This window comes from Plecotus auritus, assembly GCF_963455305.1.
Source record: "Plecotus auritus genome assembly, chromosome: 5".
Taxonomy (NCBI): Eukaryota; Metazoa; Chordata; class Mammalia; order Chiroptera; family Vespertilionidae; genus Plecotus; species Plecotus auritus.
Window position 1 is genome coordinate 175,546,656 of NC_137776.1, and position 72,089 is coordinate 175,618,744.

Here is a 72,089-nt window from a genome sequence, read left to right on the forward strand (position 1 = left end):
GTATTTATGTAAACATTTTTTGAGTCAGCAGTAATAACATATATAAGTATGTGTGTATGTGTATATATATTATATAATTCATGTACATATATGCATATATTCATTTATATGTATATGTGTATTACATATTATTTATAAACACACACATATATCCAATACTGAAAATATATCTTGTCTATTTTCCAGATGGCTTCTTCCACACCTCTCTCTCAACTCCTCTGTCCTCTATTTTTGTCATGTACCAATCAGGACATCTGACTCCTCTACAACTGGTGAATCCCAAAAACGAATCTTCTCCCAGGGAGGCATGCGCTAGCAATGTAAATGTAAGTAAAGATTTTGCAGAGGACTCAGGAAACACATTTCTCTCCTATTCTCCAAATCCCTTCTTTGTTATCCCGCCTTGAGTTTACTTTAACACCCTAAACCAGGGGTCAGCAAACTTTTTCTGTAAAGGGCTAACTAGTAATATTTTAGACCTTGTGGGCCATGAGGGCTCTGTTGCAGCTACTCAGAACTGCTGTTGTAGTGCAAACTCAGCCACAGATGATGAGTAAGTGAAGGGAAAGACTACATTACCATACATTTTTATTTATAAAGGAGTGCCAGGCTGGATCTGGCCAGTGACCAGTTTTGTGACCTGCTCTAAACCTTCCCCCACTGTGTCTGTCCTCACTGCATCTTCTCAGTGAGTATCACTCTGGTCAATTCCAATGCCAATCTACTCAAGGTAACCCCAGCGAACCAGAGGGCTCTCAGCTCCTGGGACAGGACCTTCCCTCCTCAGTAATCAGTGTCATTGCATATTTTATTGCTTGAAAATACCCTGGGGAAGTTTATCCTTCTCTCATATATACCAATAGTTTTAGATATGTCTTTCTACCACAGACAATGATCACCATAAGAGAACTTTCAGTGCGTAGTACAAATATATCTCCATCTGCATAAGCAACAGTATTTTTACAGCCATATTTGAGGTTGGAAAGAAGGTTCAATCAAGGGGCAGAAAAATGAGTCTTCATGGAAACATTTCCCAGATGCATTACCCTAGACCAGTGGTCGGCAAACTCATTAGTCAACAGAGCAGCAAACCGCGGCTCGTGAGCCACATGGCTCGCGAGCCACGGTTTGCCGACCACTGCCCTAGACAACAACCTCTCTATGCATCAGTTTTCTCATCTATATGACGGGGGTAGGCATTCACCTACCCAAAGGCCACAGTCTGGACCAGATAATCCCTTGGAAGTTCACCCTACAATAGACGGGTCATTTCCTTAACCTAGTGATTTCTGAAGGGCTTCAGGAATCAAAACTCCCTGGGGTGCTTGTTAAAATACAAATTGCTAGACCCCAGCCTGAGTTTTGATTCTTGGGTGGAGCCTAAGAATTTTCAGTGCCCCCAAATTCTGCTACTGCTGGTCCAGGGACCAAACTTTGGGAATCACTGGTCTACATGCTAGAGCTCTCACAGTCCCTTCTACGGGGAAGCACTAGTGGTGGTGGTGATGGGGGCGGGGGTGTTCTAGAGCTCATTCCTCTTTTTGAAAATGGGGCTCCTTCTTGAAGGGATAAGCAATTAGTTCTTTTTGCCCACTGAGTCTCAGAAGCTGCAGCCTCACCTCACCACTAATCATAGGCTAAAAAGAGGCTAGTGGTCACTCTTGAGGGGCCAGGTGAGCCATCTAGAGAAGGACAGGAAAATGGAGGACAGCTAAGAAGAGGCAAATATGCCATCATGCAATTCCTTTGTGTAACCCAACCGTCCAGAACTTTCTCTTTCCATAAACACAAAGTCAACACAGCATTGACTGAGGGTGGCTCATACCTAGGCCCAGCGCCAAGTCATGCAGGGTAGGATACAAGGAATCAGAAGAAGGCTGGGAAAGTGAAGGCTGCCCCCAGGGATCTCAATATTATGGGGAAGGCAAAATTCACATGTGTTCACACATTTGACAGGTGTGTACGTCAAGGCAATTAGTAGATCATTAGATGCAATGTTAGGTGGCATGGAGAGGGTTCTGGAGAGAGGATGTTGGTGGACTTGAGAGATCTGGTCAGGCCTTCCTGGAGGAGGGGAGGCAGGCTGGCAGGGCCTGGAGGGACGGGAAGGACCTGATGCAGGAAAGGGTAGGAAGAACTTGGGGAGAAACCTGGGTGCTCCTGCAACATTAGCAGAGGAGAGATGAGAATGAGCACAGGGACTTCTAAGCTTATCTCTACCATCTCCATGTGAACTCCCACAAGTCATTTCCACTTATTTGTCTCAGTTTTCCAATTTGAGCAATGAGTGTTTTGAGCTAAATCACAAGTTTTCAAATGCTGTTCCGTCTTGGACAGACCCCAGGCCATTAGCAGGTGAAATGAGCAGCTGGGCTCAGCCCTTTCCCGTGTCCCATCCACCTCTCCCTGCTTTCCTACAGTTTCACTCTCCGCACTTTCACCTCCAGGAAGGATTTGAGAACCACACAACAAGACAGTTTGCAAAGACTCTTTCCATTGGTGTGTTGGGTGGCCGAACAGAAAGAAGAAAACAGCCAGTTCGCACATGGATGTGGCCGGGCTAGCTTCTGGAACAGCTTGGCACAGAGAGAAGTTTAACGCATGGGGGCAGTGGTCAGGAAACCGCTGAAGTCTATGAGTGGAGGAGTGCCCAGGGAGAGAAGTGAAATCAGGCCCAGCAGCTGCCAGAGACACAAACTGACCTGGAAATCTCAACTGCGCAGAAGGTTCTGCGTAAACACAAAGCTTGATTTTCCCCCTTGTCAGCCTTCCCTCCCAGGACATTGTACTGTATGCAAAACGGGTGACTGTAAGACAAACATTTTTTTCCACTGCCCTTCTCAGCCCCGCGAGCCTTCAGGAAGACCTGCACTTCAAGCAAAGCTTTTTATTTTCAACACCCACAGCTTCCATTTAACAATCAGAAGTTTTCCACTTTCATCAAAGAGACTAAAGAGAGAGGCCGAGGGAGCAGCTTTTCTCAGCAGCTCTGGGCAGATGACTGAGCCCCCACTACCCACTCACTGCCCATGCCCATACAGGACACAACCTTCTCCCCACATCGGCCAGGTACACACGCAAAAAGGACAACAGCACTAGCTTGCTTCATTCCCACCCGTTGCCAGACCAAATGAGTGTGTGTGCCGACTTCTTCCTAAACCAAGCTCAGATGTCAGCTGAGCCTATTGTGGGAATCATTTCACCGCTTTAAAAAATAGTGCTATACACCTTAAATGTATACAGTGATGTATGTCAATTATTTCTCAATAAAATAGGGGGGGCGGATAAAATCCCAACTTTGGATGGGGAGGCTTCAGCTTCCTTGAGTATAAAATAAGTACACAGCCTACCATTCTATTCAGCCAAAAAAAGAAGTTACTTCTTAACAGCTCTTCCATATCCAGAATCTATGCTCTTATAGATTCACTGGGAAGGAACATCCAGGCCAGTTCCTAGTTTGACTAACTGGGTGATACTCAGCAGCCTGGGATCCCCACAGAGACTGCAGTGGTAATAATCCAAGCTTGGCTCAGGCCACATTTCCTTGGGTGGATCTGGGGTTTCTGCTGGCGCTCAGAGATACACTGCAGCCAAACAGAGAGCAGAAAGGGGAGGGTGCTGCAAAGAACTGGGTGCTTCCAGGGGAAGTTTTCAGAGCTGTATCCAGAGGCACGGGCTCAGCAGTGACTCACATTTTCAATGGTGTTTTGACATGGGGAGTATTAGTAAGCAGCTCTACCCCCCAGAGAATCTATTCATTGAACCCATCTAAATTCCAGACCAGGCCCAAGGGACCACTTCAGATGCTTTACCGAAATGGTCCAACACCACGGCCAAGTCTATTCCCACTCACAAAGTGCTGTTACACCACCATCCCATTTCATCTTCACAGTGGCTGTCAAAGGGAGGGCCATAAGAATCTGTACAAGGACCCAAGGCCAGTAATGGGCAAGGCTGAGACCCAACCTCAGGCTTCCAGCCTTCAAGTGCAGAGATGGTTGAATGGTTTAGCATGGGCTTGGGGGCTAGCCAGGTATGGCTATGCACCCCTTAGCTCATTGATCAACATTAGCAACTTTGCTTGAAACAGTTTTCATTCTCTCTCTCAATTTTCCCCTCTGGAAAAAAGAAATATCAATTGCCTCAGACTGTGGAGGTGAGGGTGGATTGAGGCCATGCATAAAGCTCCTAGCACTTTGCCTGAGACAACAGAAGTTCAAGTATAATAGTCACATACACACACACCACACACAGTACACAACACATACATATGCACACAGCATGCACCACACATCACAATGCACACACCATGCACCACACATCACAATGCACACACCATGCACCACACATCACAATGCACACAGCATGCATCACACTCACATGTAGCACGGGCACACACACCCCCACATTCAGCACAAGACCACTTCCCCACTCCCTTCCTCACAGCCCATCCCTTCCCCTCTTTGTGAGTTTTATGACAAGCCCAAGTTTGTCTGCAACTTCAACAGATCCCAATACATTCAGCAGAAATTTTTATTCCAAAGATCAGTGTTTTCAGATTTTCTACTCAGAGTCCCTTTGCACCTGCCCCCATTTCATACTGCCACAAGTTTGTCTTTCTTTGGATCAATCTCTATATCAATGGACATCTATATCCAGTAGCATCTCCAATTTTCAGCAGGAGGAATATTGTCCAGCTGAACCCACTGAATCCAGCCCCCCACCCCAATCCCCCAGAGAGGCATTTCTGACAGGTCTTCTGACCCGCAGGCCTCCCTGAAGAGTGCATGCAGCTTCTCAAGCAGGAAGGCACTTTGCGGCTGAGTCTAAATGAAACAGAAGTCACTCTGTGTACACACACACACACACACACACACACAGAATAGAGAAACCATCATTTTCCTACTCGCCCTCTGACATCAGCCACCTCCTGAGTCGCTGCAGTGTCTCTGTGCTCAACTTAATCCCTGGCGTTGAAAAATGAGCCTCTCCCCCACCTGTGCTGCTGCCTTGTGCCTCACGCCCCCGGAGAAGAGTTTCTTTGCAAGGCAGCCGGTGAAGGTTTTTTTCCAAGTCACATGATCCAGGATGCAGGGGAGAATCCTTCTTGGAACCCAGATGGGCCCAGAACCGAAGCAGATGAGGAGCGATAAGGTGTGATGCGGGGAAGACTATATAAGAATGGGCCCCGGGCTGCAGCGAGCACTCCACCGAGTGGCCCCTTCTCAAGACACAGCCATGCACGAGCCGGCAGGCTCCGTCACCAGCCACTGGGGGACCACGAGCCGCAGTTACTTCTGCTTCACCACGGCCACGCTGGCTGTGTGTCTCGTCTTTGCTATGGCGACCATCATGGTGCTGGTGCTTCAGAAGTCGGTAAGTGGACTTCTCCTCTCCTTTCCTTTCTGATTTACGTTCAGTCTTCCCCAGAGAGAGTCTTGGGAATCAGCTAATAAATTAGCGGGAGGTTTAAAAATTAAAAGTACACAGATCATGTAGAGAAAGGGAGTAGAGAAACGGGAACTTAACTCTCTGAAATATTTTGGCTTTTGGAAAGAAAGGTTTGCTGAGCTATCATCTCAAAACTTTCCAGACCCCCTGAGTCAAAAGAGGGAGGAGAGCTCTTAGCTCTGAGAAATGAAGGTTTAAATCATACAGAGCCAGGGACTCTGAGCAAGGAAGGAAGCAATAAGGAAACCGGGTAACATATTTATACAACTTACCCACAAGACAAATTGAAAGCTCCCTCGCAAGTCAGCGCTTTGAAGAGCTGAGGGTGTCACAAGAAACAGAGCCCAGAGGCAGATCATAGAAATGTTTTTAACATCTGTTCCCTCTGAGACTGCTCAGAATGCTGAAGTTACAAGCCATTATGGGTGCGCTCGGTAGAGTCACACCTCTCAGGAGACCGACTTTGTTTGAAGTAAAGGTGAGCTTTGGTGCAAAAACACAAGCGATGAAGGAGGAAGCTTTCTCATATTTTAAGAAATTGGTGTTTACAGAGAATCCACCAGTAGGTGTTATAAAGAGCAGTGTCTGGAAATACATGTTGTTGATGACTTAAGTAAAGGTTTTGTTAATTTTGATAGCTTAAGAACTGCACCCTCTCCCCACCCTGCCAGAGTGAGAATGTTTCTGTTTGTTCCTTCACAGTTCCCACTTGTGTGACATTACAACCCTGCAGGATGTGCCCTGGTTTCCCTCCCACTCCCTTCGGCTGAAGGCTCTATAACTTGTGGATTACTAAAAAGAATCAGGCTTTAAAAGGCTTTGGTATCTTTTCTCAAGTGTCCTCGAGCTTTGAAATTTAAATGACACTTTGAGTCTCATATCTCCATAAAAGTGAAAGGAAACAGAATTGCTCTGTTTGATTTCGTTGGTAGAGTTTATGAAACTCGTCACTTAATGGCCTTATCTATATCTACTAAAAATAATACTCTGAAAACATTCTAGGGCACTCTTTTTTTGGTAGAGGCTCTATAATTTTCTTTAATTCTAATTTGATGTAAACCAGAGATGTATCATTTTATAGCAATGGCCAAAGAAAAGAAATTGGAGTGGCCTTTAAGGTATTTAGTTAAAGGTTGCATCTAGAACTTCTTGGGGGAGGGGGATATGATTGCGGTGGGGTGGTGATGGTGACATATAAAGCTAGGGAACTCCAGAACGGTTCTTATTCAAATCCCACTTTTAGTTGAATTGATTCTTTTCATAAAGGAACTGGCATGCATCTTTCTGCTTCGTTTTTGTAAACATGGAAAATGAGGAACAGAAAAGGGACAGAGCTTGAGCTAAGTCATCTTGAGAAAGTGGAAGAGTCAGCTACTTGATTGTTTAATGAGAAAACATTCCCTTTTCCAATACAGACAGCAATAGAAGCACTAAGAAACTTTGTTCTCAGTCTTCTCTCGGGATCTTTATTGTCTTGTGCATCCATTTCTTTTGACTTAGCCCTCATGTTTGGATGTGAAAAGATTCATTTCACAATCTGATTGTGTGATTTGATATGCTATGATTTCTTAGCCTGAGAAGTATCAGTTACTCACTTAAAAACAGTGTAAGTATTAAGTGTTTTACAAATATTGTTTCTACTAAATTGTTTAGGTATTAACTGTTGTAAGAGATGAGAAGTGTTATCTCCATGAGCTCAAGCATTCAGGGAAGGCTTCCTCAGGAAGAGAGAATGCAGGCAGACTTTAGGGTAGGTGTAACTTAGACAAATAAAGAGACTCTGACAGGACTTCTGCTTTTAAAAAAATCAATGGGAGATACCCAAGGAATTTAAACTCACATCCCAATTATTAAAAAACTAAATGGGTTCATGGCCACATAGCAGTCTGTGAGGATGGATGGGGGGGCAGGGGTAGAGAACCATGAGAAAGGTTTTACTGGCATAAGAAGTCACAGTTGTAGATAAAAAGGCACATGTACAGACAAAATTAAAATAAGTCATAATCTATTTTAAGTGATGGAAAGGAGGCACCTAGGGCTACCATAAGACCCCAAGTTAAGGAGACAGAATAGGAAAGTCTAACAAAAACTCCACTGGAGATTGAAGATTTGGGTTGGCTTGAGAGATGTGTATAACTTCAAGCAGGTCAAGAAGGGGGATCAAAGGGGAGGGCCCTCCTGGTCAATAAAACAACATGAGCAAAGGGATGGAGAAGAGAAGATGTAAGGAATGTAGGAAAATCAACAAAGATTGCCTTGAGGTTTGTCCTGAAGATCAAATAACTCCAAGGTCAAACTCCTTGGGTGAGACAAAGAAGGCACTTGGGTTTCAATCACAAATGTTTATTGAGCATTTACTGTGTGCAGGACACTGTTCTGAGCAATGGGGATATATATAGCCTTGAAAAAGCCAACATGAAGAAGTCCTGCTTTCATGTTGCTTATGAAACAGTAGTCTATTAATGCCTCTGTGTTTGTGTGGTTGTACTTTGTTTTATTTACATTTAAGCCAGTATATTTATTATAAAATATTATATTTAAATTATTTAAGAGAAATAAACAGGAAACAAGGAAAAAGGGGGAAAAAAGCAACAGTCTCTTACACCCTGCCCACCCAACCACCAATCCCCCTTTCCTGAGATAACCACCATTAACAGATACTTCCTTGTCCTTCCCAAAATGTATGTATCTACAAATACATAGTACACACATATAATTATAATAAACTCATAATTTTCCATCTTACTTTATTGACTGACAGTATATATTGGAGATTCATCCATGCCAATACATGGAAATCCACCTATTGTATGAGGCAGTCATACAATAGTTCCTATTGAATGACTGCATCATAATTTATCTGTGCCTAGAATTGTGCTCACTGTGCATGTCTACAAGTATATCTGTGGGATAAATTCCTAGTGGTGGGAATAGAATGTGTATTTTTCACTTCAGTAAATATTGCCAATCAGCTTCCAAAGAGATTGTACCAGAATACTCTTGAGGAAGTAAAAGTACTACCAACAAAGAGACATCTCTTCACCTCAAGATATAAAGAAAGAAAGGTAATTTATTACTGAGTGAGCACAACATAGTACACACAGGTATGTCAGGATGAAATTCCACACAGTTTACACAGCAAAGCAAAAACAGTACAATTTCTCTCGTCTCCTCCAGAGACAAAGGGTTAGTTAAAGAAGGAGGTAGGCTGCATGCCAGGTTGACTCTACAAAGGACCATCTCTGTTGCAAACCCAAGACTGGGCTTATCCAGCCCCTTGAGAGATCCATTTACATTCAACAAGGTTAGAGCAAAGCAAGAGGCTCAGGATCACTAGGTTTGAAAGGAGGGCCTTTGTAGAAAGAAGAGAAAGCAGCTGCCTCCTTTCTTTTTATAAGCAAAGAAAATTCCTTTTTAAAACAGTGTGTCCTTACCAAGAGTGGAGCAGTGCCTGTTTAAGGGTAGTGAGTGGGACGGTGGTCTGGTTTTTCTAGTTTACTTTTAAGTTCCAATAAAATAAAGAGGTGTGTTGAAATGCCCTGTGATGCTTCCCTCTACCCAGTTACTCTCTTCAATGCATTCAATTTATCAATCAAAAAAATCTGACAATCTCAAGGGTCAAGCCCTATGCTTGATCCAATGGGCCGTGATGGGAGGACCGAGTGAATAGGGCAGGACTTCTGTTTTCTGGGAATTCTCCAGTTTGGGACAGAATGGCACAGAATGCCATAGACCACAGGAGAGGAAGACAGTTCCTGCTTAGGAACATCTTTGCAGTGAGGGAGGGGTTTACAGAATAGCTGGAATGCAAGCTGAGCCTCCTTCAAGGTTAAAAGGATCATGTCTTATGCCCAGAGTTTTATTTTGAAAATGTTTAACCTTCAGTAAACTAGAATGGTAAATACTCATACAACCTATATACGAAGTTGTAGACAGTGTGACCTTTCACCTACATGGATATCAGCCCGTCTCCTACTTACTGCAAAGACATTCTCATAGCCAAGAGAGTTAATGTTAATTCAGTAATATCATTTAATAATGATATGCAGTCCACACTTCAATTCCCCACTTGTCCAAAGACGTCTTCTACAGGCACTGTGCCCTGTTTGGTTTAGAGATTCAGAATCCAGTCTCAGGTTGCACACTGCATTTGGTTATGCCTGTTAATCTAGAATGTTGTTATTTCAAGGGTGGTCCTGGAAGCTTATTAGAAATGCAAAATCCCAGGCCCCATTCTCGACCTACTGGATTGAAAACTTCGTTTTAACAAGGTCCCCAGGGATCTATGCACATTTAAGACCGAGAAGCAATGACCCAACCATCTTCTCTGCCCTTTGCTCTTTGTTTCCATGACACTGACTTTTTCGAAGGGTCCAAGCTAGTTTCGTTGTAGAATAACTCACCTTTTGGATTTGTCTTATAGTGTTTACTCATCATTATCTGAGAGGAATCATTTTTGGCAGTTATAGTGCACAGGTACTGTTTTATATACTTCTTACTGTAGCTCGGCTAGAGACATATGTCAGGTTGTCCCATGAATGGCAATGATGGTTAGTCACTTGATTAAGTTGGTCACCACTGCCTATCTCTTTTGTAAAACACTTTTCTTTCTTACTAATGAGTAATCTATGGGGTGATGCTCTGAGGGTAGAAGATTAATGATTGCCTAATTCTATCACTACTTCCACATTTATTAGCCGGCATTCTCCAATGGAGAAGGGCTCTCCATTGGAAGGATGAAGCAGGTGGGAGTTGGGACAGGGCATTCCAGGTGAGGGAAAGAGTGAGCAGAGGTGCATTCCAGAGGAAGGCAAGCCCAGGTGTGAGGAGAGTAATGGGGAGCCAGAACTGCAGTCAGTCAGGCTGCACAGGGGAGCAGCAGGAAATAGACCTAGGTGGCAAGAAGCATTGATGGAGGAAGGGGAGAGGATAGGATTCCATCCCCGTCAGCAGTCTAGGAAGAAGTTTTCCTAAACACACACTCAGCCTCCTATAGCCATTCCCAATTCCTTGGAAAAGGAAGACCTCAATTGTCCTAATTGCCTGTTGAGTGATGGCTTTAAAGCCCTTCCTCTTCAAAGCATGGTCCATGGCTCAGCAGACTGGCATCACTGGAAGCCCATTAGGAATGCAAAGCCAAAGGACCCATCTCAGACCTACTGACCCAGAACCAACATTTGAACAAGACCCCCACTGGGAGAATCATTGCTTGAAGCCACTCTATTTCAATTCCCACTTCAACTAACTATATCAAGACAAAGACTGCTAATAAAAGTCTTCTTTCTCCTGGGGATTTTCTATGACCTCCATCCACTTTTTCATAAAGTCCCAGGAGAATTTTCTGCCTCAGCTTAATCCTGCCCTACCCTAGAAAGGCACTGTGGTATGCCATCCAAGTCCTGAGTTTGAATCCTTTCCCCACTATTTACTATCTGTGGGGTTTTCTGTAATCATTAAGTCACTTCTCTAAGTCTTGGGTAGTCACTAACTCTTGGAGTAAAGGTCAAATAAAATAAAGCATTTAACCACAGAGGATTAAGTGCTTAGTTGTGTTAACTTGAAAATAAGAGGCATTTCTGGCAAAGGTCTCTGTGGCCCACCTTACAAGGCAGCATGAGGCCAGCAAAGAAGGGGATGTGGAATCCCCTCTGGCCATTTTCAATCAGAGAGAGTATCTTCTGTCAAAAGCAAATTTGGGAGCTGATTATCCCTGCACAGCATTGCTCTGTGAAAGGAAACGGCCTTTCAAGGTACTGAAGCAAATTAAGCACATCATTAGGATCAAGAGAGTAGCCAAAATAGGTACCATTTTCAAGCATTCGCAAACACTTTATATATAACATTTTATCATGCCTGCAACAACCCAGTGGAGGGAAGAATAATTAGCCCTGTAATCACAGTGATTAAAGGAAATGAGGACACAGAGTCCTCAGTAGGGAAGATGATTGGGATTGGGTCATTTCACCTGGATAAGCAGGTTAAATGTGACAGTTCCTCCCACCATGCACAGAAATGTTGGAGACACCCATCAGATACCCAGAGTCTAAGCCAAAGAGGTACACTGACGGAAGTATAGCTGGTTGGTAACCATGGAGATGAAGTTTCCTGAGCTACTCAGTGAAGCTGAGAATGACAACCTGAGAGGGTCCATTGGCTTGTGCCTGTGTCTAGCCTACGTACTTTTCCCCTCAAAGTCAAATCACTGAGCAAGATGGTTCACATTTCCCCAGCCAGGATCCAGATCCCCAGGCAAGAGATGGGAGAGAATCCTAGGACTGAGAGGCACCTGCCAAAGAGAAACTGATGGACAGCCTTTAGCATAGTACCCAGGGCACATACAGTCCTCAGCAAATTTTAAAAGCCATCATTCCTTTGTACCTTGCTTTTCTATCTCCAAATGGGAGGAGAGAGGAGGGTAGAATGAGCTTTCCTCTCGTTGGCTTCTGAGGATAGCCAATACTCCTGGGAAAGTGGAAAGAGCACCAGAGAACGTTGATTCAGATTTGCCACTAACTGACTCATGAGTCTCTCAATTTCTTCTTCTATAAAAATAGCTTGATGGACTGAAAGACGTCTAGGCTCCCCTCTGGCTCTGATTCTCTGATCTTTCCTACCATGGGCAACCAGGAGAAGTAGGAGACTTTGTCCAAAGAGCTCTTCAAAACACGAATAGCCACACTCCTGTCTTGGATGTCCTGGGCATCCAAGGTTTAAGCCACAGGACTCTTTCTTGTACAAAGAAGCTTTATTTATGACCTCTTCTGTCTGAAGTTAGGAAACCAGAAAGCCCTCAAGTGACAGACAGAGGCCTCCTCTAACCTCCTATAAATGAAGTCCTCCTCCAGATATTGCCTTTTACAACCTTACTATCCAAAGTGTGTTCTGTGGGCCAGCAGCATCAGCATCACCTGGGAGCTTGTCAGAAATGGACTCCCAGGCTCTGCCCAAACCTGCCAAGTCAGAATTTGCATTTTAACAAATGCCTGGGAGGTACAGCAGTCCCCTCCCACCCTACCCTTAACTGTGGTTTCAGTTGTCCGTGGTCAACTTTGATCTGAAAATATTAAATGGAAAATTCCAGAAATAAACACTTCTGAGCGGCGCGATAAAAATCTCAACAAGTCCCACTCCACCCCCCTCTGTCCAGTCCAAAGGATGTGAATCATCCCTTCGTCCAGCATCCCCATGCTGAGTGTAGTCCCCACCCACTAGTCATTGCGTAGCCATCTGGGTGGTCGGGCCCACTGTTGCCCTACCATATTGTGGTGTTTGTGCTCACACCACCCTCATTTACTTCACAATGGCTCCAAAACCATCAGCAGTGATGCAGGCGATTTGGATATCATTTAAGAAAAAGCTATGTATATATAGAAAAACCACAGTATCTACAGGTGTCAGTATTTTCCATTGTTTCAGGCATCCACGGAGGGTCTTAGATACAATCTTGAAATATTCAGACTCTTTTCCTTTTTAGCTCTTGCTGCAACTTGAAATTGTTATTATATATTTATTTGTGTATTTTAAATAACTGCTTTAATAGCTAAGCCATAAAATCCACAGGATGTTTTCCAACACTAACTTGGTGCCTGGCCTACACCAGGTGCTCATTCAGTATGTGCTGAATGTATGATTCTCTGGTAGTTCCCATCTGCCCATGGCCCTGGGGTGGCTCCACTTTTTTTTTTTTTTTCCTGCTGTGGCATTCTCTCATGGTACCTGCATACTTTCCTTGGCAGCCAACCAGGTCAATGATCTTAGTACCACACCCAAACATAGATGATTTTCTTTGTACATTTGAACATCACACTAATCAATGGTCATGCTCGACAGTAAATGAGGTGCTGATTAAATTTTGAAATGCTGTTTATTGTTTCACAGAGGCAACACAGGGGGGAATTTTGTGATGTCAGGATTTCCTATGAACTGCAAGCATAACTGAGAGACCACAATGAATAGCATTGTTATTTAAGTTAAGAGCTTTCAACTAAAACAATAAAATCATAGACTATTAGAGCAAAGAGGGAAGGACCTTCCAAGTCAAGTTCACTTTCTTTCCCCTGAAAAGCTGAAGCCCAAAAGTTTAGACTGATTTCCACCTTCTCCAGATTGGTGCTATGCTAGGGCTTTGCCTTCAGGAGACTTCTAAACTCATTACAACCCACTTGGGCTGGAGAAGAGATCCATTTACCAGGAAGACAAAAGACAGAGTCCCTGGGGAAATCCTATATAATAAAAGCCTAATATGCATATTGACTGAATGGCAGAACAACCGGTCGCTATGACACGCACTGATCACCAGGGGGCAGACGCTCAATGCAGGAGCAGCTCCCTAGTGATGAGTGCACTCCCACAGGGGGAGCACTGCTCAGCCAGATGCCGGGATCACAGCTGGTGAGCACAGCGGTAGTGGCAGGAGCCTCTCCTGCCTCCGCAGCAGCACTAAGGAGCAACGAGCAGAGCAGTAAGGAGCAGTGAGCAGGTGGGCAGTGAGGAGCAAGGGGTCCAGAACTGCAAGAGGGATGTCCGCCTGCCAGCTTAGCAGACCTAAGCCGGCAGGTGGACATCCCCCAAGGGTCCCGGACTGCGAGAGGGTGCAGGCTGGGCTGAGGGACCTCCCCCGAGTGCACGAATTTCGTGCACTGGGCCTCTAGTGATAGAATAAAAGGGGAACTCCAGATGGTCCTAGGTGTTTGTACTAAACACTAAGAAAAGAAGATATGGGCAACTGCTAACTTCTTGTTCTGATAGATTGGGAAGGTATTTTCATCTATGTATTAAGGTCTCTAGGTCTTTATTAATATTGCAATCCAATGAACCATAGGAGATTCCCAACCTGGACAGGTCAAAAGATGAGTAAGACATTTCATTTCTCCTTGGCAGGACATCTGACAGGTGTCTCCATGGCCGAGGTGGGAAGAAGTGGGAGGGAGACTAGGTGTGCAGAAGTTAGTCTCTGTAGCATTAATTGGGGTGAAGAACTGTGCCCATCTGCTCTATTGCCTACTTGCTCAGTGCACCTCAACAAGACCTCCCTTTCATCCCCTGTAACCACCCTGTCCAGGAGGCCCCTCCAGAAGACAATCTCTTTCTATCAAACTCTTACTTATCTGTGTCAATAATGATGTATATATTCATGTGTACTATAGAATAAAGAATATGAAATATACAGTGAATATATAAAAATATAAGATATCTGCATTTATGTTATATGTTTATAAATATTTGGATAATCTATCCAATTTTAAGCTGGTAATAAATGCAGAGGACAGGGACTCAATTTAATTATTTAATTATCCTCATGGATGTTTGGCACATAAACATTCAATTAATTCAGAATTTCCAACCACAGGAGGGATATAAATATACCTTCCCAGGTATGTTTACAATCTATTTTCACTGTTTGATGAAACAAAGATGGAAGAAAACCACATGTATTTGTATTTGACTGTTCTTATGTTGACTGAAGGGGGGAAAATAACACATGTGGAGGTAAAAAAAAAAAAAAAAGCACTAGACTGGGGGTTGAGTTGCAGATGCTGGTCCCTGAGCTGCCATAAACTTTTCATTTTCTCTCTCTCAACTCTGGTTCCTTGCCTGTGAAATGTGGATAGTAACTGAATTGCTTTTTTGATAGGCATGTTGTCAAGAAAATGCATGAGCAAGTTCATTATAACCAAGTCAGTGAATTTATCTTTTAAAATTTAAGAGTCAGATGGAAGGTGAATTCTAAATTGCACAGTACTTTGAGGACAACCAAAATGGAAAATAAAAAAGTGAGTTGTTTCAATTGAGTATCTTCCTCACACCGTTTTTTTTTTTTTTTCTTTCTTTCTTTCTTTTCTTCTAGGACTCCATTCCAACTCCTCCAGGAAAATTCCCCCTTAAAGGAGGTAAGACCTTGGGGTTAGGAGTAAATGTGTAGTGAATCATCCACATGACATCAGAGTTGATCAACAGCAAGAGACATCATGGCAGCGCCCAACAGAAAAGAGGATGGAGGCAGAGGTGGGGCTGCATAGGGTGGAGCTGCTGCAAATTGATTCACCAGAGCAGGCTGTGATCCACAAGCTCATCCCCACAAGTCTCCCACCACCCCTCACCTCTCCCACTGAGGGAAATTCTACCTCTGGCATAGGCTGTCACATAGACATGGACGGGAACACAAAGCAGTGTTGTGTTAAGAGCCTGATATCCGGAATCAGGCAAGTGAGTCTTGGCCCTAAATTCCACCTAGGAGCCTCAGTTCCTTATCTTTGAAATGGGAATAATACTACTACCTTATGAAGGTATTCAAGAATCCAATCAGACCTCATCCATAAATTGCTTGGCATGGCAACCAATACATAGTAATCATTAAATAACTGGTAGCAGCCAAAATGCATAATGCAGTTGAGGACTTGGGAAAACAGACCTTCTTCTCCACCCCACCCCTCAACACTTCCTATCATTGAAATCACTAATTAATGCATTTGTCTCTACTCCAGAGGGCTGGTAAGCAGAGTTAAGTTCACAACAAAGATGAAAATGTTGAGATCATCTGAATAATCTTTCAATAGCACAAAGGAGGAGAAGTAAAGTGTTGTGTCCAAGGACATATAGAGCCAAACCTAGAATTCAGATGTCCTCATCTCTAATCCAGTGGTCTTATCACCCAAGAACATTAACCCATCTCAGTTCTGTAATCTTTTAGAACCTAGGTAACAAGCACAGCTGGATAACCTGACAGCTCAGAGAAAAAAAAAAGGAAAAGAGAAAGGATGGGCCATCATAGGCACCCAGGTAGAGACCCCAGAACATCCTTGGGACCAAAGGAGGACACAGTGTCTAGACACAGCCTCTCACACCCACATCACAGTTTGGCACCTGGAGAGAGCTCCCATCATAGGCTGCCAAGCACAGGGGCTCTTACTAGTGGTTCTACCCCTATAATAGTTTCCACCAGTCCAGAGTGGAATCAGAAAAAGGCAAGGTCACCCATTTTCTCAGAGCCAATTATTTGTAAGTAAGGGGCACTCCTTTGCTCTGAGAGTATATACTTTGCTAAAATGTTAAAATGGTCTTTCTTTTATAAGATGAAGCTGATATGGAGGGAAGTTAAGTTGGTTTACTTCTTGTCCAAGTTATTTTTTGTTTTAATGATCACAATAGGCAAAATCAAAAGCTGCCCGCTCTGTATGGGTCACTGAATTTTCACTTGTGGGTAATTTCATCAATCCATGAAATCCAAAATTGTGGGCGCCATGGATTAGATCACTGTCAGATCTTATCTTGGCCATCACTGAATTATCAGAAGAGAAACTAATCCACAACCAGCCTCAGTTTACAATTTAATGTTTCTGCAACATTAGCATAAAAATGCTAATAAAAATCCCCACTAGGGCCATGGAACTTTGGAAAGGGCCTTCCAGTACCTCCCTTGGGTAGATCTTACCTCCCTCCCAGGAGTGAGCAACATGGGGATTTAGTGATCCCATTTTGCAGGTGAGGAGCTGAGGCCCATGCAATCAAGGCGACTTGTCTAAGGTCGTCCAAGGAGCTGCCGGTCGTCCAAGGGACCAGACCCCAAGGTTCCTCTCCATTTCCCTGCATGACATGCTTCAGCCATAAGCGCCCATCACCCACTGTGTCTGGTCCCTAGCTTCCTCCTGCTTTTAATGCAAGCCTACTCTTCCCTTCACTGGGCAGACTGCAGGCCTGCTGGGAAGGTGAGGTAGAAAGCACAGTCCCAGGGAGGAAGACCTGGTCTCCAGAACCGACCTTCACTCCACCAGCTGTTTCTCTGGGCACGTCTTTCTCCCTCCCCGGGTCTCGTCTATAACTCAATGTGCTCAATGAACTGGAAAGTCCTTCCAGCTTTGACACTTGATAATTCTGTTGTTTCATATGTAAATATATAAGAAAAAGTCTAACAAAGCCCTTGAGGCAATCCGCAGCCAGGGTCCCTGCCCCCAGCAAGCCCGCCTTACACAGGCACAAGCAGCACATTGTCCCCTTTGAAAAGCCATTGCAAGATATTCCAGGCAGAGCGGAACCAGCTCCCAGAAACTCCTGGGAGGGTGCTCCAGAGGCAGCATGTGGTTTGTCACTGGAGCGGACCAGGGCAGAAGCCAGATGCTTTCCAGGGAGCCTTGTGCCACCGGCTGATGGAAACTGTCCCCCATCAGCAGGAAATGGGCAGCAGCCCAGAGCCTGGGAAGCAGGGCCTTGCCTGAGCACTAAAGTAACAGCACAGCCTGACAACCAGCTGCAGGGAAACCACGGAAAACCAAGCCCTTTGTGTAGGGAAAGGAGGGCTCAGTCCCAAGACAAAAGCTTCCTATTCCCAGCCAGGACACTGGTCACCTGCAGCCACCTCACACTCTCTCCATTGTGCCTAGGACTCAGTAGACTGACTGCTCTGGGGTTCACCCAGGACTGTGGGCCAGCAAGAGCCTGGGGAGAACCTTCCACCACACCCTCCTCCTCTCATCTAGAAAACAGAGTTAATAAATCTTGCACAGAGCCACCGAGAGGGTGACATGGGACAGCACATACAACCCTCTCTGCCACCTGGCTGAGCCTGTGTCCTTTGGTCCCACGGTCCACACTATTCTTTCATCGCCAATAAAATGGCTTCACTCCAGCCCATATATGGCGAGGAACTGAGGGGGGCTGCCAGGAGGGCGAGGCTTGTGCTGCTTCTCCTCACCTCTTGTTCTGATCTGTTTCCACCGCATTCTGAACCTTGCGTGTGCTCGTGTTATATGTCCAAACCACACACTGCAGACACCTCTACCTTCTTTCCCAAGTTTGCACAGCACCCTGCCTTTGTGTATAGCCACGTTTACAGCAGGCTTTGGGGTGCAGAGGGAAGCTGGAGGGTGGTGCATTCCACGCAGAGGACCATGCACATGGCGTACTGTGCCCTGTCCCGGGAGGCCTCTGTGGCCCCAGCCACGGAGCATTTCTGCAGGGACAGCGTTCCTCTCAGGTTCAGCCCTCCACCATGCACACTGACCCCCCTCTCCTTCCCACCTGTTTCTATGTCCTCCTCCTCCCCATGTCGACCCCTCACACACATACGGCTTCCCCTCATAAACTCTGCAGAAATTCCAATTCCACTGACTTTATTTGTAGAAAAATTTTCGTCCCCTTGGTCTCACTCCCAGGCCTTCCCAACATCCCAGCAACTGAATGACAGTGCTTCCCAGCATTTGAGAAATTCTGTAGACAAGTTTTAAATCAGTTTTCTTTTATCCCCTCACTTCATATGAATGAGGATCTGGCAGAGTAGAAATAATTACCCAGATGTGCCAAGCACTGGGCTGAGGTCTTTGTGATTCACTCATGCACTCCTCACAACAAGCCCCAGGGATAAATATTATCTCTATGTGTAGGTATGGAAACTGGTGCACCGAGAGGTTTACTGACTCGCCTAAGATTGCACAGTTAGCAAGGAGGGCAACAAGACCTCAAAATCCAGGCTGGCCTGCCTTGGAGCCCTTTTGCTTAACCAGGGCTGTACCACCAGACGCTTAGTAACTTGCGGCTACTTCCTTCCAGTTCTCTGGGGCTGGACTTCTCCCAACTCCTCCTCAACTCTCAGCCCCTGCTCCAGCGGCTGTCTATTTTCTTGCTAATGAATCATGCTCTCCATTACTTTGGAATACATACCTACAGTCCAGTCCTGGGACTTGAAGCAACTCACTTTCTCTTGCAGGAACTGGAATTTCCTGCTTTCTAAAATATCAAAAGTGATGGGGGCCAGCCAGATGGCCTGACCCTGGCATGGATTTTGTTTGGAGCATAACTTCCAGAAATCAAGCAAATATCTTGGAGCATAACTTCCAGGAATCAAGCAAATATCTTAAGATTTGTTGGCCATTTGACTGTTCTAATTTATAAAATCTGCATGGCTTGGCAGACCACCTTGTCCCCATGCCATGCCCTTGCTAAACAGAAAATGTAAGCATCAGAGCGATCAAGTAAGGCTGGCTCTCTAATTGCACCTAGTGAAACCCATGCCCAAAGAAACAATAAAACTGCCCAATGAAAGGCAATGAAGCTAAAGCACTCAGGCTGGCTCCTCACCAATCCCCAGCTATCCCTGATGTCACATGACTGCGATCCACATGGTCACAGCCCCATCAGGACCCTGCGCTGCAGGAGAAGAGGCAGGTAGAGGAGCAGCAGCCCCCTTTCCTAGAAAGATGGCAACTAGCAAGCAGAGACCTCAATTCTACTGGCTGGACTGAGCTGAATCTAGATAGCCCAACCCACCAGATGTTGTCGCTTTTTTCCCTCCTTTTTTCATAGCAAGAGGGGGCACCTCTGCTTAGGGGGGAATTTCTTTTCAGACAGTCACAGGGCTCAGAGAGCCTATTTGTTTCTCTTTTTACTTTAAACACACTCACTGCAAACTCTTTCTTACACTCGCTGTCTTGTTCTTAAGGCAGAGCTAACAGGAATCAGGAATCTCTCAAGAAAGAAAACAGAAAATGGGCCACTCAGAATAAAGTGGGATAGGGTGCTGGAGAGGCCATCTACAGTGCTAAGGGGATCTATACCTAATCCCACCCCTTGCCCCCAAGAGGAGAGAAGGGGTGCCACGAGGGGAGGAGGGGGGAAGAGAAGGAGGGGAGAAAGACAGGAGGAAAGGGGAGGGAAAGGGGGAAGAAATATTCTGATCCCTGAGAAATATTAAAAATTATACTTGAATTTAGCACATACAAATCCTAACTCTCTAAATACAGAGGAAATCCTCATCTTTTAACTATTTTAAGGAAAAAGGAAAGAAATAGAGGTGGGGAAGGGAGGAGGGACAGAGGGAGGAGGGAGGGGAATAGGCCTATTCCTCAAACTTGCTTCAACACTTAATTTCACCCTAGAACTCCGGCATCATACATGTTGGCTTATATTTCTACCAAGTCCAGCCGTGCAAGCCCCGAACCACAGGATGGGAGCCAGCTGCTGTTGAATATACTTTGGGTGCGGATAGAGGCTCCTTGTTATGCATCATATCATTCAATCCTCCCAGCAACCCTTCAAGGGAGTTTATGATTGTCCTCACTTGTAGGAAAATTCACAGGCTGAGTGACTAGTAAGTGGCAGAAGAAGAATTTGAACCCGAGCCAGTCTGATCCCAAGCCTAACATTCTAAGTGTGCTGTCACATTTCTGCATCTAGAATACGCTACGAAGGGTTTTCAAAATGGTATTTAAAAGGTTAGCCAATTGCACTGCAGACTCCAGATTTACTTTGTCTTTTAGCTTATAGACTTTAAAGGTGCTTCTTAAATGCCCCCAATGATATCCATTCAATCTGCATTTAGTAGAAGCAAATTTCAAGAAAATACCTATAGGGTCAGATAGGTTTATCTTACATACTGCAACAGGTCAGGATTGAAAAGCCGCAACATCCTAAGGAACCTTCAAGGGATTCAACTGAGTTGTACCTTGATCTCAGTTTGTACTACTGAACACTTTTTATGTTTAACACTGAGCATGCCAGCATGGATAGTCCTCACAACTGCTGTTTGTAAAATCCAAGGTCACCTATCAGGGAGTTTCTCCATCACTAGTGAGCCTGGTGGCATCAAGAAAGCAATTAAGTTAAATCCAGTTGAGGATGAACTTGGATTTCAACTCCTACTGACACTGGAGAGACTGTCCCCTAGATGTCACTGTTGGGACTCTCCTGGCTATGCTCCCAGGCGGATGGAATAAGAAGGCAGGACAAGGTAGATGCAGAGGCATCAGAATAACTGCTCTCCTTCCTCGGAGGATTAAATATTTTGAACAGATGGAAGGAGGATTCTGCACACTTTTCCAGAAGTGTCAGATGGTCTCAAACACTTATATAGGTAATTGAGAAACTCTGATCCACCAGGTAATGCCATGGGCTGTGTTTTAATGAGCGTTTCATCAGCCAGATCATTCTGCTAAGTGGTACTGTTAGGAAAAGAGGAGTCTGGGAGGAAGGGACTACCACTTGCTGGCTGTCTCCTCTATGCCACATTCTGCATTGGCCACTGGAGACCCATGATCTCGTTGCATCATCACTACATCCATTCATTTGGGTTGACTGTTATCCCCACTGTCATAGATGCAGAAACTGAGGGTCAGTTAGAGGAAGTGACAGGTCTGAAGCTAAAATCTTGACCAGAACCAAGGGGCTTGTTTTGAGATGCACTGTGTCTGTCTCATCCTGATAACCTGGACGGTGCCTGGCACTCAGACCACATACCATCCGGCTACAGTAATTAGTGTGGCTTGTTTTGCCACCCTGGGCATTGTTGCATCTTACCGTTAGCCTGACTGCCCCTGACTGATGACTTGGCAGGGTTCGGCACATGGGCCTGGAGTCACCTTCTGGTATTCTCCCACAAGAGGGAGCCCAGAGATTTGTTTTCCTAGCACCTCCAGCTGTCCTGTTTTCCATCCAGGGTTTATGGTGGCTGCAAACCCACTTCTTCTCTGCTCCATGGGAAGATCAAACGATAGGAACAGAGCCTTAGACTAGGAGTGTTCTGAGCCCAGCTCTGTTCCTGACCTACTGTGGGATCTTGGCCACACTTTCAGCCGTTTTGGGTTCAGTCTCCCCACTCATAGGACTAGGGTCATGGTTAAGTTGGCATCTAATGGCCCTTTCAGGCCTAACCTTATAAGATCTCAAGGTGGGGTCCAGTCTTCAGACTATCACTATTCTGATGTTTAGAACATGATCCTTTCAACTACCTTAAGCAACATCTCTCTTCTGTGCAACTGGCTAGGAGGGTTTCATTGCCACATATTTCTCTTCAGGCTTTCAAAAAAAGCCTAAGAAAGTTCCATGATCCTTCCAGAGGAGTCCAAAGCTTGGGAAAAGAGCTTACAACTCTTTCCCATCAGAAGGCCTTGGTCCTCAGAAGAATTCAGAGTACTTGAGTTGTTTGAAGGATGGAATGCCCCACAGAAGGAGTAAGGAGTCCTGGACTCTGGTCCTGCCCCCTGTCACTAACTCACGGGGTGACCTAGGACAAGTATGCTGTGGGGATAACATTGACGAGCACATATATTATGTGGCTACCATGCCTGGACCCGGTGACTTCTCAGGGAACTTCCATTTCTATGAACCATGCAAATCCTAAGGAACCAGACTCTTTATAACCTTGATTATCCCAGAGCTAAAATGTTCTGTTCTACCACGGCAGGTGTCTGGAAATCTGAATATGTGAAGACAGTCTCCTAGCTGGGATAAAGCAACACGCCCACAAAGGCAGATAGTTGGGGCTGGGACTAACTTTCCCCCCTGTAACAGGCCTGGCAGTGTAGTGAGTCTACACAGCCTACTAGAACAGGCCAGAACGGCCTTTCTAGATCATCAAATCCACACTGCTCTTCATCTATGTCAGGACATGAGAGCCCAGAGAGGGGAAACTCCCAGGCCCCCAACTCAACCATGACTTACAGAAAGTTCTCATTTTCCCCATGTAAGTCTTCAGCTCTTCAAACTATCACCCACCCCCAGACATGACATTCATCTGGGAAATGAATGAAACAGGGAGTGTGCTGCTCCCTATGCTCCCAGCACTCCAGATTCCAGGGACATGACAGGATTCCAACTGTATGTAACACTAGCTATTCACAAGTCACTCCTTCCTGTCTTCATAACCAAAAACGTCAGATCATGGTGTCCCAGGGTGATGAGGAGACATGAGCCACATATAAAGTTCACCCAGCTCTTGGCAAGAGCCCGGCGACCCTGTAAAGCCACCCAATGCCTCTTTGAATGGCACCAACTGGTCAAATATTTGAGGTGCCAGTACTGTAACTTCCAATGTGGTTTGTGTGTCCTCAGATGAGGTCTTCTCACTGCCTCACCTGAGAAATGGGGATAAGAGCAGCGTTGGCCATTAGCTGAGTGTGTCATCTCCTTAAATGTGCACTTGGAGCCTCAGCGTGTGGGCCCCGCAGAGCAGGCTGCGCCGTCTTCCTGCTGACAGCCTCCTCGTCAGGTGGCAAAGGCCCCTCTGGGCTCCTCTCCAGGTCCAGCCACCCATTCATTCCATCTGCAACTCCTCCAGCATACTGGGTCCCAGCCCCTTTTCCTTAGCCCTGTCACGGGGGGCTGCCCATGTTTTTCCTTTCACTTGAAACCATCTAAAAGGTTCTTTAAGAACAATTAAAATACGCCATGCCATTTGACTTCAGGAAATGCAAATGTTTCAAAAATAAGATGTGTGTTTTTCCATCCTTGGGTTTCTCAGAATTACAACTGAGGTCACCCCACCAAACATTCAAAGAGCAAAGGGGAAAGAACAAAAGCAGTTGCATGTGTGAGAGGCAAGCCCAGGCTTGTACTACTGCAGTCATCTGCCTACAGAAGCTCACCTGAGGTGGTGTGCTGTGGGGGCCTCTGGCCTATGAGCAGGGCCTGTCCTCGCTGGGATATGTTGGCCTCAGTCCAGGGCTCGAGGCTTATCCTCTCATGTAATCTAACCGAACCTGCAGGACCAATGGGAGAATGAGCCCACGTGTTATCTCAACCCGGAGGGGGAAAGCAAACCAAGCATCCCATTCACCTCGCTCATGCCTTGAGCACTTAGCTGACTTTCACAGAGGGAAAAAAGAACTGGATGATTCAATTCAACAAACATTTGTGGAACATCTTCTGGGCTTGGCAGTGGGGAATGTATGAACAGTAGTCTCTTTACAGTCCAATGGAAGAAGATAGGCAGGCAGAGGGAAGGGTCAGAGAAATATGAGCTATTATTATCATTACTAGCACTACTATTGCTACTACTATTATTAATTAGGACAGAAGATGAGGGATGAGAACCAGGGAGCATGGGTGCCATGTGGAGGAGTGTGGCCCTGATCCCGCAGAGCCTTTTTAAGGGTTGAGGACAGACAAGGATGAACCCACCCTCAGCTTCTGCTGAAGGGGCCTCTAGCAGCAAACCTGTTCAGACAGCAGAGGGAACTCTCCATGTAACGTTCAACCTTTCCAAGTCCAGTGCTGTGAAGAACCAGGAGAGATTTTTCTCGGGCCTGGGAGGAGAAGGTGGTGAGGAAGACTGTGAGCCCGAGTACTGCCCAGAGACCAGTAAGCAAATTCATGGCTGAGGTGGCTTCAACTGAATCGGCTCCTGGCTGCCTGGTGTCTCATGGATGGAATGAATAGTCATTTGTGATGACATCATCCAAAAGCTGCCAGTGTCTGGTTATAGACCTACCAGTTTTACAGCCGGGGAAACTAAGGCCCAAAGACGAAAGGGAATTTGTCCAGAGTAAGTTGAATCCATGAGGCACTGCAGGAAATGTGTAACTTGGTTCTTTGCATACAAAAGAGTTACTATAATAAGAAGCTAAGCCACCATCACCAATGTATATATTTAAAATATTTTAATATCTTAAATACCATAATGATATAAACATTGTCTTTTTCCACCTTCCAAGGGAGCTTATGATAGCAGGCTCCCTGCTTAGAACTCTTTGATCCTATATCCTCTTAAAATTGAGCACAAGGATGTGTTTATCTTGATCCTATATCCTCTCAAAATTAAGCATAAGATTGTGTTTATTCCCACTGTCGAGCAAAACAGCCTCAAGGAGGAAGCCTAGCTTCTGGAACCGTGTAGACTTGGAGGTGAATCTCAGCATTTCCGCCAACCTGCTTGACCTTGTACCACTGACCATGTCTAGGTGTCAGGATTAACCTTGCAAAGTTATTCTGAGAATTATATGAGCTGAAATATGTACAGGTACCCCGTCCAGTGTTTGGTGCCCTCTTACGGGAAGGACAACAACCATTTCCATCCATATATAGTCCTGACTGTACCCGCTGGCTAAGTGACCTGGGACAAGGTACTTAATCTGTCTGGTCCCCAGGCTTTTTCTCTCTGTCAAAGGGACTTAATACCTCTCTCATGGAGTTGCCCCAAAGATGAAGTGAGGTGAGATAGGTAATCGGACCAGGAATGGTACCTGGTACATGTAGGAACCCAGGTCATATATGTTTTCGTTCCCCAACTTCCACGTCTTTTGTAAAAGCTCAATTGGAAGCAATCAACTTTTTAAGATCTAAGGTACCTGATGGCAAAATGAGAAATACACAGATTTTCTTTACCCCAAATGGAAATAGAATGGTAACTGTCTCCATCAAAGGATCATAAAAAAAAGGTCTGGTGTCTCTAGTTCCCAGAGCAGAGAAAGATAGTTCATATGTGCTCTCATTTTTAGGAAATTGCTCAGAGGACATCTCATGTATCCTGCAAAGGGCTCCTTTCAAGAAGTCATGGGCCTACCTCCAAGGTCAGTAACCAAACCCTGGGACCCCAACCATGCAAGGGCCACTTCCTGTGGCCTTCCTGAAACGTCTAAGCCAGTGGTCATAAGTAGAGGCCCAAGGCCAAATGTGACCTGCAGATGTATTCTGCTTAGCCTATAAGCTATTTTTTAAAATCATTTGAATTAAAATTCCTTATGGGGAAAGAGAAGAAAGTTACTCTAAAACTACAAGGCTCCTCTTTGCTCAGCCCCATTCTCTCCTTCCCTTTGCCTACGTGCCCCTGAAGTCATCTGGGCCCCAACTCCACCACCTCTCTATTCCACCACCTACAAGTTGCAGGCCACGTGCATAGTGCTTTTTCTCACACAAGGGAAGCAGGCTCTTAAGCTCTGCCTTTATCAAGTTATTCCCAAGGGGACCACAAAACTGCCCTGTCCCCAGATTGACAGCTTAATAAACATGTCGGCACAGGGCCTATTTGCATATTGCAGCAAGGTAAGAGGCCCCTTCTAAATGAAATAATGAGAGCTACTTACACCGGGAAAAATGAGCTCTGGAAAAGATATCCAGGATTCTCTGAATAGCCTTTCTGCTCATTTTAGAAATTCAATTTTGCAGTTAAATTAGTTTGCATTTTTCAATTGAATTGCAATGAGGTTTAAAGGGAAGAAGTCATAGAGGCAATTAAAACGAACACACCAGCTTCCCGGCTCTGAAAGGCACCCTGACCGATCAGGGCTGATGTTCACTTGTTAGGGCTCAGAAAGCCTTGGCTTCTGACATGAACATGTTGGCTTAGAGGATCTGCTAATGCTCTGCTTTTCTACAAGCCCCAACTGGGAAGAGCCCCTTAAAGTGTCTACATGTAAAGGGTCTACACAGTCATGTTTGGCTGCCCTTTCAAAGAGAGGAAAACATTCAAAAATTTAGACAATGAATGGCTAAAGGATGCATCTTAATGTGAAAGCAAACAGACTAGATTATCCTGGCTATCTTGATGCCTCAATTGGTTACTAACTGAACACAAATAAATGTCCTATTTCTGATATTTTGTGCAATGCCTCCCAAACAATAGTCCTCCCATTGATCAAACATTTATTTATTGATTGAAAAAATGAACATGAGCCCTGGCTGGTTTGGCTCAGTGGATAGAGCATCAGCCTGCAGACTGAAGGCTCCGGAGTTCAGTTCCAGTCAAGGGCGCATGCCTAGGTCCCTAGTGGGGGCAACCAATCAATGATTCACTCTCATCATTGATGTTTCTAACTCTCTCTCCCTCTCCCTTCCTCTCTGAAATCAATAAAAATATATTTTTTAAAAAATGAGCATGATAGTCCAGAACTTGTGGGGAATACAGCCCAGGAGATTATAGTCTGAAAAGGCAAAGATAATAATTATAATAACAGAATAATGTAATAAGTGGAAAACAATTCTGTATGAGGTAGAGGTCCAACACCATGTGTGTTCAGACCTTCAGCTTTGGCATTGGAAAAAGGAAAGAGGGGCACTTTTGTAGCTGTGCCTTGAATATTAAGCAGCACCTAGAAAGAGTAACACAGAAGATATTCTGGATGGTTGGGACAGCAGATAATATTATAGAAGACAGGAGTCTTAAAGGGGGAACTTTGAATAAAGGCTTCAAATTTTCCCGTCTGCACCTGCATTCTGCCCAATAATTCTGATTTTGCTTTTCCTTCTCTTTCCAGTGTCAAAGCACATAAACAAAACCAAGTTGTCTTGGAACCAAGATGGCATTGTCCATGGACTCAGATATCAGGATGGGAACCTGGTGATCCAGTTCCCAGGTTGGTACTTCATTATTTGCCAACTGCAGTTTCTGGTGGAATGCCCAGAACATTCTGTCGACCTAAAATTGGAACTTCTCATCAACCAAGATGTCAAAAGGCAGACTTTGGTGACAGTGTGCGAGTCTGGAGTGCAAACCAAAAACATATACCAGAACCTCTCTCAGTTCCTGCTGGAGCACCTCCAGGTCAATACCACCATCTCGGTCAAGGTGGATAAGTTCCAGTATGTGGATACAAATACCTTTCCTCTTGAGAATGTACTCTCCATCTTCTTATACAGTAGTTCAGACTGAACCCTTTCTCCTGGCCTCTACCATATAGCACCTCATCCATCCAAACACTTGGGCAAAAAGGAAACTAGACCAAGACTGAAACCACAAAGGGTATTACATAGTATGCTTCTCCTCTGTCTCTTGGGAAGATACAGCTCCAGGGATAAAAAGAGAGTTTTGAGTGACGTATCTTTCAGAGAGAAGGCAGGGAAGCAATGTCGTGTGATGGACAGAGTCCCCAAAGGGAATCGGAAGGGATGGATGTATGCCCCAACCACTAACTCACTGTATGGCCTGGACCTATTCCTTTCCCCTCCTTGGGACTCAGGATCCACGTCTGAAAAATGAAGGGGCTGGATTTGAATCTCTCCAAAGTCCTCCATCTCAGAAGACCAGCCTCTCTCATCACAGACCTGGGAACTAAGATTTCAGACAGTGTTCTGGAAGCCCCCAACCAAAGGGAAGGCCCTCCACCAGTGTGAAACCAATGGTACTGGCAGCATCCAGCTGCATGCCACCTCAGCAGAGTCAGAATTTGGAGACAAGGTTCAGGGCACCTGCCAAATGGTGTGAACTGTAGGACCTAAAATGCATAAAAGAAAGGACTGCCAAACTGACCACCCAGAACCAAAGAGGCCTTGTGAATATTTGGGAAACCATCTGACCAGGCTTGACTCCATTCCAGTTAAGATCAACAAGAACTCAACAACAGACAGTTTGTTTCCTATCGGGAAAGTGCTATGCCTTCAGCACACTCTCAGATCAGCATGCAATGGTCAAGAGATGCAATCATTTGGCTAGGGCATAGCTGCTGCCATCTTCCACATGATCTCATCCTGCTCCCTGCTTCAAACATCTCTCAGAAAATAATTTCTGTGGGAGCTTTTAAAGCCCCACAAAGTTGTTGATAGACAATGACAACCTTGGAAATGACAAAAAGGACTTCTCTGCACAATGGCAACCTTGTCTCCTGGTTTGGATAACCAGGAGATTCTCTAGCTCCATCAACCCTTACAACTGTCCATCATCTCTGAAGCAGCATCTTATTATTTGAAAGTACCATTGGACTTAAAGTGTAAGCCACGGAGATTATTCCTCAGAAAGAAAAGGGGCCCTTAACTGCTACACAAAAGAATGAAACAAAATTTGCATGTTTCTCAAGAAGGAAGAGAGAAAAGAAAGGCGTGGTAATTCAGGAAAGTTTGTCAAAGATTAGAAAAGATCTAAAAGAAGGGGGAAAATCAGCAGGGGTGGTATGGATGAGAAGGACTTGGGAGAACAGAAATGACTAAAGGGAAATTTTAAGTCCTTTGCTAAATAGCATGCTCTGTTGACTCCTCCTGGGTCAGTGAAATACTCAGTAAAAGTCTACATTTCTCTTTAAATGCTTCTGTGAGTAGATTCTTGGGGAGCAGGGTGCATTGGAAGAGGTGTTGCACTCAGCAAGACAAGAGGCATGTGATAACAACACAGACAGGTTTTGAGGGCCCAAAACTAGAGAATAAGGAGGCCTCTTAGCATTTGAGTTCTACCCTAACTCGGTAGGACAAATGAATCTTGCTTTAAACCAAGTCATTCATGCATTCCTGGAAAGGTATCTGCAACCTAAGCATGTGTCAACTAAGCCAATTTTTTACTGTTTCATATTCCAACTCGAGAAAGATTCCATTTGCACTTTTCACCAACCATCCTCTGAGCAGAAGTGCCTGACTTGGACATTGTGAATGATTCCCAATATCAGTCTCTATCAAGCAATACTCTGAAAGCCAATAGCTGAAGACATAGAGAGCACAGCTTAAAAGGAATTTTGTAGCAAGGCAAAACAGTAAGAGAATTATCTTTAGTAATTCACCTGATATGCAGGGGGTGGACAATCTAAGAAGTTCAAAACTAAATTCTGTTACTCTCTGAGGGTTAACCAGCCCCTGGGAATATTATGAGCAAATGACACAATGTATGCAAATAAAAGAAATGATTTTTGTAACTGGGAATTCAGGCTACCTGAAATATATGTCTCTTTGGTAAAAACTCAACTGCTCTTTCCTCCACTCCCCAATACACACACACACACACACACACACACACACAAACACACACACTATACTTGTAAAACTTGTAGAGGAGGATGAGTTGATGAAAAAGTAACAAGTCAATGAAGACTAACTGTATTGCTGCCCTTGGGAAAATTCATACCATTGATTATTCTGACATAAGGCCAGAGCCTTCAGTCAAGAAGATACAGTAGTCAATTGTGTCATCTCTGGAAAGATCCTGAGAGATCAGCAGAGCCAATGTTTGAAAGGAAGCCCAGTGAAAAGCAGGAGCTTGTCAAGTCCTTACACATGATCAGTAGCAGAGCCAGGATTGGAGTCCAGCCTCCTGTCTCCACTATTTCCCATTGGGCTTTATTGGTCTCCTTCCACAGCCTTTCTTTTTTAAATATGTATGTATGTATGTGTGTATATATATATGTGTGTGTGTGTGTGTGTATATATATATATATATATATATGTATATATATATATATATATATATATATATATATATATATATATATTGATTTCAGAGAGGAAGGGAGAGGGAGAGAGAGATAGAAAAATCAATGATGAGAGAGAATCATTGATCGGCTGCCTTCTACATGCCCCCTACTGGGGATGGAGCCACAACCCGGGCATATGCCCTGACTGGGAACTGAACCGGTGACCCTGCTTCCTGGGTTGATCCTCAACCACTGAACCACACCCAGCTCGGCAGCCTTTCTGTAAGTCCTAAGGTCACAGCTTTGGAGCCCTGCATTGGAGCAGCCAGTGTCCAGGGATGCCCCTATTCTGCCTCTGCCACTCCAGTCACTGCTGGATAATCATTCTAATGTGAGACACAGATGGTCTCTAGATTCAATATGTGGCCAAATTCAGAAAAAGGTTAGAGTCCCATGATATAAAGGTTTCTCAGAAAGTGAAGAAATATGTAAGCCAGTATTTTTCCAATAAAAAAAGTTTGTTTAAATTTGAAGTTATACATATCTGTATATGCATATATGCATATATGTGTGTATACATATGTGTAAGTACATACATGTGTGCACATGTGTTCATTATACATTTGTGTGTATTATATATACATGCAGTGTGTGTGTGCGTACTTTTCCCTAATAATTGTTTTAAAGATCATCTGCTTAATCAGAGGTCAGAGGAGGAAGCCTGATTCTTGCTCTGGGCATTACAAAATGTATATTCATTTGTAATTATTTTTTAATTATAAAAAGATCAGAAAATAATATTTCTCCCATGCCTCACCAGCTAATTTAATAACTATTAATATTTTGCTATATGTCTCTGCTTCTGTTTAAAAGAAAATAATACATATAGAGCTAAAATCTCAATCCTCCATCCATGTCCCTCCACTCTCCCCAGAGAACAGCCCTTGCCTGGAAGTTTGTGTGTCTCCTCCGCTTACATAAATTTATACTTGTTCTCCCATTAAACTATATAAGAGAATTTTGTGTGGATTTTAACATTTCAATAAACAATATCATACTTTATATAACATTTTGTCCTTGAGTTTTTTCACATAACCTTAGGTTTTTGAGAGACTGATACATGTAGATCGAGCTCATTCATTTAACTGCCATCTACTGGTATTTCCTTGTTTAACTATACACAGTTTGCCTATTTTTCTATGGATGCACACTCAGTTTGTCTCCCGAGTTAGCTGCAATAAAGTCCACCTTCCCGAACAGCTCCCACCCCTTGTTGCCAGTTTTCTATGCAACAAAATACTCTTTAAAAATTATAAATACAGCGGTTCCTCCTTTATCCACAAGAAATACATTCCAAGACCCCCAGTAAATGCCTGAAACCACGGCGTACCAAACTCTATATGTACTGGGGGCGGGGGGAGGGTTCATATGCATACTTAACTTTTCTGGTCTTTTTCCTAAAAACAAAACAAACAAACAAACAAACAAACAAACAAAACAGCCCTTTCTGGCTTCTCTTTGGAATATCTCAATTGCCAGCCTCACTGTTCTTATGCTTAGGGGCCACTGTGAAGTGAAGTAAAATAAGGGAGACTTGAGCACAAGCACTGTATACTACAACAGTCGATCTGATAACCAAGACAGCTACCGAATGACACGGGCAGGGAGCGTGTAGAGTGTGGCTGCGGTGAACAAAGGGATGAGTCATGTCCCGGGTGGGATGGAGCTGGACAGTGTGAGGTTTCATCATACTCCTCAAAACAGCCGCTATTTAACACTTATGAATTGCTCATTTCTGGAACTTCCCATTTAATATTTCAGACCACGGTTGACTGTGGGTAAGTGAAAGCAGGAAACCTGGAACCACAGACAAGGAGGCTGCTACAGTAGCCCAGAGCTACTGAGTCAACCTTGGCTGGTGAGATTCGCCCCCTCTGGGTCCCAGCTCCTGAACGTTGGAATCTGAGGAACTCTTTCCACCTTTCCTGAGAACTTCTCTGCTCTGTGCATTCATCCCACACACGTCACGGTGCCAGTGTGGTGCCTGGTCCCATGCCAGTGCCGGTTTATGATCCAGTGTGGTGTGTGCCATGGCTCTGCCAGGCAGCTGCCAAATCAGCCCTAGTTCGCGTGTGTTTGGAACACACCTTTTCAGTGCTCTGGGGCTTCCCTGGATCCAGCTCTTTCTGGAGAGCATGTGAAAACTGCCAGAGTGCAAGCAGGACCAGCACACCCAAGGAGGAAATTCCTGCCCCGAGATGAAATGCCTGTGCTCCCTGGGGTCTGTTCCAGACCTCCTTCCCTTGACACTCCACACCGTCACTTAACTCCCTGGGTCACTTAACTCCCAGGGCTTCAAATGCCATCTTCTCGCCAGTGACGATATAATCTAGATAGCCAGCTTTGATTTTCTCTTAAAACCCAACCCTACATATTCAGTAGACTCTGGAGTCTGCCCGTTAGTTCTCTCTGAGACCCCGCAATGAGAGACTGGCACTCAGCATCCAGTGTAGTGACTTTTGAGGGTTTTGTTTTTTATCATGATCCAGAGGGAAGAATGTTCTACTTTGCAAATAGGGATGTGTGTGTACACAAACACACACACACACACACACACACACACACACCTCAGACAGAAGTTTCATTACATTAATAGTTGCCTTTACTACTTGTAACTAAGAAAAAGAGTCTTGTGACCCTCTGAATTGACCTGACGATGCTTTCATGAGTCACAACTCACAATTTACAAAACACTGTTCTAGTGTGACCTTCTCAGCTCCAGAAGTTGGAAAACTAAAGATATACTCTCCTTATTCTCTTGCAGCTTGGGCTCTAGAACAGCGGTCGCCAAGCAGTGGTCCACAGACCACGGATGGTCTGTGAGGTCCTAAAGGTTGGCGACCGCTGCTCTAGAATAGCTTCGTCTGTGGTGGACCCGACTGTGCTAGGCTCGTCCCTTCTACCACAAGCCCAGCTCTGGAGGCACTTGGCTTCTCCGCAGCTGCTGTTGCAGAGGTCCCCGCATTCACATACTGGCTTAGCAGGTGGGGCACGTCTGGGTGGAGGGAGAGGAGCGTCCATTCTGCTGACATGGTCTGTTGCAGATTCCCAGTAGTTCTAGAACTGCCAGCAGTAGCAGCTTCCTGATTGTCATGGTTTCCTGTTCGAAACAGCAGTGTGGTGGCTCCTGAGGGGGCAGCTTCCTGGATGCAAGATTATTGATGAGATAGCAGCTACCCCAGCAGCGCAGTTTCTAGGAGAGGGGGTAGAGGTTGCTCCTGCAAGCTCAAGCTGGACTCTGCTTCCTCAGCCCTCCTGACAATTCTGTAAGCCTTGTAATACCCTGTGGTAAGTGCCTTCCCGCTAAACTTCCTGTACTCCACAACGGGTACCTGATAGTTACAATCTCAGCATGTACAACATTGACCTCACGACACCCCGAACTTTTTACCATCCCTGCATTCTCAATCTCAAAGTCACTCAAAGTGAGTTTCACAGGACCCTTCTTTCCGATTTCCCATCCAATCCGCATCTGTCCAATTCACCCAATTGTCTAGTCCCAGCCACAATCATCTCACTTGCATTTACTCTCATTACCTTCTAACTCACATCTTTGCCTCTTGTCTTTTCCTCACAAATCCCAGCTCCTAATAGCAATAACAATTGTCCTTGGGCTTGACAGTAATAATCATTTGCCCAGCTTTTCATGTACTCACTCATTTAATTCTCAAAAGAGCCCACGATGAGGTAGACATTATTATCCCCCCTCAGCAATGACATTAACACTCAGAGACACTGAGTAGCATGCCCAACATCACAGTCAGTGGGTGGCAGAGCTGGGATTCAAGTCCTGGTGTGTGAACATCCACCTTCCAACATTCCTTGCTCCGATCACTACAAATGCAGCCTTCCTGAAATCTAAGGTCTCTAAGCCAGCTCCCTCTCCATCTAGACCCTGCCTTTCTCTCTAGCTTCATGCTCCCTCTCACCTCCTGGTGCTCTATGCTCAGATCACACGGAACTTCTCCAAATTCCTCAAGCCTTGTTCTCAGTCTTGCCACCAGATGTTGGCAGATATTCTTTGTACTTGTTTTCCTTTTTTGCCTGGTAAACTCCCATCATTGCTCTGATCTCAGAGAGGTCTTCCTGACTCTCTGGCCTTTCCAAATTCCTGTCTGCCTTCGTCCATACGTGTTCCATCCTTAGGTGCGTAACGGGGCTGTTCAGCCCTGGTTCTTGCTGTAGTGTCTCTCCAACACCCAAACTCCTCAAAGGCAGGAACCCTATCTTATTCAGCACAGAGTCCTCATAGCCCAGCAAGCTTCTGGGGCAAAACAGATAGCCATTCACTATTTCTTAAGTGAATAATCAAATAAAATCTCTTTCAACAGGGGCTTCATTCTAGGGAAAAATAGCAAATAAGCCACCCCACCCCTGAAAAAGGAATAAAAACTCTTTACAACAATATGGAAATGTGAATGGAAAGCTGTCTTTTTCCTTCAAAAGGGTGTTTAGCACTCAGGAAAGTAAGAATGCCTATTAAAGAAAGGGGGCATTTTCAGGAGACAAAGCCCACTGCTGCCACCTGAGAATATGGAAGAAAAAAGACAATCGTTTTGTTTAGTTTACTGAACCTCTCATGAGCCAGGTGCAGTATAGCCTCCATATAACTCATCAACATTCCTACCACTATGAGTTAGCTAGATGCCATTCTATTCATTTTGTAGGTGGGAATACTCACCATAGAGAGTTAAAATCTAATTTTATCTCAGGCCAATTAAGTTAGAATCTCTGGGGTTAAAAGCCAGGCATCAGGTTTACTCCCAGACTTTAGGCTATGTTTGAGAGTCAGTGGTTTAAATCTTGCTGTCCAAATTATGTCCTGGACCAGTAGCCCAGAATCTCACCCTCACCCAGACCTATTAAAACAGAATTTCTATTTCATAAGATCTGCAAGAGACTCGCAGACACATACATCCTGTGAAAGCTCAACCTTGATTCTGTTTCCTCAGCCCTCTGGATAATTCATTACACCATGGGTTTTTAGGAACGCCTGTTTCAATGACTTTCCCTGAATCCATTATGCTTCCCAAGCTGACTTTGGAGATGGGTTCCCCCTCCTCTTCTGCTGCTTATGCAAATATGAGAGTCCAGACACCCCCGAAAGCATCCTCAAGTCACCATGACAGTATTCATTTGTAACATGCTCTTGGTCCAGTTCTCTCCCTCCGGAATCTTAGGCAAGTTCTGGAACAAGGTTCTGGCCAATATGTTGAAAGCTTAGGGTACAGTCAGAAGTGGGCTATGTACTTTCCCTATGGCCAAGGAAAGAGAGGAGACAAGTCTGGGGGCGGCAGATGTGAAGACTGTCTGGAAACTTTTGAGTTTGAATCCTACTGGGATCTTGCTGAGCCACAAACAAACTTACACTTCCACAGCTGCAAAATGAGAAGCATAATCCATCCCAAAGCTGTGGGGAAAACAAACACTCAATAAGCTCGAAAAGTGAGCATGTGTGTGGTGTTTTATGATACTCAGTATCCTCAGAGGAGTCTGGCTCTGGGGGGAGGTGCAGGTTTGAGAGGAATGAAGCTTCCTCAAACTCACTGAATCCGACTCCCACCTGCATCCGGGAAAAACAGCCACTGAACCAACAAAGGTGTACACGAGGCCAACGCCTAGGGGATGCTTTCATACTTTTGGGAAAACTGGCCTGGTTAAGCCAATTGATATTGAGAGATGGGGGCCCCTTCATTGTCTCCTTGGTGTTTTCATGTCTTTTTTTCCACTTAGAGTGGAGCACCTAGGAGGGGAGAATCTGAACCCCAGCACCCAGATCAGTGTCCGGCATTAAGTCAACTCTCAGGAAATCTGTAGATTTCACTCACAGCAAGACAGGTAAGGATATCAGCACAACTAGATAAGAACATGTTGGACTGAAGTCCCCTCTACCTCCCTCACCAGAAGACTCCAAGTGAAAACTAGTTGAGGAATGTCATCATTTCACTCCCTGTGCTGGCGGTACAGATGACATAACTGTTGTCACCTCTGACTTGCCTTCCGCTCTCACGAGGAGTTTCATTTTAACAGCTGGCCTGATGCACTCAGCATCAGGCGCAGGAGGAGTCAAAGGAAGAAAGGCCACAACCTGTCATGGGATTGACACACTGAGATGAGGACAGCACGAGAAAATGCATAAGGAGGCTGAATTCCTTCTGTCAGAGAGACATGCATACACTCAGACAGCCTCCATTGCACCTGACCTTCACATGTTCCTCCATCAACCATGGTGTGTTTATTTAAATAGCTTTATATTAATAAATCTATGTAACTGCTAACATTTACTGAATGCTTGCTTGCTGGTTTTAGGCATCATAATAAAGCCTTCAAATAGTGCTCTGTTCTCACAGCCCCTTATGAGAAAGATTGCCATTCCCATGTTACAGATGAGGAAACACAGCCTTATCTTAAGAGATGCATACACATGTCCAGCTTTAAGCAGCTTGGAGCCAGGATGTAAATGCTTGAAGTCTGACTCCACAGCCACCTCTCTAAGGACCCTGCACTGCTCTGCTGTGAAGCCACCTGACTTCGCACATGGCTGTTTTCTTTGTCTACAAGGACCTTGCCCTCCCGTCTCAGCTTGGTTAACTGACCTCATTCATAAAATCTCAACTCAGAGATTTTATTGTTTTTCAAGAACCATTCCCAGGCTAAGTTAGGCATCCAACCCTGGCCTGATGTCCTCACCTCTAAACACTTATCATCCTGCACTAGTATTGTATGGTTATGTGTTTATCTCCCTTGCTAGACTGTGCACTTCATGGTAAGAACAATGTTTACACATAGTACACTTCTCCACCACTGTCTAAAACATAAAGTGATTCTTGCTTCCAAATGATTTGGGCATGGTCCACCATCATTCACAACTCCTTCGGACTCTGGAAGGAATACTGCTACCCGAGGCCACAACACTACACCCCTGAGCCTTCATGCTGGCCACTCCAGAAATGCTGGCTGCTTCCCCTCTTGGTCACTGTCACAACTTAGTGGAAAATCACAATTTAATGGTCCTAATCACTCTAGTCTGAACTCCACATAGCCAGGAAGCCTTTCAGTCCCCACAACCAGAATGACCGAGGCCTTTCCGTGACTTAAAATCCTGGTCCAATTCTCCGTGGCCCCAGAGAGAGAAAGAAGCATGACCACCCCCAACCCAAAGTGCCAACTCATTTCCTGCCCAGAATTAACCACTTCCCAAAATGAGTGACCGTGTGAACATGAATTCCTTTCAGGGGAAAACCCCACCTCCACCTACCGGGCTGTCATCTAACCCTATGACCCCAACTTGACAATTGCCCAACAGTCCAATATTGGTACCCTTCCCAATGTTGATGTGACTCATCCTTATTTATTATCACTTTGTTGTTTTAGGACAGTTATTAACACACATTGCTCACTGGACATGCATTTATTGAATAAACGATAGATAAAATGAAGACCATCTTGGATGTCTACATAGTACTTATTAAAATTTTATTTTTCAAAAACAGTTAATATTCAATATTATTTTGCACTAGAGGCCCAGTGCACGAAATTCGTGCATGGGAGGGGGTGTGTCCCTCAGCCCAGCCTGCACCCTCTCCAATCTGGGACCCCTTGAGGGATGTCTGACTGCCCGTTTAGGCCCGACGGGCAGTTAGACATCCCTCTCACAATCCAGGACTGCTGGCTCCCAACTGCTCACTTGCCTGCCTTCCTGATTGCCCCTAATTGCTTCTGCCTGCCAGCCTGATCACCCCCTAACCACTTCCCTGCCAGCCTGATTGATGCCTAACTGCTCCCCTGCCAGCCTGTTTGCCCCTAACTGCCCTCCCCTGCAGGCCTGGTCACCCCTAACTGCCCTCCCCTGCAGGCTTGATCGCCCCCAACTGCCCTCCCTTCCAGGCCTGGTCCCTCCCAACTGCCCTCCCCTGCTGGCCATCTTGTGGTGGCCATCTTGTGTCCACATGGGAGCAGCCATCTTTGACCACATGGGGGCAGCCATCTTGTGTGTTGGAATAATGGTCAATTTGCATATTACTCTTTTATTAGATAGGATTAGTTTCAGATGTACAGTATAGTGGTTAGATAATCATATACTTTACAAAGTGCCCCCCCCCCATATTTCCAGTACCGACCTGCCACCCACCACACATAGTTATTATAATATTATTGAATATATTCCCTATGTGTGTTTTTGTGTAACTACCAATTTGTGCTTCTTAATCCCTCCACCTTTTTCACTCAGTCCCCAACCCCCCATCCCCTCTATCAACCAACAGTCTGTTCTCTGTGTGCAAAGCACTTTAGAGCTTATAAAACTATTCTTTCAAGTGAAAGATGAGGGGAGTAAGCTGCTCAGAACTGGGAGCCCCTGGTATTCTGATCTCTTGTCCAGACTATACAATATTCTGGGATCAGCAAACCATAGCCTCTGGGGCTTCTACATGTTTTAATAAATAAACTTTTATTAGAACCCAGCTCAATCCACTCATTTATGTACAATCTGTGGCTGCTTTTGTGCTATGACTACAAGTTGAGTAGTTGTCTCAGAATGTGAGAGACCCTATGGCCTGCAAAGCCTAAAACAGTTGCTATGTGTCACTTTATAGAAAACTAGAGGCCTGGTGCACGAAATTCGTGCACGGGGGGGGGGGGGTGTCCCTCAGCCCAGCCTGCACCCTCTCCAATCTAGGACATCCCTCTCACAATCCAGGACTGCTGACTCCCAACTGCTCACCTGCCTGCCTTCCTGATTGCCCCTAACTGCTTCTGCCTGCCAGCCTGATCACCCCCTAACCACTCCCCTGCCAGCATGATTGATGCCTAAATGCTCCCCTGCCAGCCTGTTTGCCCCTAACTGCCCTCCCTCCCTTGCAGGCCTGGTCCCTCCCAACTGCCCTCCCCTGCAGGCTTGATCGCCCCCAACTGCCCTCCCTTGCAGGCCTGGTCCCTCCCAACTGCCCTCCCCTGCTGGCCATCTTGTGGCAGCCATTTTGTGTCCACATGGGGGCAGCCATCTTTGACCACATGGGGGCAGCCATCTTGTGTGTTGGAGTGATGGTCAATTTGCATATTACTTTTTTATTAGATAGGATATTTGCCCATCCTGCTATATAGATCCGAACCTCATTGTCCTGAGGGTTTAATGATTAAGGGAGTGGACCAAGAAAAGGAGGGAGGAAAGTGATTCATGGTGCTGGGTGAGGCCAGTTTGAATCAAACGGAAAGAAAAGAGAAAAGGTCATATTAAAGGAATGAAGTTTCTATGCAGTTACAATTTCAGCTTCTGTTCAAATCAGTAAATATTTCATAAGGACCTACCATGTGATTCAAAGAGATATGTGTTAAGATATGTATGCTTACAGACCACACACACATGCTAAATTCACCTATAAAGAGAATGATTTGGCCACTGCCTCTATCTGAACTTCTCAACCTTGCCAGCTATAAGAAGGGAGTGTCAAGTGTGTTAGAATCAAGCATAGGACATGCCCATTGGCATTTAGATGGTTGCCAGATGGGAGAAGATTAGGGAGATGGGTGAGAAAGAGGAAGGGGTGAAAATGTACAAATTGCCAGTTATAAAAACAGTCACAGGGACATAAAGTCCAGCATAGGATATATAGTCAATAAAGTTGTCATACCTATGTACAGTGTCAGATGGGTAGACTTACCAGGGTGATCACTTCCTGAGCTATATGTAAATGTCTAATCACTATGCTGTGCAGCTGAAACTAAGATAATATTGCAGGTCAACTGTAATTAAAAACCAAAAACAAGTCTCAAAAAGGACATGTCTGTGAGTGCTGAGTAAGAGGTTCTATGAGGGAATGCATGGGCTTTGACCATGGTATTGTCTATCTCCCAACAAAAGAAGAAAGGGCCTTAGAGGCAAGTCCACCAAAAGCACTGAGAAGGAATAGCTTGCAGTAAGAGGTGACAGAAAAACCATGAAAAAACAGAAAAATTTTAAATCACAATGTAGCTCAGGGGTGAAAGCCCTACACATACTTAAAATGACACAGTTCAGTCATAATATCGTGGCTGACATTGAAGCACATTTCTTATATTTATTATTATTATCATTATTATTATTATTTAATCTTGATGACTTGAGTTAGAGAAAAAGCTGCCAGGAGCTTTCTAACTTCAGAAGTGTGAATTAACCTTTGAGAACAAAGAGTTTTTTGTTTTTAAAAAATACATCAATGGACCTTTTTGTTATACAAAAACAAAGAGAAGATTGGGTTCTAAATAAAAGTTTTGAGATATGAGGATTTGAGCTTCTTTATAATGATGAAAAGGTTTTAAGTGGAAATAACTCTCTCTAAAATATGGGTCCGGAATGTCCTACTCCGGGCAAAGTACTTGTTTGCTCTTCGATGTGTATGTTTTGTTTGTATTTTTTCAATCAGTTACCCAAAGGAGTTTGAAAAAGTGACTAGATAGTACCTGAAGGGATATGAAAATGTATCTTTCATTTATACTAGTAAAGGGGACTTACATGAATTCTTTGTGAATTATGGAACCCCACATATGGCTATTTTCCAGAATAAATTATCCAGACTTACAGATATATACTATCAGAAACAGGGTTCCATTCAAACATGGGTGGTGGAATATTGTAGGTGTCCAATAAAGACAGGGTATCATTATTATTCCTCTTTGAATCACATGGTAGGTCCTTATGAAATATTTACTGATTTGAACAGAAGCTGAAATTGTAACTGCATGGAAACTTCATTCCTTTAATATGACCTTTTCTCTTTTCTTTCCGTTTGATTCAAACTGGGCTCTCCCAGCACCATGAATCACTTTCCTCCCTCCTTTTCTTGGTCCACTCCCTTAATCATTAAGCCCTCAGGACAATGAGGTTCGGATCTACTGACCACAGAGACAGAGTTTCAGTCAAACTAGAGAGAAGTGACCCCACTGCCCACACATCTTTACAAAACCAGACAGAACACCACCAAGGCTGACATCAGGACCAGATGCAATGATCAACCACCCCGTCCCCCAGTGCCAACCAATCAGTAGAGATTACAATCCTAACCACAACCCTAACTCCCTTAGTCCTCTGTATAACCCAACCCTAGAAGCCACCAGGGAGCCAGGTCTTGGAGCAAATCTCACCTGTGACTCTGAGTTTGGCACTGGTTCCTTAAATAAACCTTTACTTTCTTTGCTGCAAACTCCTGTTGGCATTTAATTGGGCTCTGGGGTGCATAGGCGAACAAACCTCTATAGTTCAGTAACAAAATCACCTTTTAAAAAAAACTTCCTATATTGTGTTTTCCCTTTTAGTTCAATCTCTTTTCCAACTGAAAATGTACTAATCAAATACTCACTAAATGAGGTGTATATACTTATATTTGTAAAATAATTAACCCAAGGCTCCTTTTATATAAATGATTAGCAAGAACAGTATTATATTTGAGAAAACATGTGGTACAAGGAAAAATTGTGTAACACTGAAATTTAGTGAGAGTATTGACTTCAATTATTATTTTAAGCTTTTGTTGTCTCTGAGTTTTTTTACAATTCTGAAAGGAAAGCAATACAAAAAATTCTTGTTCATCAAAATGCAAATTGATTGTGCTCCATGAAATGCAACTGATAAGTATTTTGTGGATACTGACCAGTTTTCCATCTATTTGTAACTGCCTCCCCGACCCAGAGCCTCTATTCGCATCTCCAGAGAACCTTCTCTGGAAAACATTGGTCTGTCTATCCCCTTTTCTGAAATTATTAACAATACCATATATCTATCTATCTAGATATGCATATATACATGTACATATATATGTATATCTCATACTCACACTCACACACACACACACACACACTAGTGGTTGCCGTAGAGCTTTATAGTATTCTGGTGGCCAAGGTGTTTTTAAGTCATATTTTTATTGAAAAAAATATTATTATGGTATTTTAATCTGAATAATGAAATATAGAAGCTAAATGCTACATTAAAAAGGCATTATTGTCCTCATTTTTCATTGACATAGAGAAGCTGAGAATCAGAGATGAAAATCCCCAAGCTAATAAATAAATAGAAAACCAAGATTCCAACCCAGATTTTTCAGCAACCAAATTAATTTTCATTTGATTTCCACATCTCTTTCTCTGAATAATTGAAGAATTTAAATCTCCACATAAAAAAAACACATCCATTATCCCTAAAATAGCATCACTTCAAAAAGGATCAGGCTTATGGTATTTTAGAAATACAGGTAAAAAAAAATACTGGAATATCAAAATCATCATTTTGCTATTTTCTTGCAGATAGTGAATTGAACTAGCACAAAGGATATGAAAGGAAAGTGTAAGACTCATATGTGCTTTTACAGAGCTTGAAAACTAATTTGGAAAGTAAGTTATATATGCCCCAAAACATCCCAGTAAAAGTATAAAATGAGCCCTTGCTTGTTTGGCTCAGTGGATAGAGCATCGGCCTACAGACTGATGGGTTCTGGGTTTGATTCTGGTCAAGGGCACATGCCTGGGTTGCGGGCTCAATCCCTGGAGGCAGCCGATCAATGATTCTCTCTCATCATTGATGTTTCTATCTCTCTCTCTCTCTCCCTCTCCCTTCCTCTCTGAAATCAATGAAAATATATTTTTTAAAAGTATAAAATGATATATTAAAAAGCCCAACAAGTGCAATAATATCAGCTAATAATAACAGCTAACATATAATAAAAGCATATTAAGTGCCACACATTAGTCTAAGTGCTTTTACATCCAAATCCTCTTTCCATCTTCATAGGTATACTATCTATAGGTATACTACATAGGTATAATTGATATCTCTAATTATAAAAAATATGGACATGAGGCCATGAGAGGTTAATTGCTGTCAGGGTCTGTCATGAGAATGTCTAATTAGTGGTAGAAGTATTGTGATAACTGTGGGATTTGACTTTGGAGGACCTCACTCTTGGCCCGCAAGGAAGAAGGGGATCCATTGGAGAAATTAGTTGTGCAGACACCATGATGCTGAGGAGAAGCCCAGGCCTCCAAGGAGGAAAGGGTATGAAGCACGACTAAAGCATGACAGGAAGGTACAGGGGAAAAGGTAACTGGAAGAAGGCCAAGGGTGTGATAAGCAGAATAAGGAAGGATGCTTAAATGGCTTATGAAAAATCATACCTTAAAAATATCTTGCCTTATCAGACTTTTAAAAAATTCTTTGTGGCCCTAACCGGTTTGGCTCAGTGGATAGAGCGTCAGCCTGTGGACTGAAAGGTCCCAGGTTCGATTCTGGTCAAGGGCATGTACCTTGGTTGCAGGCACATCCCCAGTAGGAGGTGTGCAGGAGGCAGCTGATCGATGTTTCTAACTCTCTATCCCTCTCCCTTCCTCTCTGTAAAAAATCAGTAAAATATATTTTTTTTAAAAATTCTTTGTGAAAAAGATTAGTTTTATTTAAATATACTAAAAACAATGCATCAAAAAAGTGATAGTATCCTGAACACAACTGTTAAAATTTGGGGGAAGGGGAGAAGACAATAAATAGTAAGTCCTTCCTTTCTGCATCCAAGCTCTGAAACAAGCCAAAAATTAAAACAAAGATTAAGACAGATGGGAAATTAAAATATCAATCTGTGATTGTTCAAGGTCAAGTTGGAGGATATTGCTTATTTGTGAGCCAAATTGGCCAGCCTTGCGAGCCAAATCCCAGATCTAGACAATTTGCCTGTCATAGCATCACTGAATCCTGAACAAGAACAGAGGTCCCCCAAGCAAAAGATAAAGAGAGCTGTTGAGAGGTACATATCCATTGCATTCTTCCCAGATAAGTCACTCCACCATCCCTATGACAGAATAAACAAAAGAGCACACACTGAGAGACATGAAGTTATGCTAACTGAGCTTCCTTCATGTGAAAAAAACATCCGGAAAAGAGAAGTGCTCCTCATTAACACCCATTATTCTTTTAAATATTCACACTACAAAACAAAAGAAATATATTTTCCAGAAGCCTACAATTACAAATCATACTCAGTGGTGAAATATTGAGTGTTTGCCCCTTGATTGGTCACAAGACAAGGATGTCCATTGTCACCACTTCTACGCAATACTGAAGTGCTGGTCCTAGCCAGTGCCATAAGAGAAGAAAAAAGATATACATTGTACAACAATCAGAAAAGAAGTGAAAGTGCCCTTATTAATAGATGATATGGATATTGTATTTTAAAAATTATAAAGGGTCTACAAATTTACAAGGTTGTAGATACAAAGTCAATATATACAAATCAATTATATTTCTGTATATTATCAATATACAATTAGAAGACAAAAATTAAGAAAAGTATAACATCTACAGTAGTACCCAAAAATATTGAATACCTAGGAAAAACTCTAAAGGAAGATGTAAAAGAATGCTAAGCTAAAAATTATATAAAATATTGCTAAGATAAATTAAAGTCCTAAACAAAGAGATATTTCAGGTGTATGAATTGTAAGACTCAATATAGTATGACATAAATTCTCCCCAAGTTGATTTATAGAATGAAAGCTATTCTAATTAAAATCCTTGTAGATATTTTTGTGTGAAAATTGGAAAACTGATTATAAAATTTATTTGAGTATGCAAAGAACCTATAATGGACAAGATAGCCTCAAAGAAAATGAGCAAGTTGCAAAATTTACAATGTCAAATTTAAATTTATCATAAAGTTAATCAAAGCAGTGTGGTCTAACAATAGACCCACATACACATGATTATTTGAACAGCAACACAAAAAACTCACTGGAAAAACAATGTTCTTTTTAATAAATAATGCTGGAACAATTATATGAAAAACTAGAGGCCCTGTGCACGAATTCATGCACAGGCGGGGTCCCTTGGCCTGGCAGGCAATCGGGGCCCTCTTGACCAGTCCCGATCAGGACTGATCAGGGCCGGCTGGCCAGGGGGAGGGACCATGGGAGGTTGGCCAGCCACAGGAGTTTGGCTGTGGGAGTGCACTGACCACTGGGGGCAGCTCCTGCATTGAGCATATATGTCCCCTGGTGGTCAATGCGCATCATAGTGACCAGTTGTTCAGTCGACCAGTCGTAACAGTCAGTTAGGCTTTTATATATATAGATGAACTTTTACCCCTACTTTGTACCATACACAAAAATTTGAGATGGAGCACTGACCTAAATGTAAATAATAAAACAATATAACTACTGCAATAAGATATAGGAGAATATTTTCATGATCTTGAGGTAGACAAAAATGTCATAAAATGATAAATTAGTATTCACTTAAATTAAGAACTTCTGTTCATCAAGACACCATTATGAAAGTGAATAGAAAAGCCACATATATTTAGAAAGATGTTTACTACAAATATATGATAAAGGATTCACATTCACAATATGAATAAAACACCTATATATGTAACACTTTCAACATAGATATTAAATAAATAAATAAAATTAATACTGACTCGCTTAAAAAACCTATAAATCAATCAATCATTAAGTGGGCAAAATAATTTTTAAACGGGCAAAAGAATTGAACAAGACTTCAAAAAATAGAATACCTAGATGGTCAATAAGGATTTGAGAAGATGTTTGGCATTATTGGTAGTCAGGGAAATGGAAATCAAAACCACAATGAGATACCACATACACAAGAGTTGCTAAAATTAAAATGACTGACAATATCAAGTGTCAGTGAGAATGTGAAGCAACTAGAAATCTGATAAATTGCTGGGGGAAGTGAAAATGGTACAATCACTTTGGAAAACTGTTTGGCAATACCTACTAAAGTTAAAGATACGCTTGCCTTATGACTCAACCGTACTACTCTTAGGCATATTCCTAAGAGAACTGAAGTCACATATCCACAAAAAGACAGGCAGAAGAATGTAGCAGCTTTATTCATAATAGCCCTAAAGTAAAAATAACTCAAATGTCCCTCAACAGAAGAATGGATAAATAAATAGTGGTATATTCATACAATGAAATCCTGGGCAGCAACGAAGGGGGGAAAGCCACACACAATAATATGAATGTATCTTAAAGACATTTTGTTAAGCAAAAAAAGGCAGACACAAAAGAATATGTTCCACTTGACTGCTTTTGCTGAATGGAATACACTCATGTGTGATTGCATTTATACAATGTTCAGAATGGGTGAAACTAATCTGCATTGATACCTGTCAAAGTAGAGGAGACTTGGGCTTGTGAACACACAATCAATGTTTGGATGATGTATTGTACATTGTATCGATGATGATGAATTGTACACCTGTATCATTTTATTAATCAATGTTTCAGTTTTTTGCTATTTTAACAGTCCTGCAATTAACATCCCTGACATCTTTATACACCTAAAATATAATTTAAAATTTTTTGTAAATTAGATTCCTGGAAGTGAAATTTGATGTCAATAGATATGGGCATTTAAGATTAACAGATATCATAACCTCACCTCCACGAATTTTGAGCCAATTCACTATCCATCTCATAGTGTCTAGTGGTGCCACACTTTCACCAGCCAGGAGTACTACCAATCTCATTATTTTTGTTAATATTAGGGGGATCAGAAGACATTTTATTTGACATTTTTAAAATAACCTAATTACATAAATATGCTGGAAACTGCCAACACTAAATTAACGAGACCCTAGAAATGGTATAGAGAAGACTTTTGTTTTGAAAAGGAGTTGAGATTGGTTAAGGTTTTATATGTAGTTCCCTCTTATCCACAGGGGATACATTCCATGACCCCCAGTGGATGCCTGACACTGAGGATGGTATCGAACCCTGGTCAACTTCAACTCTGCCGGAAATGTGGCCACAGTTTCTTCAGTGGTAGGTGCAGCCTCCCCAGTAACATTTATATCTTTCAGTCCTGGGTTCTGTGGAGCCATCCCTCGCTGGCAGTAAACAGCGTGGTGTCACTCTTTCTGGGGATCCCTTATGAAGTCTCCATACAGGCTCAATGCTGTCTGGCACAACACATTGCCGTCAATCACAGCATGTTTTCTGTTCATTTGTCTTCACCCACAAATTTAATGCCTTTTCCATATTAACTAAGCACTTAATACCCACCATGACCATAACTTTTGCAGTTTGAGGTGTGACAGCAAAACTAGCACAAATTTGTTTCCTTCTTCACAATTTCATGAGTAGAAAATTCATTCTTACTGTAGATCTTAGCAATCTCAGCATTTGATTTTTTTTCTTTCCTTGTTAAGTCGAGAACTTTCACCTTTTCACTTCAAGGAAGCACATTAAGGCTCCTCTTTGGCACATCCGAATTGCCAGCATCACTACTCTTGTGCTGTGGGGTCATTGTGAAGTAAAGTAAGGTGGACTTGAACACAAGTACTGTGGTACTGCGACAGTCACTCCGATAACCAGATGGCTACTAAGTGACTAACAACGGGCAGGGAGCATCTGCAATGTGGAGATGCTGAACAAAGGGGTGATTTGTATCCCCAAGGAGATGGAGCAGGATGCCTGAGATTTGATCATGTTACTCAGAACCACCCACAATTTAAAACCTTTGAATTGTTACTGATGAATAAAGCAGATCCAGAGACACAGAAGTATGGAACAGACTGATGAATTTCAGAGGGAAGGTGGGGAGTAAGGGGGTGGGAGGGGAGTGATTAACCAGGGAACTTATATGCATAACCCATGGACAATAGAGTGGTGAAGGCCTGGAAGGGGCGGGTATGGGGTGGAGTGGGTCAATGGGGAATAAAAACAACAACACAACCAACCAAAGGGGACATCTGTATTGCTTGCAACAATAAAGATAAATTTAAAACTTTTGAAGTGCTTACTTCTGGAAGTTTCCATTTAATATTTTTGGACCATGATTGACTGCAGGTAACTAAAACTGTGGCAAATAAGCCACAGATAACCAGAGAGTCGTGTACAGGAATCCGTTCTCTAAGAGTGCCTGCCCTGCCTTCAGCCTTTGCTGAGAGAAATAGGTCCAGCTAGCTTCTTAAGCATAGGAAGCCCACTCCATACCCAAATCACCACCATCTGACTTTATGAGATCTGACCAACGATAGGTCATACCTGACGAAGCATATAGAGTGGTCAGTTACCTATGAATTAATCTGGCTCTGCAGGGATAACAGAGAGTAGGGGGATGGGAAGGGGAGCACATCTCCATGCTGCTTTGTATATCTTCTAATCTAACCCAATTCCCAACTCTTCCACTGTAACCCTCTGGAAATCCTAGTCTGGGGTCAGCAAACATCCATAAATCATCAACTCTTCTTGGTAAGTTCTTTTTACCGTTTTGCATTAGTTGGTTCCAGCTGTTCTCTGAGACGCCATTTTTCCTGTGGCTCTCTCAATGGAGAGGGTGCTTTGTTATTTCATATCTCACACCATCAGAGTCTTGAGATGGGGTGCGTGTCCTTGTTCCCATTTCTTCTTCCACACCCTTCCTCCCCTTTACGCTTATAAAACACTCAGGCTCTTCTCCTTGTGATTATCTACTGACCACCTGACCACTCCCTTATCCTTAAAGACCTGAGCTCCCCGCTCAGTTTTCCTCTTTATCCCAACTCCTGTTACTACTCTCACAGGTCTCAACATCCACTCAGTGGACCATCCAGCACCATGATATCTCAGCTCCTTCACTTTTTCTCCACTCTACCTCAGCTACCCACTCCCATGGTCACATCCTGAATCTCCCCACCAACAGAAACTATATCATCTATGAGACATTATCTTAAACACCCCACACCCTGACCACTACCTCCCATCATTTCAAATGACAATCTCCAGAACAGCCCCTACCACTTCCACCACCATAACGCTTTGACCTTATTCTTCAATCCCTACCATTTTCTCACCATCGCTTAGTCTCACTTGACTTCACCTCCCTTCTTGCCCATCCTAGATTTCGTGAGCACACATTCTAATTACTGTCTAGCAAATCCCCTCACGTTCCTTGTCCACAGCCTCCTTTATCATTCTTGCCTGCCCATGCCAGCCATCTCCCCTCTCTGAGGCTGCCCCAAGCAACTGTTATGTTGCTGGAGAAAACAATACACAACTGAGCTGATGGGGTTCACATGAATGGAACAGTTAGTTCCAAGTATCAATGGGCTCTCACATCTGCCCAGAGAGTGGACCCTATTTCCCTCACAGGCTCATTTGCCACTTACCGAGGTGAACAACTTCTCTCTCCCCATGCCTCCCACACCTTCGCCTCCATCCACAGTTTCAGTTGATGACCTTGCCTCATGCTTAGCTGAGAAAAATACAAGTCACCAGAAGCAAATTCCCTCAACTTCTCACCACCCATGCCCAAGCCTACGGTATCTATTCTCATTTTTTTATTGTAACCTACCATGATGAAGGAAGCATCCTCAGGCCTATTAAAAGCCAACCCTCCTCTTGATTGATGATCTTAACATGAGCAGTGTCTGTTGAGTGGTGGAGGTGGAAGCCAGAGTAGAGAATATTGGAGTAAAGGCTAAAGTCCGCTTTGTCCCATATTTCCAGTTTTATTCTGCTATGCCCATTATAGGAGCAACCTCTGTTATGGATTTCATGTGTATCCTTTCAATTCATATAAAAATACATATACAGATAAATATCTAACTCTTTCCCTGTATTTATAAAATTTCCAGAAAAATACATCCCATCCTTTGGAGTCATCCTTCAGAAGGACCTCGTTTCCTTCATTATGCCATTTCCTGGAATACGATTAGTCTCCCCCTCTCTCCACTAAATAATTCCCATCAATAAGCAAGCATGCTTTAGTGTCTGCTCTTACCAAAAAGGCAAGTCTTGACCCCTGCAGTGCCCACGGCATTCCTCTATCTGTATTCATCACCAAATTTGTCAGGAGTTATCTACACACAATATTTCCAAATTTTCCCCTTTATTGCTCTTTTTCACTTAATGTATTTTTCTGGAAATTTTATAAATACAGGGAAAGAGTTGGATATTTATCTGTATATGTATTTTTATATGAATTGAAAAGATACACATGAAATCCATAACAGAGGTTGCTCCCATAATGGGAATATCAGAATAAAACTGGAAATATGGGACAAAGTGGACTTTACCCTTTACTCTCAATATTCTCTACTCTGGCTTCCACCTCCACCACTCAACAGACACTGCTCATGTTAAGATCATCAATCAATAACCTCCATGTTTTTAAATCCAGTAGACACCTCTTTGTCCTCATCTTATTCAATCTTTCAGCTTTCTTCACAGTTGACTACTCCCTCCCTAGCACATACTTCTGTTTCAGCTTCCATAATGCCACAATCATCTAGTGCTTTCTCCCACCTCAATGAGACATCTTTCTCCCTGATATTTCAAATGTAAAATGTTCAAATTTCTGTACTATAACATCTTCTATTCCCTGCCTGCCTCCCATTCTCTAGACTTCCTCAGTAAGTGTTATCTCATCAACTCAATTGCTCAAACCAGAAACCACACTTTCAGTAATAACCAACATCCAAGCAGCAAAAAGTTCTCACATTTTTCCTCTTTTCTTTGTTTCTCCTCTCAGCACTATAATCCAAACCATCATCCTCACATGGGTTCTGAACTAGACTCCTGCCTGTTTTCACCTCTTCCTTGCTGCCTCCTCCATACCCCTGATCCCTGATGCATTCTCCACCCATGAACAATAATATTTACTCTCTCATTAAATCAGGAATCCCCAGAACTGATCTCAAAATTGATACATAGCAGGAGGACTATAAATACTGGTTAAATGCATCTGTGAGGTGGAACAATCAGGTGTAAATTAGCTCAAGTACTTCGAAGACAAAGAAATGCAATGGAAGGAAGGTGGTTCAGGCAAACATACAGATTGGGGGAACAGGGTAATTCCTGGAGAGTTGTACCTTTCATCTTTTATGTTAGGTATAGAGATTTGGCCTTTTATTTATTTAAAAAAACGTTTATTGACTGCACTGTATACTAGAAACTACATTAGGCAGTTGGACAACAAAGTTGAATAAGACATAATCTCTGCTCTGTAGCAACCACAGTATAGTTTAGGAATTCTCAAATTTGGCTGTTCATCAAAATTAACTAGAAAAAAATGTTTACATTATAGATTCCCTTCAGACACACTCAACAATCATAGGGCTAGAACCCAGAAATCTGTCTGTTTTAAAGCTCCATGGTCCCAGATAGAGTTGAGAACACTGGACATTCAATGAAAATAACAAACTACTGGCACACTTAGCAATTCTTGCAGTATTTTTGCTTCTACTGTCTCATTTAAATCTCACAGCAAAACAGTGAGGCAGTTGATTATATTCACTTTATAAATGTGAACATTTAGAAGAATTTGGTTTCAAAAATTCACAGCCAGTGAATGACAAAGGTGAGCCTGGACTGAAATTCATTTCTCTAAGTTCTATACTCTTTACTTCACCCACAGTTGATGAAATCAAAGGAAGGAATGGCAGTACATAAATAAAGAGCATAAGAGGAAAGAGGGAAATTCCTATTCTTATTACTAAGAGGTTGGCCAAGAGCCTAGCACACTGTCTGGTTTACAATAGAAGCTTAATAAATATTTTTCAATTGAATTGAATTGAGGTTCCTATGCCTACTACCAATGGGAAAAGGCCAGACTAGATTAATGGTGCAATGCCCCAAGCCCAGAATCCAAGCCCTGGGATCATTATAATTATCACCCAATCAACCAACCACTGCTCACCAAATGCTAGGTCCTGTTAATATGTTACATTAAATATTACATACACTGAGTGGCCAGATTATTATGATCTCTGAACGCATAATAATCTGGCCACCCAGTGTATATCCTATATAATAAAAGGCTAATATGCAAATTGTCCACTCGACCAGGAGTTCGACCAGCAGGCAGGCCGGCCAACCGCCCATGTCCCCACCTATTGGCCAGGCTGGCTGGACCCCACCCATGCACGAATTCATGCACCGGGCTTCTAATACACACACACACACACACTGAGTGGCCAGATTATTATGCGTTCAGAGATCATAATAATCTGGCCACTCAGTGTATATGTGTATGTTTTAATTTTATATACATTCACAGACACAAAATATTTTGTTTGTTTGTTTGTTTGTTTGTTGAACCCAAGGATATTTTTCCATTGATCTTCTACAGAGAGCGGAAGAGAGAGAGAAAGACAGAGAGAAACATCAACGTGAGTGAGAGAAACACATCCATTGGTTGCCTCCTACATGCACCCTGACCAGGGCCCTGGCCAGGGAGGAACCTGCAACCAAGGTACATGCCCGTGACAGAAATCGAACCCAGGACCCTTTGGTCTGCAGGCTGACGCTCTATCCACTGAGCCACACAGCTAGGGCCAAAATTTAATTCTCACAACAAATTTTCAAGGTTTGAACCATTATTAATCTCATTTTCTTGGTGAGAAAACTGGGGAACAGAGAATTTACTTTACTCAAGGTCACAAAACTAACATGTGTTGGAAGCAGGATTAGAAGGCAGCCAGTCCTGGCCCAGAAACCATATTTTTAACCATTTTACCATACAGCAGCTCTGTATAATCCTGGAGTTCTAGACTTCAGCCATTTTCATAGTTAGGATTAAGTAAAGACAGTTTGGGGGTCTATAATTTTATTTCCAGTTGTACCATATTCTCCACAGCCCCAGAATCATTACTCAGCTAGGAAAATCACATTTGGCCACATCCCCTTGGCCTCGGCCTGATTTCAGCACACGTGAGTCTATTTCACGCACGTGGCCAGGGTTCAACGTATGCGTGTCATGGGGTCTCTCTGCTTTTCCGTCTCAGGGTTTTTTCCAAAACTATGGAAGCCTGCTCAGTCCTAATTCACGTGAAGCCTGGTGGTTAGAGGTCATTCACATTCCCGGAGGCAACCCAGAGGAAGACTAGAGTTGATGGGTAGATGCTCTATGCTCAGCATCTATAAGAGGGACAACTCTGAGGCAGGTTTCTCAGCACTAGTGCCATTGATATTTGGGGCCAGATAATTCTTTGTTATTGCGAGTTGTCCTGTGTGTCCCTGGATGCCACTAGCACCTCCCAGTGTGACAGCCAAACATGTCTCTACACATTACCAAATGCCACACATGGAGAGAGAGAGAAAATCACTTTTGGTTGAAAATCACTGAACTCCATGGACTGACAGAGGGACCTCAAAGGGTTTAAGCTTCAACTTCCCACCATAGTGGCCAGTTCAATGGTCACTATTTATTGGCTTTTCTCCCTTCCCTCCTTTCTATTTCCTAGAGTCACCTCCTCAACAAACTTCTCACCTAAATCCTTGCCTTAGGTTTTGCTTTCAGGGGAACCCAAACTCAGATATTAGATTGTTAGCAAGTATCCCCCAATTATATAAAAAATACCAACCTATGGAATCTTATTTCATTAACCTCCTAAACGTAAAGAAAGGACTCACAGTTGATTCAGTCGGAGACCCTCAGACAGATCCTCATGGCTCACTGGAGACCCGGAGGCCACACTTTCAGAACAACGGCCCGATGACAATCCTGCGCAAGAGGAAACTTGCTTGACATCCCTCACATTTCAGTAAGTGGGTGACTCATGCCACATATCACGAATCGTGGACCTCTAGGATCTTACGTGCAGGTGTCTTGGGTCAGGAGCAGTGACTCACAAAAACAACTCATCTTTGACTTTTCTGAATCAGCATCTCTGAGAGGCAGGTCTGAGCATGTGTATTTTTAATAATATGCCCTTAGGTCCTCCTGATGCATGGAGCTGTGCATTCATTCCAGCCTGCCCACTTGCAAGCACAGAACCTGCGGGGGCAGATAGGACAGGAGACCCACTCAAGGCCTCATGGAGAAGAGAGGCTGAAGAACCAGGACTAAATCCCAAGACTGGATTCCCAGGCCTGGCCCACGGCAGCTGTGCTGCAGCTGTGGATTCCTCATTATCACGGCTCTATTCCAAGGAACTGGGGAGGGCAGTTGGGGGGGACCAGGCCTGCAGGAGAAGGCAGTTGGGGGAGATGGCGGAGAGGAAAGGAAAGCCTTGATGGCTGCTCTGCTCCGGGAAGCTGCCTGAGAGAGAACCCAAATGTCCTTTGATTCATGCCAATGGTTTGCACAGAAAGCTCTTTCTCAAGAAATGGAGGTTATACAGCACAGCTCTGGGGAGCAGTTCCTCATCCAGAGACCTGCTCTCCTTTCCCAAATTGTGGACTCTCTTTCTGCCTCCGTTTGACAGCATGAAAAACTGGTACTTTTTCAGCTTTGAATCTTACCATCCAGGTGTACTATTTGTCCTTTTGTTCTTTAAAACTTGACTCCATAAAAAAATTTTCTTTCTTCTTTCTTTTAGATGAACCAGGCCAGAATAACTATAAAATAGAAAGAGAATAAAGATGAATTAATAAACTAAGCTCAAACAATACCATGGGACACACCAAGGAAAGGAGAAAATAGCCACTGGGACTAAAATTATAAGGGAAAAATAATACAGCCAATTTTATTGAAACCCTAAGTACATTATTTTATCCACTAGTCAGAATAACTTCAGGAGACAGGTATTATTATTATTGTTGTTGTTGTTATCCCTATTTTATGAATGAAGAAAATTAATCCCATAGAGAATAATGTCTAAGCTGAAGACCATACAACCCAGCATGAGTTGAAATAAGAAGGTCAAGCTTCTGACCCTTCCTTTCTTCAGAATATTGGACGTGCTTTCTTGAATGCTAAGATTGCTTTCCAAGTCCCCTCGCAGATCCTGTTCAGACCACAGACCAAGTATAGTTCTTTCTAGATGCAGTTCAACCTTTTGCTTCTATATACAGGTGTCCTTTGTCTAAGAAGGTGCCAGAACAGTCTATAATAATACAAGAGTAATATGCTAATTAGACCGGATGACCTTCTGGACGAAGCTGGGGCTGCAAGGGAAGCCCGGGTCCCGGGTGCCAGAGGGAAGCTGGTGCCGGCAGCTGGGGGAAGGAAGGCCTACTCTTGCACAAATTTCATGCATCAGGCCTCTAGTCCTATTTAATAAAAGAGTAATATGCAAGTTGACCATCACTCCAACACACAAGATGGCCGCCCTCATGTGGTCAAAGATGGCTGCCCCCATGAGGACACAAGATGGCCACCACAAGATGGCCGGCAGGGGAGGGCAGTTGGGAGGAACCAGTCCTACAAGGGAGGGCAGTTGGGGGGGACCAGGCCTGCAGGGGAGAGCAGTTGGGGGGGACCAGGCCTGCAGGAGAAGGCAGTTGGGGGTGACCAGGCCAACAGGGGAGGGCAGTTAGGTGTCGATCAGGCTGGCAGGGGAGTGGTTAGGGAATGATCAGGCTGGCAAGCAGAAGCGGTTAGGGGCAATCAGGCAGGCAGGCAGGTGAGCAGTAGGGAGCCAGCAGTCCTGGATTGTGAGAGGGATATCCGAATGCCCACTGGGATCGGGCCTAAACGAGCAGTCAGACATCCCTTGAGGGGTCCCAGATTGGAGAGGGTGCAGGCTGGGCTGAGGGACACATCCTACCCCAACCCCCCATGCACGAATTTTGTGCACCAGGCCTTTAGTGTCATAATAAAGCCTTATATTTTTGCAAAGTTTCAGCTGGAACGACTTCACCTTTCTTTGAACAGATAGGGAAGCTGAAGCCCATAGAGAGCAAGGAGCTTGCCCATGGTCACACAGCAAGCCAGTGCCAGAGGCAGCTCAAGGTTCAAGTCTCCTGATACCCTGTCTAGGTTACATGAAGATGAGCAGAGAGAGAGAAAAAAAAAGCTGTAGAGTCAAGTGGCCTCTCAAATGTTTTCTTAGCTCTGTGAACTCCCAAAACTTGGAGTCATGATATAGTAAATGGAAAAATACGAACAATTTCCCCAGTTAAAACAGAATTTATTTTCCTGTGAGGCTAGCAGCACATAATTTACGTTTACTCAGAAAGTTCTCTGGAACAATGAGAGCCCTGATTTGATTTTGTTCTCTGCCTCCTCCCAAAGTTTTCAGTTAAACTGAATCAGGGGGATTATTTCCTGGCTTCAGTGGGCTGCTCTTTATATTTGCTGTGCCCTAAACAAACACTGATCGCCCAAAATAACCGTAAATGTTTTCTTTTTCTCCGAAGTAAGTTATGTCACTCTCCTGCCTCCAGCACCACCAGTAATCACACCCCTGGCTCAAAATGCTGTATTCTTGGCATCTGGGAACTAAAAAAAACAACACTGTTAATGGGGTCGGATATGATTTCCTAGCTGATTCTGGGGCTATGGAGAATATGGTATAACTGGAAGAATAATGGTGGACCAAAAAACTTCCTAACTCTAATTATTGTCAGTGTATCTTGAGTTTTATCATTTTGTTATTATTAAATTAAATTCCTGCAAGTAGGGCCTGAGCAGTGGTAATTTTTTTAAGTTTCCCACTGAGGCTTCAGGGTTAAGTTTTATTCCCAAAATTTGCCTATAATTTTTTTAAAAAGGCAAGAAAATCATCTGGCATGCCTAATGGAGTCAGATGTGATTTTCCTAGCTGAGATAGCACCCCGCGCCCCTCCCCTGGTCAGTGTTTCTTGTAGGAATCCCTGGGATCTGTCTCCTTAACAAGTACTTCCAGCTCATTCTTGTTATTTGGTAAAGTTTAGGATCCAGCAAGTTTGGAAAACACTGAATGATGGCATAACCTTTTAATCACACCCAAGAGAGACATCTGATGACCAGTAGGTTTCCATCAGCTACAGAAGAAAACCCAGTTTTAGACCAAGAGTTCCACTCCGTAAGAGTGTTTTTCTTTTCCAGCAGGCCCTTGCCTTTCCCTACATCCCTACAATGATCTCAAGGGTCCCTACATCCCTACAATGATTTCAGATTTCCACAAGCCTGCTCGCCTCTTCCCCCACCCAGCCTGGCTCCTTTCACTCAACTCTGCTCTCTTAATCCTGCCTGCCCTTCTGGGTTTAAGTCCAGATCCAGAATCCCTTATCATACCTGTCCACACTGATGTCTCCCTGGATTATAAATTCCTTAGGGGCTGTGCTAAAACTAGAGTAGACCTTGAGGATAGCTGCTAAAGGAAAAGCTGAGTAAAGGAAGGCCAAGATGAAGCTCTGAGAGAACAGGCTGTCTTGTTCCTCATTGTTGCCCAATGCTTCCCCAGCACCTGACACACAGCTAGTGTTCAATAAATATCCATTGACTGTAGTAATAAATAAATGAATACATTTCAAGCTATACATATTTCAGCACATGCACAGAGTTTAAATTGTGATCTTAGAAGCAAAATTAGATACCACGTATGACTTAGATCCTTTTTAGCATCTCCACATCAGTGGTTCTCAAACTTTTTGGTCTCAGAATTGCTTTTCACTCCCAAAAATTACTGAGGATCTTAAAGAGCTTTTGTTTATATGGGTTATACCTATTGATATGGACTGCATTAAGAATTAAAACTGATATATAAGAATATTTATGTTAAAATAACAGTAATAAACCCATTATATATGTTCATGGGTTAGCATAAATAATACATTTTTAGCATATATTATAAATATTTCCAAAACAAATTAACTTAATGAGAAGAGTGGTACTGTTTTACATTTTGCAAACCTCTTTAATGATCATCTCAGTAGAAGTCAATTAGATGCTCAGGTCTGCTTCTGCATTCAACCTGTTGACTAAGGAAAACTTCCTGTGCACTCGTGAGAGAATGAGAATGAAAAAGTCAGATGACATCTTAGTATCATTGTGAAAATAGCATTGGCCTCCTGGACTCCCTAAAAGGATCTCAGGGATCCCCAGGGAGCCCCTGATCACACTTTGAGAAATGTTGCTCCATTCATTTCAAGTTCTACATACAGTTGGGAAAATTAATGAAAGTTTTGTTTTCCTGCTTTGAAAGAGATATAATGGTTTATCCCACTAGGATAGATCCTTATATACTAGGATGTCATAGCAGAGAAATTTGAGTCTGCATTCTCATTAAATGACTAAAGTATTACAGATATTAAAATCCATAAAATGCTTATCTGCAAAAAAAAGCTTATCTGCATAAAACAGAATATTCATAGCAGTAGCGCAAAACTGTAGAGTCTGTAATATTTCTTCTAACTTCTATCTTGTCATCATTCTGCATCTTTCACTGTGCCTTCCAGATCAGCAAATGTTCTAGCAAGGAAGCCAAAAGTAGACTAAGATGATAGAGGAATACAGTCTTGAACTCTCATAACTATAGATGTAGCAAACAAATTTCCCCATTGTACTCCTGTCCCTTAAAGCCTATGGTTATTGCAAAGTAATTTATATTAAACCAGAGGCCCAGTGCACGAAATTTGTGCATGGGGGGGGGGGGGGTGGGTGTTCCTCAGCCCAGCCTGCACCCTCTCCAATCTGGGACCCCCTCGAGGGATGTCCGACTGCCCACAGGGACCAGGCCTAAACAGGCAGTTGGACATCCCTCTCACAATCCAGGACTGCTGGCTCCCAACTGCTCGCCTGCCTGCCTGCCTGCCTGACTGCCCCTAACTGCTTCTGCCTGCCAGCCTGATCACACCCTATCCACTCCCCTGCCAGCCTGATTGACGCCTAACTGCTCCCCTGCCGCCCGATTACCCCTAACTGCCCTCCCCTGCCGGCCTGGCTGCCCCCAACTGCCCTCCCCTGGTGGCCTGGTCACCCCTAACTGCCCTCCCCTCAGGCCTGGTAACCCCTAATTGTCCTCCCCAGCAGGCCTGGTCGCCCCCAACTGCCCTTCCCTGCTGGCCCGGTCACCCCTAACTTCCCTCCCTTGCCAGCCTGGTTGCCCCTAATTGCTCACCCCTGCCAGCCTAGTCACCCCTAACTGTCATCCCTTGCAGGCCTGGTCACCCCCAATTGCCCTCCCCTGCAGGCCTGGTCACCCCTAACTGCCCTCCCCTGCAGGCCTGGTACCACCAACTGCCCTTCTCTGCAGGGCTGGTCCCCCTCTACTTCCCTCCCCTTCAGGCCTGGGTCCCCTTCAACTGCCCTCACCTGCAGGCCTGGTCACCCCCAACTGCCCTCCCCTGCCAGCTCAGTCATCCCTAACTGCCCTCCCCTGCAGGCCTGATCACCCCCAACTGCCCTCCCTTTCAGGCCTTGTCCCTCCCAAATGCCCTCCTCTGCTTGCCTGATCACCCACAACTGCCCTCCCCTGCTGGCCATCTTGTGGCAGCCATCTTGTGTCCACATGGGGGCGGCCATCTTGTGTGTTGGAGTAACGGTCAATTTGCATATTACCTCTTTATTATATAGGATAGCTTTGAATTAACTATGTATCTACTTGGTGGTCAATAAAAATATGCCTTAGAGTTCGCTTCAGAGTGCAAGTTCAAAAATCCAACTGCCTGAATTTAAATCCTGGTTCCTTCACTTACTAGCTATGTGACTTAAAGCAAATTACTTAAACTCTCTTCCCCTTTTATAACATACACAGCTCCGGTCTAGCACAGGGAGAAGTAGTTGGGGCATTTACAATGAGAAGAGGAAAAGAGGATGTGACCTTTGTTTTAAAAGAAGACTCCATTTCATTCTAAAATGAAAACCGTCATTGTTCTCTTAGACCTATTATGAAGATTAAATAAAATACATGTAGAGTGCTTATAATAGTGCATGACATGTAGCAAATTGTCAATAACTGTTGCCTATTATATATCTTTTAAAGTTTCTTTAAAGGAACTAGAAAAGTAAATTCCTACAATTGATCTGCTTCCCATAATTCAGCATGACTTACAAATATTTGTTTATAGTAGTAATTTTAGGGCTGAATTCACTTACCCTAAAAGGATCAATTATATAAAGTACTATTACAGAGTCCTCTGCTAACAAATTAAAGATGAGACTTGAAAATCCATACTACAAACAAACTGTGGAAAGTACCTCCTTTCCCAAAAGCACTTGTGCCTATAGTGGTAATCAGCCTTGCTCTAGCAAAGACTAAGTAGCAATTAAATTTAAGTTGGCCCCTGGGTAAATTGTACACCAAGAGGAATTGTTAATGTCAAACATTTACTGAGCACTAGCAGATTCAAGAAGCACACATTGATCATCACTCCACATAAACCCCACAATGTGATGAGGACACAGGCTTACACAAGAGAGTGGTGGAGAGCTACTTGTGTACAGAACAGTGATACAGGCAAGATGTCCTAAATGCTCCAATAGACAGTAAAAATGCTTATGAAAGAGCAGAGGAGGTCATTCTGACTTGAAGAATCTAGAAAGCCAAGATGTAGCTTTTGAGGAGGACAGTGAAAAATGGGTGAGATTTACCAAAAGGACAGGATTAGGCATGGTAGGCTGATATAAGAGCATAAGGCAATGGTGAAAAGGCTGTTTGGAACTGAATGAAGCAAGTCTTACATGCTAGGCTAAGTCTGAACTTTCCTCAACAAGCAAAAGGTCAGTCTTAACAACAATGAGTATAAAGCTGTGTCAGTCACACCTTAGTGCTTTGTCACTGATATACCAGAGGTTGGATGAAAAGGAAGGCATTAAAAGAGAGGAAACCAATTATGAGGCCATGGCAATAATCCAAAGGGAGAAGTAGTTGGGGCATTTACGATGAGAAGAGGAAAAGAGGCTGTGACCTTTACTTTAAAAGAAGACTCCAGCCCTAGCTAGTTTAGCTCAGTGGATAGAGTGTCGGCCTGTGGACTGAAGAATCCCAGGTTTGATTCTGGTCAAGGGAAGGTACCTTGGTTGCAGGCTCAATCCCCAGCCGTGGTCGGGGCACATGTGGGAGGCAACCAATTAATGTGTCTCTCTCACATTGCTGTTTCTCTCTCTGTCTCTCCCTCTCCCTTTAAAAATCAATGGGAAAAAAAAATACTCTGGTGAGGATTAACAACATACACAAAAATAAATAAATAAACAAACAAACAAATAAATAAATAAATAAATAAATACTCCAGGAGATTGAGGACTAACTAAATGTTGGTGGGAAACTCTTTTGTGATAGACCAGAGTTGTGTGTGTTATTAAAAAAAGAATTTTTGAGACATCTCCCAAGGTGAATTTGGAAGGTATGTTGGATTGAGGAAAGAAAAGAACTCAGGATTACCTGATTCAGAGTTAAAGGAATAAGAAAATCATAACCCCACTAGAAAAATAATAAGCAATGAACTCTTATAAATCAATAAGAAAAATGAATATACCAATAGAAAAACTGAGACATGGACATGAACGGGCAATTCATAAAGGAAGAAATAAAAATGACGAAGAAATGTGGAGGAATTGAAAAGAAAATATAAACAAGCCTATGAAAAATCATCTTTTGCCTCCAAGATTGGCACAAAATATAAGACTGGTTTGTTAACTACCCAACAGCATCCGTTCTTGCCAACAGAACTCAGATCTGTTCCGTTATCCAAGCTCTTCCAGTTGGCTTTGTTTTTCTTGGTCCCAGCCCAGGCCCATTTGGGCAAGAATTTTTATTAGTCTAAGCCAAAATTAGCAACTTCATTATTGTTATCAGCGACTGGTTTCAGAAAGGACATATGTTTTACTTCTGGCTAATGATATGTGACAGAAACTTATAAACAAAGGTAGAAAGCCTATGAGGAACAGGAAACTGTTTTTGGAAGAGTTTCTTATATCTTAGGAAAAGAGCTCCAGGCATTTCAATGCCCACTTTATTTGCCCCTAGAAGCATAAGAATACAATGCCTGGAGCTATGCAGCTATATTGGGAAAATGAGGCAATCAACTAACATGCTGAGAATGGCTTAGAGCAAGCCACATGCGGCTCTTTGGCCCCTTGAGTGTGGCTCTTCCACAAAATACCATGGCCTGGGCGAGTCTATTTTGAAGAAGTAGCGTTAGAAGAAGTTTAAGTTTAAAAAATTTGGCTCTCAAAAGAAATTTCAATCGTTGTACTGTTGATATTTGGCTCTGTTGACTAATGAGTTTGCCGACCACTGGCTTAGAGGAAAGACAGAAAAAAAAACAACTGGTATTGAATGTCATGCGACCACTGAATTAACCTACTAGAAAAATAAATATTTCCTGAATGAATGAATGCCTGAGGTCTATGAGGATGACAATGGGAAGTGCCAAGAAGGATCATAAATTTGAAGTTGGAAAGAATTATGAATGTTCCTAGAATTTGAGTATGTTCAAATTCACGCAAGGCGTCAGTGGGAAAATGGAAACCAGAACAGGTTTTGGAGTTCCCCAGAGCAGCCTCCATCTAATTCACCATGTTCCCCTAATGCTGTTGCTCCCAAGGTCCTAGTTTCCATTTCAGACACTGCAGAGTAAGCTCTTCCCTCATGGGACCCAGGACTGGCTGTTCGCCAACAACCCCAAAGACATTAACCCTGAGAGGGGTTGCATCTCCACCCAGGAAAGTTAAGGATGGCCCAAATCTGATATGCATAGGAGAATGCCTTCCTGGGCCCTCCCCTGGTGTTACAGCAGAGCACCCTGGCAGAAATCCAGCTGAGAGAGTCTGCCGGAGTGGCCCTGTGGGTTTCCCTTTCATCACATTGCTTTGTTCAAACCAGTTCTGTAAAAACATTGTGGCTTCCACTGGTGTGATCACGAGTGCGTTCACTTTCTCCCACAGAAGCAGTTCTTCCTCGTGACATCCTCAGCTTTTCCTCCGAGGAGGCATCTTTTCTCTTTTTATTACTGCATAATTAATTCTCTGGGACATGAAATATATTCTATCTTGCCTCCAAATTTAATATTCAAATGTTAGCTAATTAATCAGAAAAAAAAAATAGAACCTCATTTCATGCCCTAAATCAAAATAAATTCAGTGGGATTAAAGTTTAAATGTAAAAATAAATTCTAAAAGCAGTAAGAAAAATATAAATAAATATTCATAACATCGTGTAAAAATACTACACTTTCTAAATATGGTACTAAAGATAGAAACCACAAAAGGAAAGATGAATGGCTTTGGCTATAAAATTTTTCTAAACTTCTGGAGTGGAAAACTGGAGCCTGGGAGCGGGGAGGTGACTAACTTGTCATTGTGCTGCTTTTATGTCTATAGATTAGCTTTTCAAATGACAAAATAATGATGCAAAAATGTAAACTTTTGTAGTAAAAATATTAAAAGCAAACGATACACTAAAAATAAAATGTATTTGCAACATCTACAACAGACACAGGCTACGGTGTTCCGGCCCTCCGGTCCAGTTTAAGAACCCATTGTGGCCCTCGAGTCAAAAAGTTTGCCCACCCCTGTCCTAAAACCATCACTTTGGGGGTTTGGATTTCAACATATGAATTTTGAAGGGACATAACATTCATTCCATTGCAGGCAGCTTGCCTCCCCAGGTCCCTTCTCTCTGTATATAAAGATTAAAGGCATAAAGTTTTGTCACATTGAACAGTTCACATACCCAGAGTCAGCTACTCAGTTGAAAAGATAAAAACCACAAGCAGAATTTTTGGCAAAGCAGTATTTCACCAAATAAAAAAAAAAAAGTTGCATAGCACCCCTTCCTACTATCATCACCCTCAACATGCACAGCCCTCAACATTGGAGAAAGGGGATTTAAGTTGGAACAAGAACCAAGAGTGACCTTCAAGGAGACCTGTCTGTCTGAAATCTCAGTCAAGGGTGAGGAACATCTCCCAGTAGCAGGCCAAATCCCTGCAGAGCCTCCCCATCTATTTCACTTGAGCCTGGGCAGGGCTAATGTTCATCACTGTGGTTGAAACCCAAAGAATAATCTCCCTTTCCCTCCACACCTAGTCCTTGACTGCCCACAATGTGCTACGGACTGTGCCCAGCCAAGGCTCTCTCTATGGAACACTCGGGAGAAGAATTTCAGAAACCTCCAGCTGCAAAGAGTGATTACTAATCAGTGCATTAACAATTCAAAGCTAATAAAAGCTGCCCCTTTCTGAGCTCTTGCTATCTGCCAAGCTGTGTGAGCTGTTCTGCAAGCCTATCTCATTTAATCCTCACAGCATTGCTGTGTAGCAAGGTCTACTGTGGTTAGTGTTGGTGTTGTTATCCTCACTTTATGATGAAAAATTTGAGGCTCAGAAATGCCAACTAACTCATTCAAGGTCACAAGGCTAGTGAGTGGCAGACCTGAGATTCTTGTCGCCTCCCCACCTCTCTCTGTACCTTCCTCCTTCCCCCCAACCTATTTTCTGGTCTGGCTGAGCTATTTGTAGTTAGTGTCCTGGAGGCACCAGACATTTCCCTTCCTCTGTGCCTTGATTGAGGCTGTGACTCTGCTGGGAGAGCCCTGCCTTTCTGCCCCCTTATTTGGCTCACTGTCTCCTACCCATCATTCAAGACCAGCTTGACAGTTACTGCTTCCAGGAAACCCTCCCAACCCTCAAACTCTTCTGATGAAATTAGAATGTGCCACAACCATGCTTATTTCTAGGTTTTGGAGATATGATTTTCCCTCCACCTAAAACCATCTTTATTCACATGGGGACACACACCCATGTACATGCATGCATATGCACACTCACACACATGCACACCAAAGCCTCATTCCCTAATCCGACTCATCCTTCAGGTCCCCTAGAAGTCAACGACTCTGAGAAACCTTCCCTGAGCCATGCCCCGAGCCCGTTTCCAGAGGGGGCTGCTCCTGATTTGTAGCTTCACACTCCAGGCTTCCTTCACACCACACTTTTCACACTGGCTTGTCATTGTTTCCACTTCATGAGGGAAGTCCTTCAGGGTAGTTCCTATCTCAGTGTCCCCCGACTCAGAGTCGGGCACCAAACAGGTGTTCAATAAATATTTGTTGAATGAGTGAATGCTCACCTGCCTACTTCCTTCTTGTTGGTGCTCCTAGACTGCAGAAATAGAGAGCTATGTGTCCCAATGTTGTTTCAGCTTTGGCTGATATTATCAGTGAAACCCGAGGCCTTGCGCTTTCATGGCAGCAAATGAGGAAACCTGGAAGGAGAAAGAACTTCTTGCCAGGAGCTCTTGTAAGAATGAAACACGGCGGGGCAGACAGTATTTTTCCAAAGACTGGAAGTAACTAGTGGCAGGAAGAAGTATTATTCAAGAGGAGGAAAGACCTTACTGAAAATTAAAGCCCTGGTTCTATTTCCTGTCATCATGAAAAGGAGTCATTTATTTACAGGAAATTTTCACAGGAGATACTCTTCTAACTGCAAAGGTTCATTGTGGCATCGTCTTTAACCTGACACTAAGCTGTTTCCCTTGTTCATTTGCTTTTGAAAATTGTATTTACTGCCCTAGCAGTAAATTTACTTACCTTATAAAATTACCTTAAAAATTTACTTGCTTTATAAATTGTTGTGAGAAATTTTTTATCATGCTTGTAATAGTTAACCCATTGACTTGAGATCTCACATTTTGTCATATTTAATCCAAATAGTAATTAAAATGATACAGATTCTCTAAAATTAGGAAAAAACATTTGAAAGCTTGTTCTTCCTTGTAGAGTTTATATTAGTGATTTTCAACTGGTGTACCACAAGAGCTTTTAAAACATGCAGCACCTGACTATTTAGTCAGGGACACTGACCTCTTTCTCTTTAGATTATTCAATTTTAAAAAAAATATATACACACACACACAACAGCCAACACAACCATGGCTGCCCAGTGTGAATGAATCAAAATTATAACTAATTTTTTGTCAGATTGGCAAAAAATATATGTTTTGGTGTGCCACAGAATTTTACTAATTACTTTAAATGTGCCATGAGATAAAAAAGGTTAAAAATCACTAATTTATATAATTTTTAAAAAGTATTATATGATTAATTTTTAAAATGCAATGTAGGTTAATATCAACAGTGTAAGTTATGTTGACAGCATGTACCCTTGATGTGATGTGTGAAAATGACACTTTACCTCTGTGGTCTTCCTCCCCCAAAGCTATAACTCTAGTCCAGTGGTCGGCAAACTCATTAGTCAAAAGAGCCAAATACCAACAGTACAACGATTGAAATTTCTTTTGAGAGCCAAATTTTTTAAACTTCAACTATATAGGTAGGTTCATTATTATTAACTTAATTAGGGCATGTGGTATTTTGTGGAAGAGCCACACTGAAGGGACCAAAGAGCCTCATGTGGCTCGCGAGCCGCTGTTTGCCGACCACTGCTCTAGTCTAATCATGAGAAAAACATCTGACAAACTCCAATTGAGGGATATTCTACAAAACATCTGACCAGTACTGCCAAGGCTGTAAAAAACAAGGAAAGTCTACAAAAACTATCACCGCCCCAGCCGGTTTAGCTCAGTGGATCGACCTAAAGACTGAAGAATCCCAGGTTCGATTCTGGTCAAGAGCACATGCCCAGATTGCTGGCTTGATTCCCAGTAGGGGGTGTACAGGAGGCAGCCAATCAATGATTCTCTCTCATCAGTGATGTCTCTCTCTCTCTCTCTCTCTCTCTCTCTCTCTCTCTCTCTCTCTCCCTCTCCCTTCCTCGCTGAAATCAATAAAAATATATATATTTTAAAAACTATCACAGCCAAGAGGTGCCTAAGGTGACAGGATCCTGGAACAACGGAAGGACAGTAGGTAAAAAACTGAGGTAATCTGAATAAAATATGAACCTTAGTTTATAATGTTGTGTCAATATTGGTTCATTAATTATAATGAACGTGCCATACTAATGTAAGATGTTAATAATGGGGGAAATTGAGGACAGGTATATGGGAATTCTCTGTACTACCTTTTTAATTTTTCTGTAAATCTAAAACTATTCTAAAATTTCTAAAATATGGGATTTTTTTTAAAAAGTGCAGAATTGTAACTTTTTCCTATAATGTCTTTTCTTTCTCCTCACTCCAAAAGGAACCCTATGTTATTTTATTTTCTCCACTCTTCTTTTTCTTGCTTTAAAGAGTCTTCAAGCAACTCTTTCAAGAGATCATGTAAGTGTGGATGAGAAGGGGCCATCTGGTAACCTGACTAACTCAAGGAAGGCGTGCGTGGCGACCTTGCAAACTCAGAGACCTAAAGTAACCAGAGAGGATGGTCTGAAATTAAAACCTTTAAAATTAAAAAGCAGTTTATAGTGCTGGTATCTTCTCTGACAAAGATCAACTTTGATCTTAACTGAGCCTATTGTCTTTTTACATCTAGATAACATACCTTTGGAATGTCAGGAGAACTTGTAACTTTTTTTTTTTCTGGACCCCTCAGGGCAGAACCAATGCACCAGGGAGGAGGCCACAAATTCCCTCATTGTTCCTGTTATCATGTTAATTATTGACTGTTAACTATCCTGTACCCACCAATGTAAAAGGAGTACAAGTCTGTCATTTTACTTTCTATACAATCCCAGAGGTTCCCTCCACCACCTCCCTAATCTATCACCAACAGATTTCATGTAACCCACTGTGTCTTCTTTAATGGTAATTTATAAAACTAGTGAGAAACCGCCATTCTCCAGAGCATTATCTCAAAACGTAGAGATTCTGCTTCCCGGCATTTGTCAATAATAAAAAACATTATAAACTGGCTCAAATAAACTCTCAAAAATTCTTTATAGGTCTGAATCTCTCTTATGTTAGCATAAATAGTGTAGGCTGAGAACTAATGATCTGATTCTTCATGCATCCATATACCATGCCCTTTGCCATATGTGTTTTTTTTTATTGTTTAAAGTATTACAAATGGTAGTACATATGTCTCCTTTTTTTCTCCATTGACCTTCCCCTAGCCTCCCTTTACCACCGCCCCCCCGCCCCGCCCCAGCACATGCCCTCACCCACCCCACCCCAACCCTCCCCCCCCCCCCCCCCCGTTGTCTTGCATCCATTTGTTATGCTTATATGCATGCATACAAGTCCTTCGGTTGATCTCTTACCTCCCTTGCACAACCCTCCCCAGCCTTCCCTGTAGTTTGACAGTCTGTTTGATGCTTCCCTGCCTCTGTATCTATTTTTGTTCATCAGTTTATAATGTTCATAGCAGCACAATTTACAATAGCTAAGATTTGGAAACAGCCTAAGTGCCCATCAGCAGATGAGTGGATTAGAAAACTGTGGTACATCTACACAATGGAATACTACACTACCATAAAAAAAAGGAATTCTTAGCATTTGCAACAGCATGGATGGAACTGGAGAGCATTATGCTAAGTGAAATAAGCCAGTCAGAGAAAGAAAAATACCACATGATCTCACTCATTTATGGATAATAAAAAACATAAACTGGTGTCATGTGTTTCTTAGTTATCTGGGCTGGCCTAGTAACATGCTTTGGCTAATGAGATGTTAGCAAACAGGATGCAATCAGAGGCCTGAAAAAGAACTCAAACATTTGAACTTGCCTCTTTTACTTCTGCCATTGCCATGTGATCTGGCCTGAACTAGCCCACTGGAGAATGAAATTCATGTGGAGCAGAGCTGCCTCACCCCAGCCTAGGTCAACCAGTAGACAGCCTCCTCCCAGACATGTGAGTGAGCTCAACCAAGATTAGCAGAGCCACCTAACTCACAGCCAACCACAAATGTGTGAGCAAGCCCAGCCAAGATCAAGTCTAACCCAGATCATCTGAATCGCACTGACTCCTGAGCTCAATATTTTATAGTGGTTTGTTACACAGAACTTTTGTAACCATAGACAATTGATACAATACCCAACCAAAACCCAAGTACTGGTCCATCTCAACTGGAAAGAGATTGCTTGGTAGAGAAGAGAGATGAAAGGAAAATTCCAGGAGCCTCTTCACCAAAGAAAAGAATAATAGGACCCCATGACCTAGCCTTTAATTACCAACTCCTGGTACATCTCTGACCACTTCCAACATTTATCCTTACACTCAGTGACACCAAACTCCCTAAATTTTGATACCAGTATGGGGCATCACTCTTCTGTAGCGATTATGTTTGTTGCGCTCTGGCGCCAGACTGTGTAAGTTCAACTCATCACCACTTACTTAGTTATATAATCCTGGGCAAATCACTTGATCACCACCTTCATGTGTAAAGTGGTGACAATAATAAGACATATCTCATAGGGTTTTGAGGTTAAAATGAGTTTATAGGTGTAAATTGCTTAGAACAATGTCTGGTACACACAGTATGTGCTCAGTTAACATAAGCTAGTAGTAGTAGTAGTAGTAGTAGTAGTAGTAGTAGTAGTAGTAGTATTCTCAGACTAATTCATCTACCCAGAATGTTCTTTCCACTCTTCTTCACTAAATAATTTCTAAATTTCCTAGAAGACTCTTGTTATCTCCTTCGAGACTTTCTTGGCTTTAGTACAATAATCCCTGCTCCCTTCCTTTGAAGTCATAGGGTCCAGTCCATTTCTCTTTCCCAAGAGCTTGGGACATGATTTTGAAATGATCTCTTTATGTAATTGTGTTTCCCACTAAACTAAGTTTCTTGAGGACAGAATCTATAACTTGTTCTCTGAATGACCCAAATATCAAATTCAGAGCTACAGGCACTATGCCTCTTAAAATCTAGATGAAATTGTGTTGAATCTTTATCACTCATCTTGGGGAAAGTGTGGGGACCTCCCCAAGCTTACTGACAATTCCCAGGGAATGACATTTTCATGAACCTTCTGAGTTCCAGCTTCTAACAACTGAATCAGTTCACTTTGTACCCTGTCCTGCTTTCTAGTATACACTTTCTCTCTTCCTTAAACATTGATGCAGATCTGGAATGTGACTCATTTCTGTACATGAGCTCACAGAACCCTTGGTATGTTCAGAAGATTCTGCAAGAGGTTTGTGGAAATAATAGGAATAAAGATGGTGCTACATTACAATAGCCCAATCATGTTAAAATTATACTGTAGACCAAAAATTCTACAGCCTTCAAAATATTCCTTAGCTGCAGCTTCCTTACCAACATCAGGCCCTATGCCTCTGTTCTCTTCTCACCCCTTTATACACAAATTCCTGTTGATTTCTTATACAGAATTCTTTAGCTCCTTTTTTAAAAATCTCTAACCAGACCCTTTGGGGAGAGCTCACTCACAACCTCAGGTGATACTTATGAAATAAAGCATCTTCCCTAGGAGAAATTCTGGGACTAGTTTCTAATTCTCCTTTTCCACTACTACCCAACATAGGATGCAGCTCATGGTAGGTACCCATAAGTATCAATTTAAGTCAAATTTTTAAGAGACATCTAGACAGACTCAGGTAGAAAGGGACTCAGAAAAGAAATACCAGGAAGGCAAAAAAGGCCAAACAGTAGATTGAGTGTTTGCTCATGAGTCTTATAAACCTTAGTCTTATTAAACTTTTCATCAGCAGGAGGGAAGAAATCTAATTCATACCAAGCGATAGGCAATGTGGGATAGCAGGGAAAAGTGAGGTCTTTGGAGTCCAGATGACCTGGCATCAAATTCTGGCTCTGTAACTAACCATCACCATCACCATCACCAAGTTATTTTACTTCTTTGAACCCCCGTCTCCCCAGTCACAAAATGTAAATAACCGTACCCAGGTCATGGCCTTGTTGGAAAGAGTAAATGCGATCTATGTAAATATCTCACACAGTACTAGCATATAATGAGTACTGCATCAATAGTATCTGTCATCTAATGAGGAGATGGGTCTCTATCTATAGGAATTCTGGAAAAGAAAGAAACCTCAAATGATGGAATAGAGAGACCTTAGATATCCATTATACATAACCATTAACTTCTCTCCTCTGCATCCAGACTAGTTATGGCACCCTTGGGAGAAATGAGAAAATAGTTACTCAAATCATTTTCTGTGTTCTGTGGCTCAGATGAGGCTCCCAGTTGAGAAAGGGTGAAATAGAGGCAGGCAGATGTAAGGAGATGGAATCCCAGATACATGGTATGAGGATGATTTCTTGGCTATTTGAGGTTTGGGAAGAAAAGCATGACTTACAAGTTTAAATAGTTGATGTGATCTCCTGTGATCTCCACACCTAGCCCTCTCCTATGCTGTTTCTTCTCTCGGAAGACCACATAATGGTCCCAGCAGGAAGGACCCTCAGACTCATGGAGGACCCATGACTTTTGACCTTACTTCCAATTACAGTTGCACATCACAGACCAGTGGTGGCAGGACTAAAAAAGGCATTCCTTATACAATTTTTAACTTGTACCAATAACCAAACCATGCTTCCTTAGAGAGTTCAATAAACATCTTATATGCCCAAATAGAAGGCAACCCTATATGTAGGGAGAGGCCCAATTTCCCTAACAAAGACCAATAAAAAAGATTTTTGGCTGAGCTGATAGATAACATTTTAGGGATACACAAATAGTTATATTTCTATTCACAATATTTAATATAGCAATTAAGTTACACAAACACATCTAAAATAACTCCATATATAAATTATGCTAATGTGGAAATACTACTTTCTCCACTCTCATATATAATAATTTTATTCAAAGTCTTCATGTGCTTCTTCAACATTAGTGTCTTTGTCATCACAAGAGCTCCTTTTTTAGTTATCTCAGTTTTTCAGATTCTATTATCTTTACTTCTGCTAAAGTGCTATTAGTTAATCCACAAATTTTACTCATACTGCAAATGTAACCCCCAGCAACAAGTCCCCATTTCAGAACATTGGAAGATTTTGTTTTCATTTCTCTTTTGGTGTATATTTGTGATATTTGAAGCATAACCACTTAATTCTATTGTTTTATGAAGCCATCCATAGCAATTTCACCTATCACATCTGGAAAGGCAGAACCCAAGAAAAATTATTGAATCTGGGTTAGATTCCTTTGCCTTCTTCTAAATGACTAAATTAGATGACCTCTGTAAACATCTAAAACTTTCATTGCTTGAGGTCATTTCAGGCTAATTATCTTCCTCCAACATTTTATTGATGAACTGTAAGGCCCTCAACACGTAACTAAAGCCTGCTATATCATTCCTTCTCCATTCTTCTTATCTTGCCTTTCTGCTTTC

At 43.0% G+C, this 72,089-nt stretch overlaps 1 protein-coding gene across 1 annotated transcript; it reads left to right on the forward strand.

The window, feature by feature from the left end:
* The first annotated feature begins 4,915 nt into the window (after window positions 1-4,915).
* TNFSF8 (TNF superfamily member 8) lies at window positions 4,916-29,164 on the forward strand. Its single transcript, XM_080668694.1, has 4 exons — window positions 4,916-5,376; window positions 15,299-15,341; window positions 25,653-25,724; window positions 27,408-29,164. The coding sequence occupies exons 1-4, from the start codon at window positions 5,182-5,184 to the stop codon at window positions 27,800-27,802; spliced, it is 705 nt and encodes a 234-aa protein (XP_080524820.1). The 5' UTR covers window positions 4,916-5,181; the 3' UTR covers window positions 27,803-29,164.
* The last annotated feature ends 42,925 nt before the right edge of the window (window positions 29,165-72,089 follow it).

Bases quoted from the DNA above. Each gene is read 5' to 3' on its own strand.
- TNFSF8 (XM_080668694.1), top strand. From the start codon at position 5,182: ATGGGCCCCGGGCTGCAGCGAGCACTCCACCGAGTGGCCCCTTCTCAA. The intron at 5,377-15,298 runs GTAAGTGGACTT...CTTTTCTTCTAG, and splicing joins TGCTGGTGCTTCAGAAGTCG to GACTCCATTCCAACTCCTCC. The intron at 15,342-25,652 runs GTAAGACCTTGG...TCTCATTTTTAG, and splicing joins AAAATTCCCCCTTAAAGGAG to GAAATTGCTCAGAGGACATC.